This window comes from Phyllostomus hastatus, unplaced genomic scaffold (assembly GCF_019186645.2).
Source record: "Phyllostomus hastatus isolate PE091 unplaced genomic scaffold, TTU_PhHast_1.1 phas_contig_17, whole genome shotgun sequence".
Classification (NCBI taxonomy): Eukaryota; Metazoa; Chordata; class Mammalia; order Chiroptera; family Phyllostomidae; genus Phyllostomus; species Phyllostomus hastatus.
In genome coordinates this window covers 22,338,477-22,409,332 of record NW_025333664.1, presented here as the reverse complement: position 1 = coordinate 22,409,332, position 70,856 = coordinate 22,338,477, and the positions used below count along the sequence as shown (strand labels likewise).

General features: G+C 49.3%; 2 protein-coding genes across 6 annotated transcripts; one reads left to right on the top strand and one right to left on the bottom strand.

The window, feature by feature from the left end:
- Nucleotides 1-12,229: 12,229 nt before the first annotated feature.
- Nucleotides 12,230-18,621, top strand: TMEM74B (transmembrane protein 74B). Of its 5 annotated transcripts, none has more exons than XM_045833229.1 (3): nucleotides 12,544-12,600; nucleotides 13,555-13,657; nucleotides 16,518-18,621. In XM_045833229.1, the coding sequence occupies exon 3, from the start codon at nucleotides 16,559-16,561 to the stop codon at nucleotides 17,255-17,257; it is 699 nt and encodes a 232-aa protein (XP_045689185.1). In that variant the 5' UTR covers nucleotides 12,544-12,600; nucleotides 13,555-13,657; nucleotides 16,518-16,558; the 3' UTR covers nucleotides 17,258-18,621. The 5 variants fall into 5 exon arrangements, with proteins under 5 accessions (XP_045689182.1, XP_045689185.1, XP_045689186.1 ...); XM_045833230.1 differs by lacking the exon at nucleotides 12,544-12,600 and adding an exon at nucleotides 12,755-12,842; XM_045833228.1 differs by lacking the exon at nucleotides 12,544-12,600 and adding an exon at nucleotides 12,993-13,122.
- A 12,917-nt stretch (nucleotides 18,622-31,538) lies between these two features.
- PSMF1 (proteasome inhibitor subunit 1) lies at nucleotides 31,539-63,162 on the bottom strand. The gene is made up of 7 exons (XM_045833479.1): nucleotides 62,880-63,162; nucleotides 56,737-56,889; nucleotides 55,053-55,135; nucleotides 44,986-45,180; nucleotides 33,763-33,816; nucleotides 32,487-32,645; nucleotides 31,539-31,952 (listed from the first exon to the last, which is right to left on the bottom strand). Exons 1-7 carry the CDS (start codon nucleotides 63,006-63,008, stop codon nucleotides 31,901-31,903), a joined length of 825 nt encoding a protein of 274 aa, XP_045689435.1. The 5' UTR covers nucleotides 63,009-63,162; the 3' UTR covers nucleotides 31,539-31,900.
- Nucleotides 63,163-70,856: the final 7,694 nt, after the last annotated feature.

Sequence of the window (70,856 nt, the reverse complement as noted above, 5' to 3'; positions counted from 1 at the left end):
TTGTGCCAACCAGAGGGAGTGTAGGGATGGACAGCAGTCGGCTTGGGGTCCCAGCATTGCCTCTTCTCATGAAGCCATTTCTCCCCTTCCAGCGGGTCCCCCCTTTGGCCTGGACAAGCAAGGCCAAAGTAAGACAGTCACTAGTCTTCTGCCTGTGTCCTGTTCCCGTGCACTCATGGGGCCTGAGCACTTGCTCTGTACTGCTGTATTTTCTAGAAAATGCTGCCAGGGTCCCATCCGTACCCTTCAACACTCTCCTTCTTCACAGGTGCCCAAGGGTTTTGGCTGCAAAGCACACCTGACTCTCTGCTTAAGGAACATGCTTGAACTGTGCAGAGGACAGGCTGGGCATGCTGGGAACAGTCCTTAACAGTGACAGTTATGTGTTGGTGGATAAATGTCTCCCTTCTCTTGGCTCCTGGGTAGCACAGTTCTCAGTCCGGCAGGACTGAGCTCCAGTTGCTCACTGTGGTCAGGTGCTTATCAACACACCTGCAGTGAGTGCCTGGGAACCTTCCCCTTCCTGTCTCACTTCCCCGCTCCTCTACTGTGCTTCCTGGGACTACCTTCCAAATACGCCACTTGCCCTCAAATTCTTTTTTTTTCCTTTTTTAAAAATATATTTTATTGATTATGCTATTACAGTTGTCCCATTTCCCCCCTTCACTCCCCTCCACCCTGCACACCCCCTCCCACCCATATCCCCCCTTTAGTCATGTCCATGTGTCATACTTATGAGTTCTTTAGCTTCTACATTTCCTATACTATTCTTTCCCTCCAACTGTCTATGTTCTACCTACCATCTATGCTGCTTATTCTCTGTACCTTTTCCCCCTCTCTCCTCCTCCCACTCCCCTGTTGCTGATCCTCCATGTGATCTCTATTCTGTGGTTCTGTTCCTGTTCTAGTTGTTTGCTTAGTTTCTTTTGGTTTTGCTTTAGGTGTGGTTGTTAATAATTGTGAGTTTGCTGTCCTTTTTTTTTAATCTTCTTTTTCTTAGATAAGTCCCTTTAACATTTCATAAAATAAGGGCTTGGTGATGATGAACTCCTTTAACTTGACCTTATCTGAGAAGCACTTTATCTGCCCTTCCATTCTAAATGAAAGCTTTGCTGGATAGAGCAATCTGGGATGTAGGTCCTTGTCTTTCATGACTTGGAATACTTCTTTCTAGCCCTTTCTTGCCTGTAAGGTCTCTTTTGAGAAATCAGCTGACAGTCTGATGGGAACTCCTTTGTAGGTCACTGTCCCCTTATCTCTTGCTGCTTCTAGGATTCTCTCCTTCATTTTTTACCTTGGCTAATGTAATTATGATGTGCCTTGGTGTGTTTCTTCTTGGGTCCAACTTCTTTGGGACTCTCTGAGCTTCCTGGATTTCCTGGAAGTCTATTTCCTTTGCCAGAATGGGGAAGTTCTCCTTTATTATTTGTTCAAATATGTGTTCAATCTGTTGCTTTTCCTCTTCCCCTTCTGGTACCCCTATAATTCGGATGTTGGAACGTTTAAAGATGTCCTGGAGGTTCCTAAGCTTCTCCTCATTTTTTTGAATTCTTATTTCTTCATTCTTTCCTGTATGGTTGTTTTTTTTCTTTCTTCTGGTCCACTCTATTGTTTTGAGTCCCAGTTTCCTTCCCATCACTATTGGTTCTCCGTGCATTTTCCTTCATCTCTTTTATAGTAACCTGCATTTTTTCATCTAATTTGCATCCAAAATCAACCAGTTCTGCGAGGTTCCTGATCACCAGTGTTTTGAACTGTGCATCTGATAGATTGGCTATCTCTTGGTCGCTCAAAAGGATGAGTCCTGGGGCATTGATCAGTTCTTCTGTTTGAGACATGTCTCTCTCTCTCTCTCTCTCTCTCTTTTTTTTTTTGGTCTGGTTGCTCCTGTTATTGTGAGGGGCGGAGCCTTAGGTGTTGACCAGGGCTGGGCACCCCAGTTGCTAGATTGTGACGTTGTATGTGGGGGCGGGAGCGGGGGCGAACAATGGCTGGTAGCTCCGTTCTCCTGGGACCTCAGTCCCTTCTCTGGGATCCTGGGTTGCAGGCTCTGCCCTGGTCCACAATGCCGCCTCTCTGGGTCCGCCAGCTGCTGCTTGCGTAATCAGGGTCCACCCGCTGCGATCTTGCACACCCCAGGTGCCTTACGCGCTCCCTCCTGGTTGCCTTATGCACCCAGTTCTCCCTGTTCTCTGTTCGCCGTGACCTGCGCCTGGCTGCTTCTCTCTGCCCTTCCTACCAGTCTGGATGAACAGGTCTACTTCAACTTTTTGGCTGTCCGACTTCCATTCAGATAAATTCTCTATCAGTTCTGGGTGTTACTCTACCTCTAAATTGTTGTTGTTCTAATCTTGGTTGTGTGTGGAGGTACAGTGCATCCACCTATGCCTCCATCTTGCTAGAAGTCTTGCCCTCAAATTCTTGTCTCAGATCTAATTCTGGGGGAACTCAACCTATGACGTGTCCCATCCACATGTGCCCTGACACACGAGTCCTGTATACCTCTTTAAGAGCTCACCTGTGCTGGACATGAGTGTCCTATAAATGGGTGCTCCAGCCCTTCTGTTCTGCACACAGGTGCCCTGTGGACATATGCCCCACACACACCTGTACCATGCCCAAGCAACGCAGTCCTATGTCCATAAGTCAGGGAAGGACAGTCTGACCCAGACGAGGTGGTGGAGACTCTGATGAAGCAGAATGGGGTAGAGGGAAGAGTGTCCCTTGGCAAGTTGCCTGATTGATTTGAACCACAATTCCTTCCCCAGGTAAACTCCAAGTTAGCCAGCTGTCAGAGCTGGGGTGGGGAACTGGGTAAGAGGACACACATGAAGCCCAGTAAGGGACCAGAGCACAGAAGGTGCTCCACCACAGCCCTTCCTCCTCTCTTCCTGGGCTCACCTTTTCCCACGGGAATGGTTTGAAATCCAGCTAGCCCAGCGCCTCCAGTGCACCAGACTCTGGGCTGGCCTGGGGCATAGGACACATGAATGAGAGAAGACACGGTCTCTGTCCTCATGGAACTCCAGCAGGAGGCGCTTGCTCGTCCAGAGGCTGGGAATGTGGATCTTTTTTTTAAAAAATGTTATTTATTTATTTATTTTTTTAGAGAGGGAAGGGGCGGAGATAGAGAGAGAGAGAGAAACATCAATGTGCGGTTGCTGGGGGCCGTGGCCTGCAACCCAGGTATGTGGCCTGACTGGGAATCGAACCTGTGAAACTTTGGTTCGCAGCCCACGCTCAATCCACGGAGCTACGCCAGCCAGGGCTGGGAATGTGGATCTTAATCTCCCTCCTTTTTGTTTCCAGAGCAGGGAAAGATCGTGGCACCCAGGATTTTCATTCCCCAAGGCTTCAGACAGACCAGGTGGAGAGGATGGGAATGTCAGCCAAGCTGGCTAAAGACGTGCGTGCATTGTGGGCATGTGTGTGGTCACTCCCTCCAGGGCCTGGATGTGTCCAGCACTTCATTTCCTCAAATCCCTGAACTCTGTCCCATTACTATGCTGCCAGAGTAAAAGCTTCAGAGTTCCAGGAAAACCAGACGAACCAGGCTGGGGTCACAGGATAAATATAAAAAAAGTGAACAAACCCAGGTACCAGATGCAGCAAGGTGCTCAGAGATAGATGAAACTGGGTGGGGTAGGGGAGATGAGGCATGTGGCTGGTCAGGCCTGGGACTCTAGGTCTCTCCGAGGTCTCCCTATCAACCTGGGAGTCAGGAGCCCTTGGTTCTGCTTATACTAACCCTCAGTGTGGCCATAGGACCATTTCTTCTCCCTTAACAGTCAATTGTCCCAAATGTAAAACTGGGATAGTATTAATGATCAGGAATTTTGCATGTGCTTTGGAAATTATGATGGCACCCAGTAGAGTGGTTATGGGCCCTAACTGGGGGCTGGATTTGAATCCTGGATCTGCAGTATGCCAGCTGTGTGACCTTGGGCAAGTTATCAACCACTCTGTGTCTCAGTTTTCTCATTATAAGTGGGGATAATAATAGCACCTGCATGATAAGCTGGCTAGCTGACTAAGTGAGTTAGTATTTGTAAGGCAGTTAGAACAGTGCCTGGCATACGGGAGGCCTATGTAAGTGACGGTCTACTAAACACAACACACAAGTAATCCATTACTGTTGCTTCATCCCTGAGCCTGTTAAGTGTTGTTCCCTCTCCAGGAGTACTTTTCCTTTCTCCCCCATCCTTCCCATAGAGAAATCTCAATCTTACCAAGGCTATCCCTTCATGTCAACCTCCTGGACATGCTGCAGGCTGTCTTCAGAGTTTTCTCACCTGGAACTCAGGGGGTCAGACATGGTCCATATTTTTCAAACTTCAGCTGCTCACATATCTCCTCCTCAGTTTGTGCCTACCATCTCTGCTTTGATGTACTTATATTTGTCTTTAAACTGATCCTGTTTGAGAGTCATCAGTTTTTACTGAGTGACAGAAAATCTGAAGTAATAGCAGCCTATACAAGATAGGAGTTTATTTCTCTAACAAATAGGAGTATGGGCAACTACCCCAAGTTGGCGTTTCCACATTGCTCCCCATCCTGACATCCTTCCTCCTCGTGGTCCAAAACGGCTGCCCAGTTTCCACCATCAGGCCTGCATCCAGGCAGCAGGATGACTTAAGGGGAGAAGGAGGGCATAAACCTGTTAGAACACATAATAGCCCTTGCTGGTGTAGCTCAGTGGATTGAGTGCGGGCTTGTAAACCAAGTGGTTGCTGGTTCAATTCCCACTCAGGGCACATGCCTGGGTTGTGGGCCAGGTCCCCAGTTGGGGGAATGTGAGGGGCAACCACATATTGATCTTTCTCTCCCTCTACTTCTCCTTCCCTTTCCCTCTCTCTAAAAAATAAATGAATAAAATCTTAAAAAAAAAAAGAACACGTAATACATTTTGCCCACACTGCCTTCTCTGATATGCTAACAGTTTGTTGTCCACTTGGTGCTACCTAACTGCAAGGGAGACTAGGAAATGCAATTCTTATTTTGAGGGCACTGTGCTAGCTACTGATCAGGGATTATATCCCAGTGGAAGACAGCGAGAGTGGATATTGGTAGAAACCAGCAGATCGGACATTGTCCCAACTTTATACAGACATATTTCTTCTTTGCTTTATTACTGTTCATGCTGTTACAGTAGTCCTAATTTTTCCCCTTTCACCCCTGCTACCCAGCCTGCCCCCCACTTCCACAGTCAATCCCCCCGCCTCTCACTGTCCATGTCCATGGGTCCTTCCTTTATGTTCTGACTAATCCCTTCACCCTGTTTCAAACAGTCCCCGCTGCCCTCCTCCCCTCGTACTGCTGTCAGCCTTATACAGACACATGTTTTCTACCCTCACTCTAGTAATGTTACCCATGACGTCTTCAGTTTCATGAGCTAGCTGTATACTTTTCTAAAACACATTAAGAATGCCTAGCCATTAAAGCGGATACACATACACATGAGTGTGTGTAGGTGCGGTGCTGACAGTGGCAGACTGTCACTGCCCCCAGGGATCCATGCCTCTCAGTGTCCATGCCCCACACAGACCCTTGCCCTTGACTTTGGCTGGCCTCTGGCCTGAGCAAAACCAACAGAATGCAGCAGCAGTGGCCCGTGTCTGTTCTAACCCTTAGCTTTAAGAAGCTCCAATAGAGTCTTCTTTTCTAGTCTCGGCGAAGTCGAGTACCACAGAAAACTCTACCTTGAGACCACCGTTGGGTGAGGAAGCCCAAGCTAACCACCTGGAGAGAAGAGAAAGAGAACAACCCTGTTGACAGTGAGAACTAAGTCCCCGGACACGGCCAGGTCTGGGCCTTTCCAGTCCGCTCCTAGGTGTCTGTGCCACCCCGGCTGACACCAAATAGAGCGGAATTAGGCTGTCCTCCCCTCCCCCCAGATGCAGCCCAAGCTGAAAAAGTGAGCAAATAAACAATGATTTTTTTTTAAGCTGCTAAGTGTGGGGTAATTTATTATGTAGCAATATGTAACCAAAGTACACTTATATGTATAACACCTAAAATCATGTTACATACCACTAGCCTTTGGAAAATTCTGGATTAAGTGATGATGTGAGGTTCTATGAGAGGTCTCTGTTCTCTCTCTCAAAGGCCCACACGTTGCTCAGGCACATCACTGCAGTGAATTGATCGAGGACGGACTGCACACCAACATGACCACAGTGACTTCCCAAATGGCCTCTGTTTTCACTCTTGTCCTCCGGGAGCAGCCAGAGGGAGAATGTTTTCAAAATGCAAATCTCTCTCCTGCACCTCACCCACTGCAATGTCCACCAAGGGTCTGCCTAGGTTCGGCTGCACCCTCAGACTCAACAGATGACCCTAAGCCACGCTTGGCATTGATGTTCTCTGCAGGGTACAGGACAGGCCCCTCTGCTTGCTAGTGTGGCACTCAGTGGACACTAGCATCGGGCACTCCTCTCCCAGCGGCAGTCCTTGCTGCCCTCGGGCAGGACAGTGCATGCAGGTGCAAGGCAAGGAAGTCCCCATCCAGGGGGCTCAGGAGCCAACCTGGCTTAAAACCTTCGTATCTCATGGAGCCAATGTCTCTGGAGCTTCCCAGTTATAAGTCACCGTGCTCGTGAAGCCCAAAGTGGGATTTCCCACCGTGTCTTTATAATTCCTCTCAGCCCAGGTTCGATTCACCCATCAGAGGTCTTTTTTTAAAGAAATACCTTCATTTTTTCAGAACAATTTTAAATTACAGAAAAATTGGGAAGATTGTACAGAGAGTTCCCATATACTCCACACTCAGTTTCCTCCATTATTAACATGATACACTTGTTACAATTAATAAACATGGATACATTATTAGCTGAAGTCCTTTATTCAGATTTCATTAGTGTTTACCTAACGTCCTTTTTCTGCTCGAGGACTACACTGAGGACAACATACTGCATTTAGTCATCATGTCTCTGTAGGCTCCTCTTGGCTCATGGCTTCTCAGACTTTCCTCATTTTTGATGACCTTGATAGTTTTGATGAGTGTTGCTCAGGTATTTTTAAAAAATGTCCTTCAGCTGAGATTTGTCTCACATTCATCTCATGGTTAGACGAGGGATATGGGTTTGGGGGGGAAGACCCAGAGGGAAAGTGCCATTCCCATCACATCACATCCAGGGTGCAGACTATCGACACGATTTGACTGTTGATGTTGACCTTGATCACCTGCCTCAGGTAACCAGGTTTGTCAGGCTTCTCCACTGAAAGTGCCCCTGCCCACCCCCACTAACACATGCTGTACTCTCTGGAGGGCACTATACTCAGCCCGCACTTACAAACTGGGAGTTATGTTCCCTCCCCTTGAGGATGGAGTATCTACATTCTGTGTGGGAGATTTATCTTTTCTCCCCATTTCTTTTTCATGTATAATCCTTTAGGTTACGACCCAATATTCCTTTACTTAGTTTGTTGGTAGAAGTTTTCCAGGTTTGGCCACTGGGAGCTCTTTCAGTTGGCCCCTGTGCCCTCGGACATACCTCAGCCTGGGTGTGTGTGTGGTGTGTTTGTTTACGGAAGCACTTCCTCACTTTCTGGCACTGTGTGATGCTCCGGGCTCCTCTTGTACACGTCCTGCCCGGTCCTAGAATCAGCCACTTCTCCGTGGTTCCGTTTACTGGAGAATGGTATTAGAAACCAAGATCTGGGTACTAGGGGTGCTCATTGTTAGGCAGCGTCATTGCTTCTAGCACCTCTTTGCTGACAGAGAAAGGAAATCTATGCACGTGTACTAACCCGAGTGTATACACATATCTATACATATTATATGGAATCATCTGCATCTATATTAAGCTAAGCACGAGTCCCATACTGGTATCTCTAGTTCTAACCCATTACCACATGCATCATTCTAGCCTCCTCCTGAGGGGTCATTTTTACCACAGCAGTGTTGCCTAGTAACATAGTGGACACATGTTTATCTGTTTCCAAGGAAACAGTGCTAGACAGTTAACTAAAGGTATAATTCTCACACAAAAGAGGGAAAGATTTTAACCCTTCACTCTCACTGATCAGTGGCTACTCACTGCTCTGAGGACAAAGCGGGACCAGAGCCAGGTGATCTGCAGGTGCCACCTAGATGGCAGTTGCAAAAATCAGGGCTCTAGCCCTGATTGGTGTGGCTCAGTTGGTTGGGCACTGTCCCACAAAGCAAAAGGTCACCAGTTCAATTCCCAGTCAGGGCACATGCCTGGGTTGCGACTTCATCCTGGTCAGGGTATGTATGAGAGGCAACCCATCAGTGTTTCTCACACTGATGTTTCTCACCCTCTCTTTCTCCCTCCCTTCCCCAATCTCTCTACAAATAAAGAAATTATATATATATATATATATATATATATATATATATATATATATATATTTAAAAGATTGTATTTATTTTTTTTAGAGAGGGAAGGGAGAGAGAAAGAGAGAGAGAGAAACATCAATGTGGGGTTGCTGGGGGCCATGGCCTGCAACCCAGGTATGTGGCCTGACTGGAAATCAAACCTACGACACTTTGGTTCGCAGCCCACGCTCAATCCACTGAGCCATGCCATCCAGGCCTAGAAATAAAATATATTTTTTTTAAAAATCAGGGCTCCAGATGACTGGATAAGCTCTTTCTTGGGTGATGATGCTGATGAGCTGCAGCAAGGCAGAGGGAGAGTACCAAGAGTGCCAGTGAGATGACATATATATATATATATATATATATATATATATATATTATATCATATATATATATAATATATATATTATTATAATATATATATTATATTATATATATAATATATATATAAAATATATAATATATATATTATATTATATATTTTATATATATATATATATATAATATATATATGACCAAACAATCCGATTTAAAAACGGGCAGGAGGTCAGAGTGAACATTTTTCCAAGAGGACATACAGATGGCCAACACACACACATATGTGAAAAGATGCTCTACATCATTCATCATCAGGGAAATGCAAATCAAAACCACACAGATGATCACCTCACACTTGTTAAAATAATAAAAAAGTCAAGAAATAACACGTGTTGGTAAGGATGCACACTGTTGGTGGGTATGTAAGTTGATACAGCCTCTATGGAAAATAAGATGGAGATTTCTCAAAAAATTAAAAGTAGAACTACCATATGGCCCAGCAATTCCACTCTGGGTATGTAGGGGAAGAAAACAAAACTAATTGGAAAAGATACTACACCCCTGTGTTTCCTGTGGCATATTTACAACAGCCCAGACATGCAAACAACCTCAGTGTCCATCAAAGGATGAATGGATAATAAAACTGTGGCACAAATATATTTTGTTTATATTATACAAAAATAGAAATGGAATATTATACACAATGGAATATTATTCAGCCATGAAAAAGAATAAAATCATGTCATTTGTGACAACATGTATGGACTTGGAGAGTATTATGCTAATTGAAATAACTCAGATGAAGAAATACAAATACCATATAATCTGTCCTATAAATCAATCAATCAATCAATCCAAGCTCATAGATACAGAGAACATATTGGTGATTGTCAGAGGTGGGGGTGGGGAGAAATGGGGTGAACTGTTTGTTTTTTAGTTTAAATAAACTGAAAAACACAAAACAAAGCAAAAAATGTTTGGCAGGATATTCCTAGTGGGAAGGAGAATTTTGAGGTCCGCCATGAAGGGGAAATGCATGGCTGCTGAGGCTAAAATGTGTTTCTTTACAGGAAGACTCCGCAGAGCCTTGAAGGCCAATATGCAAATCTCCAGCAGGGGAACAAATTATTCAGCATTTCTCAAATTCACTTGACCCCCAAACTCATGTTTTACAAGGTTCCCCTCTCTACTTATGGAAGTCACAGACGAAGTCTACAATGTAGTTCCTGTCTTTCCTTCAAGGAGAACATGATCTTGCTGGGGAAGCAACGCTTGTAAAATACATGTGCACAAAGCAATGACTGGCGTGTCACACAGCACAGCAGGATCTGAGGTAAATGGGCAGTCAGGGAAGGGAAGATCAGTGTGGTCTGAGATGCCTGGAGCTGGATGGCAGGAAGGCTATAATTCAAGCTGGGGCTTGAATAGACAGGGCAAAGGAAGCGGGGGGGGGGGGGCAAGCACAGAGGAGTGAGTGAGCGAGGAAATGGGTGGGCAGCCTCGCCTAAATCGGACTTTTCATTTGTTCAGATAGACCAACCGAGGAGGTTTTACTGGACAATCCATACACGCTTGAAATTATCAACTACTTTTTCAATGTCTTCTTTTTAGGCTCAAATGGTGACTAGTAATTCATTCTGGACTAGCTTTTCTTAGGAGAAAATAATGTCCATAACATTATGGACATTATGGACATAACATTATGTCCATAACAGAAACATGTCGAATGCACATCAAGAGAGGCTCCGGTGGTACCGCAGACGGCCGGAAGTGCTCTGTTCTTCCACATAGCTGCACCTCCTCCTCCATGGCCCTCAATCCCAAGAGCTCTGAACACTTGGAGTTCTTCCTCCCAACTCACTTTGTGGCAATATCTTTTCCGAACTGATAAGAGGCTACTTATATTCTTTATCTAGCCCACTTACTGTGAATATCCATTCATTTTGTGACACTACCCTAGACCACTGGAGGGTCCTGTAAATTGCAGTGTATATATCATGTCCTCTCTAACCCGAGACTGTGGACCTATAATTCTTATGTATTCCCTAGGATTATGCTGTAGGTGAAAAAAGGTGTTTGCTGTGTACCACGGCCTATGGGTGACTCTGCTTTAAAGGGGAAAAAATAGGTGCTCAATAAATATTTGCTTATTGTCTCCGTTCTCCATTCTCCATTCAGTAAATAGTTACCGAGGGCCTCCTGTGTATTATTGGCTCCTTTTCTAGTCTCCTGGGATACAGCAGAGAGGGAAACAGGTAAAGCCGCTGCCTCCCTGCAATCATTTTAAGTAGGAGTAACAATAAACAAAGATAAGCTAATGTCAGGAGTTGATCCACGCTATGGAGGAAAATTCAGAGTTAAGGAGTAAAGGGGGCTGGACAGTGTTATTTTTAAAAGAATGGTCTGGGAAGGTGTCTCCGAGCAAGGAGTTGAAGGAGGTAAGAGAGTGAGCTCTGGGGATATCAGGATGAGGAGTGTCCCAGGCAGGAGGAAGGGCACAGGCGGTGGCTGAGGCAGGACTGTGCATGAATGGGGGGGGGGGGGGGGGGGGGTGGGGGGGGGGTGGGGCGGGGCGGGACTGCCAGTGCTTTATAAAGAGCATCTTGTCTAATCCCATAACCCTTACCAAGCCCACTTCACGGATGAGGAGCCTGAGCTCTGAGAGGGGAGCCTTTCGCACAAGGCCACACAGCTGTGAGTGGTAGAACTGGGACTCACTCCCGAGTCTGCTGCCACAGCTAGTGGCACCTTCCAAGTCCCTAACAACAGGCCTGGCCTCTGGAAGGCAAGAAGAGACTGAAGCCATCCCAACCTTGGAGGTCCTGCCTGGGTTTTGTCTCCTTGAAGGGCCAGACATGTGGCTTCAGAGCGGCCTCCGCTCTCCCGATGGTTGAGGACTGCCCAGGCCTTTGGAGCAGGGCAGGTCCAATAAGGTGGCTTGAGGTGCCAGGACAGCGCCCCTCCTCTGCGTGTCCTTCCAGACGGCTGACCTCCTCTCAAAGCCCTGGGAGCCTGCGTTTTCACAACCTCATTTGCAGGGGCGAACATTGAAGCTCACAGAAGCAAGAGGACTTACCTGAGAACACACAAGTGGCCACGGAGTTTTCCCAGGAACCCATGATCTTCAGACCAAACTTCACTTTGGACTTGGCCATGGCCCCAAAAGGGGAGTGTCTCTTTAACTCTTGTGCTCCGGGCACCTTACTTGATTCACTTTGATCCGGGCCCTGTACAGGAAAGACGCAGAGTGAAAGTCACCCTACCCACCGCGTGTTCACCCACATCTACCGCGCTGGGCTCCGGGGGACCAAGAGAGCACTTTTCTTAGGCTGTGCACTAGCTGTCCCACTGAGAAAGAAGAGCGGAGGAGAAGGTGGGGGTGGGGCTGGCGAATAGGGGGCGTTCGTCAAAGGCTTTCGTTCAGCCTTCAGGTGGCGCCCTTGAGCTACGGAACCTCTCGAGTCCTAGAAGACCGTCCGGACCTATGGACCTGGGACGTACCTGGGGGCCATGTGTGTAGGGCGAGAGCGGGGAGGGCTAGGGCGGGAAGGCGGCGTCAGAGCTTGTTGCAGTCCGGACTCTCCCACGGAGGAGACCAGCAGGCAGCGTGGGAGGGGTCTTCTTCAGCACACACTCCCCAACGCCTCGCCCTTGGGCCAGGGCAACTCGCGCTCGAAGCTTCAGTTTCCCTAGCCCGCAGATCAGCCCTAAGAGAGAGGGAGAAGGATGGAGCTATGGCCCCCCACCCTTACCCCAGTCTGTTACCCGCCTCCCAGTCCCTCCCCACGCTAACTCTCCGGGCGTCCTCGCTGGCTGCGGGCGGAGCTCGGTCCGCCGCGCTCCGCGATCCCCGGCTCCCGCCCCTTTCCTCGTCCCTCCTCCCCGGAGCCCCCCAGCGGCCCCGGCCGACGCCGTGTAGCCCCGCGCGGCTCCAGCAGGTACGTGCGCCTCGGCAGCGGCTCTGCGCGGGGCCGGGAAGGGGGCGGGAGCTGGGGAAGGAGAGGCGGTGGCGGCCGGGCCCGCGCCCTCCCGGGCTGCGCCGCAGCTGAGACACCGGCGGGCGGGCGCCGGCTGCAGGGAAGCGGGTGGGCGCCGGTGAGGACGTGCCCTCGCCCTGGTCCGCCGGCCTCCCGGCGCGGAGCTGCCCGTGTGGGGAGGCCGGGAGGGAGGCCCGGCACAGGTACCCACGAGGAGAGGGGACTGCGGGGGTGGCGGGAGGCGGAGGCCGGAGGCGGGGAGGGGCTACCACGGAGAGCTAGTCTGACCTCGCGGCCCGGCCGAAGGACACGCGGCGAGGGGACCAGGGCGCACGCCGGTCCTCGCGGAGCCTGGCCTCTCAGGGCCGCCTGACCACCTAGCTACCGGCGTCGCCTGGCTCGGTCCAGCCTGACCCGGCCCGGCCGCGTTTGTGGTCAAGGGCAGAACCAGGGGGTGTGAGCAGCGGGCAGGCTGGCGCGCGGGTGCGGTGGGCAGCCGGGTGTTGGCGCTTCCTGCGCGGAACTTTGGGTGTAACAGCGTGGACCTGCGTATGCGTGTGTGCGCGCCCCAAGGCTTTGTGTACAACTCGTGCGTATATCTGCCGGTGGGGTTCTGTGAAGCTTCACCCACGCCCGCCGTGTTTCTGTCTTTCCGCGTGCTAGTGCTTAGTGCGCGCTGGTGGGTGAGGTGCTGGGCCCTGGTGGCACTTGGTTGGTCTGGCTTAGATCTTCGCAGTCCTAGGGGCAGTTAACTGTGTGTGTGTTTGTGTAACCAACTCTGTCCCTTCTGGGTGTGGGTATCAGTGTGGTCCGCTAATCTGCAGTCACGCTGCGTGGCTTCCTATGTCTGTGGGTGCTGCATGTGGAAACGACCCCTGGGGGGGAGGCAATGTAGAACTGACGTGTGCCTTTCAGATCCTGTTGAACTGCAGGTGAAATTGTGGTGTCACGGGTACAGTCTCAGGGTGTGAGCGTGGACTCCAGCATCTTTGTCACTTTGTATCTCCTTATGTTTTGGGTAAGTGACTGGGCATGCCTGTGTAACTGTGGATATCTCTGAACCTGTGTGTGAGACAAGGCAACCCTGGGTGAGAGGGAGTCTCCTTTCTCTCTGCGCTCTTCCTTACTCTGGCATCCTAAGGAAAAAGTTTTGGGTTCCTGCTGGTGAAGGAGAGCCCCACTGCCAGAATTTGGGTGCCCTGGTTTCCTTGGGAATACCGAGGCTCAGCATGTGGAACTGGGCAGGGGGTTCCCGGGCCACTCTAGGAGCTGCATTCTCTGGAGAGTGCTGCAAACCTGGGGGTGGCGTGGGGTGTGGGGGTGGGCACATCTGGACACCCATGGGCAGGAGCTGTCACTGCCAGTCCCTGTTAGGGGCTGGACAGGAAAATGCTTTTGGTGCCAAAAGTAGAAAAAGTCAAACACATAGCTCTCCCTTTGATTTACTGGGAGTGGGAGCAGCCCCCGAAGGGTCTGGTCTTGAGTCAGCCTCCCCCACCCCTTGAGTGGGAGTGCTTGTCTGCCAGGGCTGCCAGGGCGAGTTGCCAAGCCACTCCTGGGGGCTGCCTGTGATCCAAGCCCAGTGCAGGGGGCTGGGGACCCGGATGGAGTTCACACATATCCCTGCCCTCAAGCTGCTCACAGTGGCATCAAACAGTGGGATAAAGTAGAGTCTAGAGTGAGGGCTGGAGGGAGGGTGGAGCGATGCCCCTAATGCAGGAGTGGGTGGGTTTGCAGGCTGGGAGGTGGTCACAGTCCTTAGGGAACCTGCATTCACCTTCGTGTACCCACATGCACACCAGAGGGCCCTGGCCGAGTTTTGTCAAATGGAGATAGTAATTCCTGCTCTCTGGGCTGGCGAGGGTTATAGGAGATATTCCCGAGGAAGTCCCCGCTCTAGGGTGCAACAGGGAGTGTGGGTGCTTAGTAAACATTTATTAAATTGGAACTCGGGAAAGAGGGATGTGGTGGTAGAGATGGGTTGGAAGTGGAAACGGGCTTTGTACTCAGATGAAAGTCCCAGTGTGTGCTAAGAGGAGGTGTCCAGTGCAAGTCCGTGCTGGCAAAAAGATCACAAAGATCAAAATACGTGCCTTCCTGCACCGAGGTTCTTTGAATTCCATTCATTCATTTCATTAATTTTCCCCCTCATTAATTTACTCATATTCTCTCTCTCTCTCTCTCTCTCTCTCATACACACACACACACACACACACACACACACACACACACACTGCAAGGAACTACGATGCACTAGAGAATAAATTCAGGCATGAGGGTGTAGAGAAATATGGAGAATCATGTGTGCGTGTGTGTGTAGACACAACAGCGTGTGGCCACTCTGCACCTGGGGGTTCTCTGCACAGAGTGGGGCTTGGATCTGTGTGCCAGGGCCCTGGGTGTGCATGCTCCCAGGACATGGGTGTGCACGGGAACACAGGAGTTCCGCTGCCAGACGAGGTACTTGACATGCCAGGGAGGGAAGGGGCTGAGGTGGGACCTGTGGGGGACAGCGCCGGACCTGCCCGTGGCAGGACTCCATCGTCAGGTCCAGCTGAGTGTTGTTGTAGGGACAGGGCCTGCGGGGGAGGGGGGGCAGGGCGAGGTGCCTCCATTTTGTAAGAGAAGCCAGGAATGCAAAGCTTAAAGTGTAATATATATATTGCACTTTGGTTATATATATTTGGGGTGTGTGTGTGTGTGTGTAACCAAAAACAAATGAACAGATCAGAAACAGACTTCTGTGAGCCAAAGGTGGCACATGGGCTATGAATTGGTACCCTCCCATCCCATCTCCCCTTCTGCAGTCCTCATCCAGGTTCGCCTTCCTCCACCGCCCCCTCCCCCCCATCTTCTTATATACATGAAGGCATTTGACTTGACCTCAGTTTGGCTCTCAAATACTCTCCTTCCTCCCAGTCTCCATCCACGTCGCCCTGACCTCATCAGCTTCCTCCCCGGACGCCTGGCCTCCTCACAGCAGCCAGAGAGAGCGTTCTGAGATTAGGTGGCAGCCGGCACTCCCTGCCCCAACACTCACCTCCCTGGCTCCTTGGCCTGGCTGTCAAGTCCTTTGAGAGTCTGTCCCAGGTGACCTCTGAGGTACCTGGTCCCCCTGTCCAGAATGCCTGCGTCCACTCTAACTGCTGGGTTCCCACTCACCGCCTCAGATCTGGTTCAAATGCCACCACCTCCCAGAACCTTCCCGGACTGTCTCCTCTTCGTTCCCATGCCACCTCCACCACCCCGACCCCTCCCCGCTCACAGCCATCCTCACGGCGTCACAAGAGTGTGCATTACTTGAACTGGCTGGGGCCTTCCATGCATTGTTTTATGAAATCCTCACATTATCCCAACGAGGGAGGCATTTTGCTTATTCCCATTTAACAGATAAGAAAATCGACTGTGGAGCGGTCACATCACTTGCCGAAGCTCAAGTGGTAAAGCTGGGACTTGAACCTGATACCTACTGTGTTTAAGTTCCCTCCATCATAATAATAACTCATTGCTGGTACTTTCTGAGCACTTACTGTTATGAGTTCTTTATGCGGTTCATCTCAATCTCAACATCAGCCCATTACGTGGGAAGTGGTAGCAGTAATGCCATTTAGTAGATGGGGAAACTGAGGCCCAGAGGGGATATGCGAATGGCCCAAAGCCACATGCCCGCCAGTGGTGGTGCAGGATCCTGGCACGGATTGGCTCACACTGCTGTCTGTGTGCTCTTCCCCACCTCCCCCTCTGTCTGGCGGGCTCCCCTGGGTGGGAGCAGTGCCTGACTCGTCTGCACACCGCTCGGGGCCTGTGTGCTGTCCAACACCAGCAGGGCCTTGGGAGAAGTTCACTACATTCGACTGACGTTCTGTTTTCTCTTCCAGCTGCCAAGGGGCCAAGGGATGAGCTGGGGCCCTCCTTCCCAATGGCATCCCCCCCTGGGCTGGAACTGAAGACACTGAGCAACGGTCCGCAGACCCCAAGGAGACCAGCTCCTCTAGGCCTTGGGGCCCCATCCAGGGAGGGTGTGGAGAATGCCTGCTTCTCCTCAGAGGAGCATGAGACCCATTTCCAGAACCCGGGGGTCATCAGACTGGGCAGCTCTCCCAGCCCCCCCGGGGGTGTCCCCTCAAGGCCCCGATCCCAGCGGGATGATCTGTCCCTGCATTCGGAAGAGGGGCCAGGCCTGGAGCCCGTGAGCCGCCCGGTGGATTATGGCTTCGTTTCTGCTCTGGTTTTCCTGGTGAGTGGGATCCTCCTGGTGGTGACAGCATACGCCATTCCCCGTGAGGCCCGCATCAACCCGGACTCCGTGACGGCGCGGGAGATGGAGCGACTGGAGATGTACTACGCCCGCCTGGGGTCCCACCTGGACAAGTGCATCATCGCGGGCCTGGGGCTGCTCACAGTGGGCGGCATGCTCTTGTCGGTGCTGTTGATGATCTCCCTGTGCAAGGGCGAGCTCTACCGCCGGCCGACCTTCGTCCCCGGCAGGGGCTCCAGGAAGACATACGGCTCCATTAACCTGCGCATGAGACAGCTCAATGGGGACGGGGGCCAGGGCCTGGTGGAGAACGAAGTGGTCCAGGTCTCAGAGACCAGCCACACCCTGCAGGGGTCTTAAATAAGAGCCCGCCTGATCTAGCTGCTTCAGCTCCAGGGCTGCAAGCCCCAAAGGCCACGGGTTTTAGACTGAGCTCCACACAGGGCCCTGGGGAAAGAGTCTTAAGTGCTGGAAGGGGAGTCGGGGGCCTGGCTCAGGCTCCACCATGCAGGGCAGCCCCCTGGTCTGTTTTGTAGCTTCAGGTTTTGCATAAGGTTTTGTTTGGAGGGTGGCTTCCACTGCTAAAAACACAGAAGATCGGTAACTGCTGCCCTTGGAGGATGAGGTTTCTTCGCAATTCTCAGCACTGAGAGCAGTTTGAAAGGCTGCCCATCCTCTTCTTTATGCCTCGGGGAATTCTGGGATCTCTGGAGTCCTCATCAGCAAAGGATGGGTGTTAGGTGCCTTTGGAGGAGTCCCTTTCGGCCCTGACCATCTAAAGTGGGGGATAGCTTCACCATGAGGGAAGTAGTCAGCACCGGGGTGACCATCCCCTCTCCGGGCCAGTCCCCCTGACTAAAAGTGAGGGTTGTACTGGACCGTCCCTTGGGCTCTCCAGGTCAGCCCTGGGAATGGGTGCCCAGTATCTGCTTCTGGCCACCTTTTTGAGGGGAGAAGGGTGTCTGGCAGGAGCTCACCATTCTCCGTGCCATAACCCGGCCTGGCCTCGGTGGCCGCCAGTGTCAGACAGCTGGCAGCTGGCACTCCTGCTGGAGTTCCCTAGGTCTCCCGGTGATGCCGGGTTAAATCCAAAATTCAAGATTTTGGTCTTGGGGTGAAATTTCCTGCAGTGACTAGGTCTTAGCACACATTTCACAAAGTCAAGTGCACAGTTTTCAGCAACTCCCGTAACAAGAGGGGTCTTTTACACCAGGAGGGGCGAGGGCTGTGTTGTGTTTCTGTGGATGCGGCGTGGGCCTGCACCCTCACCCCTCCTCCGGAGTGTGTCTCTTGTGCCTGACTTTCTTCTGATGGCAGAAAAAACAAATGTTTTTTTGTTTTTTGTTCTGAATTTGTAATGTCTCCTCCCCCATTCTTTGCAACAAAGTGCAGTTCCAGAATATGTGGGGAGAAATCAGGCACATTTGGGGGGCCTGGAGACTCCAGCCACATTGATTGCGGTATGTTCTGTTTCTGTTGGGGAGTTTCCAGGCTCCATCCAGACTCTTTTTAAACTTCTGGCAGGGAGAGAAAGTGGGTTCTAGGGGGCAAGGAGATACAGGTGTCTGAGGACTGGGGGACACATCGTCCACTCTGAATGGCCCTAGAAGGCATTGAGAGTACAAGCCTTCTAGACCCTAAAGGAGTCATTTCCGTGAGCCCCCGACTCCGTGCAGGTCCTACTCACTCCACCTCAGCGGGCCTCGTGGGCCGTGGATCCTGACTGTCCGTTGGGGTTGGAGGGGCGGGTGGGCATGGGGTGTGTAGGCTGGAACAGCCCCCGTCCGAGCTGTAACCTGAGCCTTCTGTCTGGTGAGCGAAACATCTGGGCAGTGCACCACCGCAGCTCCTAGGACCGATCGAATGTCTGCTCCTGCTGCAGGTTTTACCAGAAGCACAGGGCTGGGGGAGGGCTGGAGGGGACGAGGGCTGTCCGACTTGGCCCGCCAGGTGCTGTTCCTGAGGTCCAAGGGATGTGGTTTGGAAAGAGCAAAGCTTCAAGATAGCAAAAGAGTCACAAGTCAGGGCTTCCGCTGCGGCATCAGTTTCTCACGGGCTCCGAACGGGGAGCAGGTGCAGGGAGTGGCACGGGCCGCTCCAGGGGAGCCACAGCGGAATCGCACATCCCAGACGATGAGCTGAGGCCCTTCAAATTCATAATGATAATAAAAGTATCCACCCAAGCCATCTGGATTACTGTGGTGGTGGGGGACTCCTTTGAAAACTAAATCTGTTGGGTGGATGCATCTAGGACCATCAATTCCTATAGTTTAAATGCAATGAACTGTATTTAGGGACTAAATCAGGAGATCAAGTCCCAGGTTTTCGCTAAGTCAGAGAAGCCCACTCTGCATCCTAACACAGAAACTCCTCTAGAAAATGGGCACAGTGGATGGAGGCAGTCATTCCCTTGCTAGTGAATAGAGAAAACTAGGAGTTGCCAAAAGCATTTCCCCAGGATTGCAGCTGGAATCCCCGTCAGCAGGTGAGAAACGGGGTGAGGGAGGAGTCAGGGAAGAGAGTGGCGTAGGGTATGGAGAACTTTCTTTGCAGGTCTTTTATGGGTGTAGGTGTGGGGTGGTCCCACAGGACCCTCTGGTCTCTGGGACGTGCTTCACCTCCAGGAACTGACTTTTCCACCAGACGTGCTACGAGGGTCCCCAAATCTTGCTTCTCCTAGTATATTAGAGCAGAGATCAACTTGAGAGTTGGGAGAACCCTGGTTCCAATTCAGGCTGTGCTACTTACTGGCTGTGTGACATTAGGCAGGTTACTCCACCTCTCTGGGTTGTGGAGAGGAGTGGAAGCTCGGGCTCAGGGCCGGCCTGCGGTGCCAGAGGTGAGATAGAGACCTGCATGGAATGAGGTCAGTGTCAAGGACGGCTCCCCTTCCCCCACTCAGCTGGAGACACCCGGACTAGGCCTCCAGCCTCAGGTCAGCCGTCTGCCTTTCTTCTCTCACACCTGGCATCCCACCCATCAGCAGATCTCGGTTCTGTCTTGGAAATCTGACCACCGCCCGCCCTCTGCCCCCAGTCCATCCTCCACTCTGCGGCCAGGCGAGTCCTCTTAAAGGGCTAAGTGGGGCAGGTCGCTGCTCTGCTCGGTGCCCTCCGAGGGCTCCCCCTCCCTCCAGGCAGAAGCAAAAATTCTTGCCCTGGCCAGAGGGGGGTTTACAGTGCAGGCCCCCTCACCTGCCTTGGCCCCTCCCAAGGCCTTGCGTCAAGTTTTTATTTGTAACTTTGATTTTTACAAAATGGGTGTCCCTCTAAATTGTGTGGATTTTGGGTCCCCCCATGCCTGGGTCAACCCCTCACGGTGGCCTATAAAGCCCTTAGCAATACGGCCCCTGGGTCTCCCTGACCTTGTTTCCCACCCTTGCCCCTTGGCTCGCTCCACACCAGCCACACTAGTGTCCTTGCCTTCCTCCTCCAGGGCCTTGGTGCCACTGGCTGTGGGCGAGGTGGGGGGTCTCCCTGATGGCAGAAGACCCCAACTCCCGGCCTTGTCCAGACGTAGCCAGGTTCCAGCTGGTCTTGGGGACAATCTGCGGGGCGTAGGAGCCCGTGAGATACACCAGCCTGGTTCTCCCTCACTCGCTGCCCTGGAGAGCCCAGGCCTGGACCGCAACAACCCAGGCTCCATCATCACACCTGCTCACCTCGGAGGCGGCCTGTGCGCTCCGGGCTGAGAACACCTGCTGCCCGAGGCTCCCCCACCACTGCTCCCTTCCGTGGGGAAGCGCATTCCCTTCTCTGAGATGCTCTTTCAAATGTCCTCTTCCTTGTATGTACACACCCACACATGCATGCATGCATGCAGGAGCACACCCCTGTGCATGCGTACATGCTCACAAGCACACGCCTTGTGCACACACACATGGCCCTCTGACCCAACCCCAAAGCCAAGGACACATGCTCTCGAAGCAGCTGCAAGTCGGCAACCTCTGGGTCATTGGTAACATTTTCTGTCTCCGGAAGCCCCAGGTCTCACAGTTCCCAGGACGCTAACCTCACAGCAGCCGTTTGCCCTCCCCACGCTGAGCTGGCATCTCTGATTCTTCCCTGCTGCCTCACTTGGGTGGAAGGGGAGAGATGTCCAGGGAGCGTTCTCCACCTCGAACTCTGTGTGGTTCTGGGCTGGGAACTAGGTGAGTGAGGTCCTTCAGGTCACCCCTTCCCTGTGAACCTTTGGGCAAATCATTCCACCTCTCTGGTCTTTCCCACTCTGCCTTCTCTGGGGACAGAGGGAATCAGGAGACGCAGGCAGAGGGTTTTCAAAGTTAAGGGCATGTTATCCTGTGTCTGGAGAGCTCTGGGGGGGGGGTGGGCACGAGGAAGAGCTCTGGAAGAAGGGAGGCATCATGAAGCAGCCACAGGAGGCGGATTTCTGTCTGTGGGTTCCATCTGGGAGGAAAGTGGGGTGTCAGTGTAACTGACAAAGCCAAGGAGGTGCCCTCCAGCTGAGCTTGTTGGTTTCTCTGGCAGAGAGTGGGCTCTCCTTGGTGTCCCCGAGGAAGGAAATTTCAGCTAGGGGAAGGAGAAGCTTGCCGGGATCTTGCCCGCGTTGGAGTGGCAGGGCGCTCCTTGTCAGTGAAAGTATGTTAGAATTTACTGGTCAGGCACTGGGAATCTTCAGGGACAGAGTGTAGTGGAATCGGGTAGGGCTTAGTCAAGAGGCTCCCCTCCAAGGTCCCATTCCCCTCCTTTGACAAAACCCAACGCCCCAGTGGCCAGAGCCTGGCTACAGGCAGTAGCATGGTAGCACGCCTGGACATGATGTATCTTTTTGTCTTGGGCCTGACCACCCTTCCCCACATCACTCTTCTTCTTGGGCCGGGCTGTCCACGAGCAGATGGGAGGGCCCAGGACAGCTGAATGGTGCAGAGGGTGGCAGGACCATCGCCTTCCTCCTAGGAGGCGCGGCACTTCTGAGCTTTCTCCCTGCTCAATCTCAGGTCTGGGGGCAGGGCCCTGACGGAGGGGTTCCACTGGGGATGGTCCACCAGATAACAGTGCAAAGGCGCCGGCTCCGAATCTGATTACCTGGATGCTTGGTGGATGCTGAATGCACCTGAGCCTCTGTCTCCTCACCTATGAAACAGGGGTGCTAAGAACAGCACCTTCCTCAGGAGTGGTGAGCAGTAAATGCGATGATGCCTGTAAAGCACTTGGCATGGTGCCTGGCACTTCATAATCCCTCAGTAACGTTAGCTGTTCACGTTCACTCGTCCATTCGCTCACACCTAACCTGCGTTTTTCCCTGGGCGTGGCACCACGGGACTCATGGCCCCCACCTGGGAGCTGGTCACAGACCATCTAGGGAAATAGGACAGGGCCAGGTAGGCTGTGTGTATGCTGGGGGGCACAGAGGAGGTACAGGATTATCTGATTGAGTTGGGGTCAGAAAAGGCTTTCGGGGAAGGGATGCCGTCTAACAGGAATCTTAAACAGCGAGGCAGTATCCGATGTGGGGAACTGGGGAGCAGGAAGGGTATTCCAGGCAGAGGAACAGCATAAGCAGAGGCTCAGGGGCATAAGACAGCCTGGTGTGTGCTGGGGAGAAGCAGGCTGAGAGGGGGGCCCGAGGGTTCTGTGCTGGAGCATTAAGACGAGGAGTGCTGAGAGGCAGGGGCATCGTCGTGGGGGGTTGCATTTCGTCACCTGTAGACTGGGGACGACTGTCCTCAACTCACAGGGTTGTTACGAGGACTCGAGTTCATGCCAGTACAGCACGTAGCGCAGGGCCTGGTACGTGCCGAGGTTCACCGTCGGTCGTTATGATTGCTTGCAGATGTGTGTGGCAGGAAGACTCTTCTGATGCCAAATGCATTGTGGGGGTGACACTGGCACTGGGGAGGCCATTCCATGGGATTGTGGTTGCCAGCTGCAGCCAGAGAACTGACCCCAACTTCCAGGACGCATCTCGGCAGCCTGTCCCTTCTCAGCCTCCGAGCTGCCAAGGATGAGGTGGCAGCGGCTGCTCTCCTGGGCCAGGGGGAAGGTCAGTGAGTGGGAGGGGCTTCAGGCAGGAAAGCTGGCCCCAGGGGAGCAGGGGTGGCAGAGGAAGAAGGCAGCTGCCGTGCCAACCTCTTCCCAGGTGGTGGGGCATCGGAGCCAATACTGATGTGGGGTCAAGGGCATCCAGAAAAGGCCATCCCTCTCCCTCTCCCAGTTCTTTTCTTCCTCCAGTCTCTCCCTGTCCTTCTCTTTTGTCCTCTCTCTGTGTCCATATCTCCTTTTACTGAAGCCACTCCCAGGGGCTAGGCACCCACAGGTGAGCTGCTATTGCTGACTCACCGGTAGCCATCTGCCTCTCGCCCTGAGAGCCTCCACCCTCCCCCATAAAAAATGAAAGCAGGGGCCCAAGCACAACTCCTCTAGGTGACATTCACGAAGGAAGCAGGTGGCTGTGGACAGCAGGGGCAGGATTAAGGGGCGCCGGCTCCAGCTCCGGCTGGCTGCTGCCCTGTGATGGATGAGCTCAGGGTTGCCAGAGCTCCTGACTTTTTCTAAAGCAGCTGGACATCTGGACCTTTGTGTGGGTAAAAGGGTGGAGAAAGGTAGCCACTGCATGAGGATTATGACAGGCTGAGCACTGAGGACAAGGGAGCGTCCAGTGAGATGGCACCTGCTGGGCCCGGACATCCACTCTCCTCCCCTGCCCAGGGCTTACTAAGTCACGACAGGGATGGGGGTGCCCTCGAGAAGCGGGCTAGCCTCTGCCTGCCAGCTGGAGCCCTGTGTGCTGTTCATCTGAGATCCTTCATTCTTTCAACAAAGATTTGAGTGCCAGTTTTGGAGACATAGCCCTGAAGAAATGAAAAATATAAGGAAGGTATTCTCAAGAGGGCTTGAAAGGTGTCCTCTGGAGCTCAGGGGCGGCCGTGAAGGTGGAGACGAGGTCTGTTTCTGACCTGGGTATTTCTGCTGTGGGAGGTGCATGGGAGCAGCGGTGTGAGCCTGAAGGGAGGGCGGTGTTAGCGATCAGGGAGCAGGAGGCCAGGCCTGCATCCCCTCCCAGTGTTCTGAGGCCTGTGGAGGTAGGTTCTGGGGCTCCGAGTGTTGGTGTGGGGAGGGGAGAGGAGCTGGAGCTCTGGGGTGGCAGAGGTGGCTGTGCAGCCCCCATGTCACCTCAAGAAGCAGATGGACTGTGGGCCTCTGGCGGACTGGACAGAGTCCCTGACTACCCAGACTCCGGTCTGAGAGTCTGGGACAAAGCTCTAACCATTCCCCAAAGCATGGATGTCGTCTGCTGGAGACCCCAGCATCAAAAAAAAGAGGGAGAAAAAACCCACCAATCAACCAACTAAAACAAAAAGACCCAAAACACAACCCCCCCCACCACCAGTATGAATTAGAGTAAGAGCACCTCCCCCCACCATCCCCGGCCAGTGAAAAGACAGTTTATTTTCCTCCCTCCACCCCACCCCACCGTAGTGGGGCAAGGGTTCAAGAGGTCAGAGGAGACACCTTAGAACTGGATGTGAGCAGGAAAGTTTTAAATTGGACTGCGTTTAAAAACCAGAGTGACCAGCTAGGTTGGGCCCTAGCTGCTGGGATGAGAAAGGGGGATTTGACAGAGGCTAGTCAGATAAAAAGAAAAGACTTCATGTTTCTACATTCCAAAGAACCAGGCATGCGTCACACATTAGGTCATCACGTTTTTAAATGAAGTCGTGTCCTCTCTGAGCCAGGCACTCTTTTAGGTCTTTACGTCCACCAGGATATTTAAACTTCAGAGCGACCTTGCAGAGTAGATGCTATGACAACTTCCAGTTCACAGATAAGGAAGCTGAGGAACAGGCAGGTTAAGTGACTTGTCCAAGGTCACAGGTGAGAGCTGGTAAACAGAGGAGTCAGGACTCAAACTCAACAATATGCCATCATGCATCTCACCAAATTTAACAACATGCGGGCCAGCCAGAGCATGCTCATGGACAGATCTGGGCTGTGGGCTGCCCATGGTTTAAATATGAGTTGGAAAGCTCTGTGGGGGAGAGGAGGAGGGCAGGTGGGGAGCACTAAACTTGGTCTGGTCCATGGCCCCCTTAGAGCCATGGAATCTCACAGACGGGCAGGACATCAGTGAGTTGGGCCCATCTTTAGCCCCATTTTATGGGTGGGGAAAGCCGAAGGGGGGGCAGGGCTTGCCCAAGGTCCCCAGGCTCAGGGACCCTGCACACCCCTGTCTTCTTCACAGGCTTCTCACTTATGTTCTAGGAACCAAGAAATCCACAGGATGAAACTGTGCTCCTGTGGTTCTGACCTGAAGGAGTGCGGAGGACACCGAGGGCTAGGTCCCCTTCTCATAGGGATGCCTGTCCGTCCCAGGAGTGGGATATTCTGGGTTAGGAAGCAACACACTCTGACCTAACCTGGCCTAAGGGCTGCCTCTGGTCACTGCAAGGAAGGTGGGTGCTGACCAGGGTGCTGAACCTAGATGACGCCTTCCTCTTAATGCTCAGACTAGCTGAGGGGAGAGGAGGTGGAAGGGAAGGAGACTCATATTGGGGACCAAACTGTTTTAGGCTGTTTATAGTAGGAGAGCCTTGGAGCTAGAAATTCTGTGGTCTGCATGGCCTTGGGAAAGTCACTTAACTGGCGCTGGGCCTGCTTTTTCATCCGTTCAATGGGGAGAGTAGCTCCTGTCCTACTACAGAGGTCAGCGACATCGGGTGGTAGAGCCCTGCATTGAGCCCAGGCCCGTTTCTGGAGCCCAGGGAATCTGCTCAGGAGCTCACCCTCACAGAGGGGCTTTCGCAGGCTTGTTTCTTCCTCTGTGTGGTGGGTCCTGTGCTGGGTGCTTTCAGATGCCCCCAACTTGGGCGCCGTGGGCGTAGGTATGTGGAAGTGCTCTGACACACACACTTCACAAACGGGACTGAGTTCGGGGAGTCTTAGACCATCTCGGGGTTATGTTCCTGTCTCATCCAAGACCTGACTTGGTTCTCCAGCTTCGGGAATGGATTCTGTCCCGGGGATCCATGATCCTCACCCGCATAGGGCAGAACAGTTCCATAAAAAGAGTGCTGGCTTTAGAACCAGGCTGATCCAGGTTCCCATCACAGTTCTACCACCCCCAGGGGGCAAGTCCAGCACCTCAACCAATGCTGCTAACAGTGTTATGTCAGGGATGACTAAGATACTAAGACTAGGAAAAGCCTGGCACACTGAGTACCAAATGCTTGTTTCCATCAGTGGAGGGCAGCCTAAGGTTCTCTTCCTCTTTTCACAAGCCCCCAGGCTTATCTACCCATGTGGCCTCAGTAATAATAGTAGCTGGTAGTCACTAAACTCCAACTATCTGTTTGTAAGACACATTACTTGGCCAGACCCAGCAACAACCCTGAAGGCAGAGGTGATGGCCATTTTGCAGATAAGGCCACATGACCAAAGGTAGGGCTGGGAGTCACAGCCATGCCTGCCTGATTCTGAGCCCTGCTTGGCTTTGAGCAAATTACCAGACCTTTCCAAAGTCTTCTGCTTGTCTAGAAAATGAGGATAGTTATCTTATTATGGTTATTATTTATATAATGAAGGTATAATGTATGCTACTTTACAAGGGTGTATGCAGATTTTAAAACATATGAAACACATTTGGATGACTCACAGGGGCCAGGGGATGGAGTGGATACAGGGGATAAAAGTAGAAACACTTAAAATGTGGGGGTTCCTGCACGCACTGATCATCCCAGTGTGCCATGAATCAGTCAGACCGACTCAATTCTCTGCACCTGACATCCAAGTGAAGAAAAAAGAGGTATCAATAGTTCATACACTGGAGCATCTTAAACCTTAATATGCACACAAGCCACCTGGGGAGCTTGTTAAAATGCAGTCTCATTTAATAAGCCTTGGGTGTGGCTTGAGATCCCACATTTCTAACAAGTTCCCTGCTGTTGCTGATGGTTTAAGTGGCAAGAATATAGAAAGTCTTCCCTCCCCTCCTCAGGAGCTCTCAAACTTGCCTGATGATATGAACCACCTGAGGAACTCCTAAAACATGGATTTAAAGGCCCTTCCCTGAGATCTGGATGCTGGTCTGGGTTTTGCCCAGAACATACAGTGCACTTTGATCAGCTATCACCGGAGACCGCCCGGCTCGGCTGAGCGGGGGAAGCACGAACGTGGTGCTCATCTGTCCCACGGCCTGCAGTGCGGGCAGACACGGAGGCCAGGTCCCCAGACCACTGTCTCGATGTGCCTTCCCGAGTGCAGAGGTGGGAAAAGTAAACAAAGACATTTTCCCAGGCTCTCTTGTAGCTATGGTTACAGGTGATGTAGGTTCTACCAGATGCATTCAACTGAACCTTGATTTTTTAAAAAAAAAATTATTTATTTTTAGAGAGAGGGGAAGGGAGGGAAAAGAAACATTGGTAGGTGGCCTCCCGCACATGCCCCAACCAGGGACAGAACCTGCAACCCGGCATGTGTCCTGACTGGGAACTGAACTGACAACCCTTTGCTTTGTGAAATGATGCCCAACAGAGCCACACTGGTCAGGACTGAGCCTTGAACTTGACCTGAGTGGGGATCAAAGTGGCAGTATAGAGGGCGTTCGCTTTCTGTTGCAGGTCTGAGCAACTGCTGTGTGGCTCTCGAGTTTCCTGATCCATAGATCCTGACAGTGATGATGTAATCTTGCTGATCTTCATACCCAAAACTTTTTGTTTAAAAATCTAAAGCCATTTATTTCCACTTACTGTAGCCGAACCCCAGGACTGACACTTCAGTAGGGCCCTCCCCTTCTCTCTCTTCCTTCTGAACCCCCATCCCACTGTCTCATAACACTTACCTTTTACTTTCCACAGCTCATATGGCACATGGCCTTTCATGTGGTCACCCAACCTCCTTTATTAGACTGCATCGTTAGCCTCAGCAGAGGCTGTGCCTTCCGCTTGGTACCTCCTACCCAGCCCTACCAGTAGTGTGATATTCAAACCTCATTATCGTTGCTGCTCTGTGCATTCTAGGGCCTGTCCTGTCACCTGGGCCTTGTCATCCATCACTGCCCACCATCCTCACTGCCTGCCACTCCTGCCTTTTGACCCACCCTCCAGGTCAGATTCAGGGACAAGCACAGCTGGAGTCACTGAGGTGTGCCTTGTGGTATTTCAAGAACACACGGGGGCTGGGCACTTGGCTGCCTGCCTTCGAATCTCTCCTACGGTGCAAAAAGTCGGCCATGGCCCAAAACCACGTGCATTTTACAGCAAAGCTGAGGATATGCATGTGGGGGATCTTTTCTCTCTTTGGTGGTGGGACCTCTTATTGGAACTACACCAAATTAGACAAGATTATAAGGTGACAGAAGATATTAACGGTCCCACAGACTTCAATTTTCCTTCTGTGAAGAGAGACACGGGTCAGTAGTAGAAAGTCATCATGACAGTAGAAAGGGAGGCTGTCAGGGCAGCTGGGTTCCAAAGAGTGAGGCTGTGTGGCGCTTGCTACCCGTTTTCTAACTATGCACCAACAGGCACGGAGCATCCAGCCCAGAATACACAGTCTCCCTTCTGAGCACGATGCATTCTTGGAATTGGGGTCTCAAGAAACTCATGACTTCATAATGGAGGCTGACAGAGAAGCTCATGACTGAGTAGATAAAAGTCAGGAGAAACACAGCCAGCTCAAAAACAGGGAGGGAGGCAAGGACGAGAAGGTGGGGATGCGGGGCTGCCAGAGGTGGCAGTGTGCGTGGTCTGTGGCACTTAACCAAAAGGCCGAGTTTGGAACCAGACCTTTACTCATAAGCCACTGGATAAAGAAAGAAAGTTCAAACCAAGTGAAAGTAATGCCATAAACGTCACTAGCCCTGGAAAGGTCACGTGAACTTCCATGCAGACAGGAGCTGTCTGATATCACATCCAGCCCAGAACCTTCCCCAAAAGTTCAAACCAACTCCTCTGTGGTGCACCAGCCGTGGGCATCCCAAATGGTAACTCCCAAAGCCATGGTCTGCTCCCAGGGGTAACTGGCCCTGGTCTCTGCCTTGTTTGGCCTAGGTCAGAGTTCTTAAAAACAGAGGGCAAAACCACAATGAGATACCACTTCACACCAACTAGGGGGCAATACGCAAGAAGACTAACGAGTATTGGCAGAGATGTGGAGAAACTGGAACCCTCATACCCTGCTGCTGGGACTGTAAAATGGCACAGCTACTTTAAAAAATGGTCTGGCAGTTCCTCAGAAAGTTAGATATCAAGTTAGTTACCGTATGATCCAGCAATTCCATTCCTAGGTATATAACCAAAAGAATTAAAAACACATGTCCACACAAAAATTTGTACACAAATGTTCATAGCAACAGTATTCACAGGAGCTAAAAAGTGAAAACAATCCAGCTGTCCCTCAATTGATAAATGGATAAAGAAAATGTGGTATATCCACACAGTGGAATATTATTTGGCCAGAAAGAAGGAATGATGTACTGATACATACAACATGGATGAACCTTAAAAACATTAAGTGAAATAAGCCAGACACAAAAGGCCACATATTATGTGATTCCACTTACGAGAACTGCCCAGAACAGGCCAATCTTCAGAGACAGAAAACAGACTAGAGGTTGCCTGGGGCGGGGAAGAGGGGAGAGGAGAGCGCCTGTTAGTGGACACGGGGCTCCATTTTGGGGTGGTGAACGTGTTCAGAAATTAGAGTGATGGATGCACAACACTGTGTATATACTAAAAACCACTTAAATGCACACTTTAAAAAATGGCGAACTTTATGGGTATATGAATTACATCTCAATAAAGTTATTTAAAAAAGAGGACGAGGTTATTAAGTGCTGATATTTATTAAGGCTCCAACCTTTTGGGCTCCAAAGCGCACACACCTGAGCCATTCCCATTTGCTGCCCGGTGACTACCCGTGGCTGAAGGGAGGGACACGGCCCGATACAAGCACAGACAGCTGGACTTGGAAGTTCCGAGGAGCCCCGGGTAGCAGCTAAGACATCACCTGTGTCCCTCAGTGTCCTTGATGCAAGGAGACCCCCCACGCAAAATGGCTGATTCTGCAGATGAATCACTAACGTTTTCAGAAAACAGAATCGTGAATGGGACTAGCCTTCTGACCTTTGCCACTAGAAAATCTAGTGGCAAATTTATTGTTTCAAGCTCTTTGAATAAGGGTCCTAAAAATCATCTACCCTTTCCCTGCTTGTCTGATGGTCTCTGTCTGATGTTCCCTTAATTGCTTCCTTTTACAGTAAAGGGTGCTTTTGTGAGCAAACTGCCCCAAGTCTTTTCGGTAGCAGATATGATCCAATTTTAAAACAAAAACATCCCGCCCATTTGCTGCTGGCCCTTGAGGAAGAAAACTATGACTGATGCGTGCACTCATAACTCTGCCCGACCTCTGGGTCTTTCTCCAGAGCAGACATGTTCTAGAAGGCTCAAAGTGGCCTTCGGCTAGATCAGAGCTTGAGATGGGGCCTGCCAGAAATGGCCGGTGAGCCCACTCAGGCTGGCCTCCCCACCCAGGCCCGGCCTCCGGCTCACCCTGGGCATACACGCCAGGTTATTTTACCCCTAACCCACTTTCAGGCAAGGGAGACAGGATACAGTGCATTAGCAGATACCTCAGGAAGGCTCTGGTAGCTCCCTATCCACGAACAAATGGTATGTCCTAATTTGGGCAAAGGAACCCCAAGGAGCTGAGAAGTGACAGGACCCACACGTGGTTGAAATGCTAGTTGTGCAGTCAAAGGGACCAGTGCTTTGATCTCTTGCCTCTGAGCCTGATGCTCTATGGTGCTCTTTCCACTCCAGCACAAGGTTCATCACTGACCGCGTCTGTCAGGCCTCGGGCTGAAAAGGATCCGGAGAACACCAAAGGTCAGGCAGTCTGGGACAGAGGGCACAGGCTTCCGAGGTGGGGCTCCCTGGGGGTCAAATGCCTTCCTGGGTTGTTTCGTGCTTGACTAGTTCTTCCATCCACCCCAGCCACTGGCTTCGAGGCTGGCCTCCTGCTCCTCCCGAAATTCAAGACCATCTTCTCTGATACAGCCCATGGTCCTGGGCTTCTGGGCCCCACCAGGGATGAGAGGCAAAAGTACAGCCTCTGTAGGTGAGTACCACACACAGCCTTGAACTTTCCTCCTTTTCCTTTTGCCCGAGTTTCCAGGGCTCACCATACTCAGAGGCAGACATCAGATTGCTTTAGAGTAGGAAGGGCACCTCAGATTTCACAGGTGGGGCACAAAGGCCATGGGAGGGTAAAGGACTTAGGGTCACTTAGTAAGTTAGAGGAAAAAATGAGGCCCCCAGGTGTGTCCTGTTTATTCCTGTTTGTAGGCTGCCATCGCCCCAGCACAGCCGGACTCAGGGGACTGGGCCAGACAGACAGAACTGGAGGATTCTGCCCTTCACAGAAGGATGCAGTCTTTCTGCAATGTGCCTGCCTGTGTGAAAGCTGTCCTTGTGGCCTGTGGGGTTTCCAGTCACTCATTTTCATCCACACAGCCACACTGGGACCCATCTTAGTCCAGTCAGGAGCAAACAGCAATTTAGGAAGGGAAGGCAGCTGAGAAGTAAGGATGGACCATGGGTAGGAAGACAGTCATGGAGCCCCACAAGGAGTCAAACCCCAGACTCTCACAACTGAAAGCATCTGTGCAGTAAAAAAAAGTGAGAGACGGCAACAAGACTTCTGTATTGACATTTGGCTCTTAATAATAACATCCAAAATGCGTTCTGTTCTTATAGCGCTGCATCAGGTTGAGGATATATGTTGCCGGAGTCTCCCTGGGAAAGCAGGGAGGAGCTGGTGGTGGGAGACAGACACCGATTTCTCTTTGGGACCTATGTGCAGCCGGGTGGAAAGCTGCAACAGGTGCCCTGACTCTGACGGGGGAGCAAGGAGATCCCAGCCAGCCTGCAACCACATGGGCAGAATCCCGTGTCCCCAGCCCGCAAGAACACGGCTGCTGATGGGGCCAGAGATGGCAGCTCCAGGAGAGCGGAGGGAAGGCTGGGATGTTACATTCTTGAGGCCTTCACAGGTACATGTCATCGAAGCCCGGCGGGGGGAGGTGGTCTGGGTTGGGTCTGGAACGGAAAGAGGGGCTGGTGAGTTGGAGCGACGGAGGGCCGGGGGCACACAGGCAGACAGGGCCCTGAGCTGAGGTAGCCTGCCCTCCAGAACAGCGTGGTGGTTCGTGGAGTTTAGGAGCGTGAGCTCTAGAGCCAGACAGAGCTCTAGATTGAGTCCTAATTTTTCTACCTTGGGTAAGTTTCTTCACCTTTCAGGAACTTGATTTCTGTATCTACAAAAGGTGGACAGTAATTGTTGACGTAAGCATCCAGTGAGTTCCTGACACACGCTAAACTTCCAGGAAATGAGGAGCTCCTCCTCCTCTGGGTCCTCCCTGAGGAGAGCTGGGGGAAGGAAGGCTCTGCAGAGCGGGGAGCTCCTGAAGCTCCAGGGGGGCCTCAGGAAGGGCCTGGAGGAGGCTCCACTCTTGGCAGTGGGGCTGGAGCTACTGGCAGCTCTGCACCTGGTGTCACATGCCTTCGCTCCTGCAGCACCGAGCTGACCTGTCATCAGGTCCTACTTCTCAGCATACCTGAGGGAATACCTACCCGGGCGGGCTGGTCCCAATGGGTCCAAAAGGGTCAAAGCGCGCTCCTGGGGGCACAGCGCCTGGAGGAAGCCGGTTTGGGAGGCCCGAGGATGGGTCAATAGGTACTCTTGGAAAGCCGGATCTCAGGGGATCCACAATCATACCCCCTCTCCGATACCTGGGGCAAGAAGGAAAAAAATGGGTCTGCAGGGGTGGCAGGGAACTGTTGGGAGAAGAGGCGAAGGAGGTGGGGACAGGCTAAGAATGCCTGGGGTGTTCCTTCCGGGTGGTTCAAGCAGACACACAGGGACGACTGCCTGAGCAGCGGCAGGAAGTGGGCCAGAATGCAAAGAGCACACCTCCCTGGCAAGCACAGTCGGGACTTTTGGCTTTCCCAGGCTCTGTGAGCCCGCAAAATTCCTACAGTAAGAAGGAATGTCCTAAACCCAAGAAGGACAACTTGATCAAGAACAATCGCCAGAACTTGCCAAGGTCAATGCAGAACCACCACAAGGCTCTGCAAGGCACTACTTGAGGTCTAAGGCCTAGTAAGAGCATTGAGAAAATTCCTGCTGCTGGCTTCTTTGCTGTCTCCTTAAAAAACCTCAGGGCAATCTGTGGACTACCTGCGGGTCTCCCATCTGGCTCCTGATGGCATCTGGCTTTCCATGGACCTGACCTCATGTGCTCAAACTAGGACACGTGAGCGACTGTTCCACTACACTTTGGGGTCACTATTCAAGTTTAACTGCATACTTATGTGACTTTACAACCTAAAAACCAAATGCTCAAGTCGGGTCTCTCTGCAGCAGAGGTTAAGATCTAGTCTGAATCATTTGGAGGAGACAGTGCATAGCTGAGGCTGCAATGACTTTATGGCCCAACCAGAGCTTGATGGGGATTCGAGACTGCCCCCATCAAGCGAGGTGACTTCTGAATAGTACTGAGCTGCCCGAAGGTCTGTAGCCCACCAGTGCTCTTCAGTCCACACCTACGTGATAAAGCCACACGGCATCCTGCTGCCCTAGGGAGGGTCGCTGCCCTCCACAGGGCACGAGGGAACGGACCAACAGAGGAGCTGCTGCTGGGCTGGCTCAGCCCCTCCCCCCTGCTCGCAGCTCACCTGCACTGCTCCAGGCCTGGCGGAGCAGAGCAAGTGGAATGATTCCTTAGCTGCTCAGCAACGACCTGCCTCCTTCACCCCGAAGGAAGAAGAAAAGCTCTAAAATTAGAAGATGAGCTGGGGCTGCAAAGCCACGAGAGCAAGTTGCTGCCACCTCCCCAGCAGTACTCACCCGAAGGGGTCTAGGTCCTCTCCCCCGACAGCAAACGGGCCCAGGGGATCACGCCTGAAACAAACAAGGGACAATTACCATAAGTCCCATAGCAGCTGGGCGCCTGGGCCCTCAGGGGCCTGACCTGATGCCAGAGGGGTCACAAAAGCACTCCCAGGCTTAGGGACAGGGCGAGCTCCTGCACAAGACCATAACACAAGGTGTACTGTAAAGTGGTCCTTGCCACAGACCAACGATGGCTGAACACAAAGCTACAAACCGCAGAGGAGCCCGAGTCTACAGAAAGAAAGAATACTAACAGTGCTAACCTCCCAGTAACTTTCATTTTATTCACATCTTTCCCAAACTCCTAGACCTTGGATAATGAACCAAGTTCTTTTAGATCAGAAAATTATTCTAAAGCCAAAACTAAAAGCTCAGATTTAAAAGCTTCCAAGGCTAGAGTGAGAGGGGTGCTCTCATGCAGCTAGCACAGTGCTTCTCACCCTTTTTTCCATTATGGTCCCTGCGTGAAATTTTCACACCACCAGTAGTGCGTCTCTGCGTACACACTGCAGCCCAGCGGAGGGCCGCGACCACGGTGACCTCCCACCGCCCCCACTGATGATGCATGAGCGAGGCACATGAACGGGGAGTCTATGTTATGTAATACACACCCACAAAATAGATCTACCTTTCAAAAGCCTTATGCATCCTTCATATTCTTTGATCCAACAGTTTTATGTCTAGGTATCAATCTTAAAGAAAGAACACATTATTCAAATTAAAATATTACCACGAATCAAGGGTACTGGGCTGGCCTAAACAGGGACCAGTTAGGTACATTATGGCACATCCCTCAATGCAACCAAGGAAACAGTGTTCTTGGAATGTTTTAAAAAGATGTGGGAAACATTTATGCTCAGTGTTAACTGTGGGGGGAAAGGGGATTATCAATAGCCTAGGAAATCAACTGTGAAAGTGTGGGTGTGTGTGGATAAATAACACTAGAAAGAAGCATAGTGAAAATATAAACAGTGGGGAGTTTCTCCTATTTCCTGTTTCTCCCCCTGCATAAGGCATCTGGATATCACAAAATAAAAAAGGTTTAGGATTTGAAAAAGTGGTCTCTGGAATCTGCGTGGAGCCCCCGTGAGCAACCCAAGCCTGCCAGTTCTGGGGTGCGGCAGGCTCTTGCCAGACCTCAGGAGAGCCCTGTGAACAGCCCCTAATCTAGGCTTACATGTAAGAAGCCATTAATTAAAGAATTGGGGAAAAAAATCCAAAAGCAGGTGCTTGTCCAGTTAGTTCTACCGAATGAGCTGGACAAGATCATTGTGATTTAGGCGGGCAAGGTTTCCAAGGGAAGACTATTATTCCCAAGGCATGGGTCATGGGGCGGGCAGCCCCAGTTTCCGGTGGCCTCCTAACATCCTGCCTTGGTGGACCGACCGGGAGGTGCGAAGGGCAGCAAACATTTTACCCCACCAACTACCACCATCAGAGCAGCACACAGAGTGACTATGAAAACGCCCAGGAGAGCAGGGCCTCAACAGCCGCTGAAACAGGCAGCCATCCCTGTTCTTCTCCCCTGGGCCACTGCGTGGGGAGGGAGAAGGCGTGGAGAACAACTTGGGCCAGAAAGGCGGCTGCGAGGCCACACCCAACACTTGAAACTACTGCAGCAGATCCTTCAGCTCACACTCAACACATCCTCCCTGTAACGTGTGCACACTTCAGTGAGCTCACTGTGCACATGCGCAGACCCCGTTTTAAAATAGTCTGTCCTGGATGTGCTGACTGAGACTAGGGTTTAAAAAAAGAAGGCAATTTTTGCACCTTCTAAAACTGAGCTCCTGCTACTTCATCTGGTAACCGGCTGGAGGATGGAGTGTTTGTTGTGCATTAACCCATAGGCACGACCTCTTGGCTGGCCCACTGGACAGCACGTCCCAGCTCCAAAAGGGGCCCCTCTAGGGGATGTGAAGTGAACCTGACCACACAGCTTCCTTCTCATACGCTGCCCCTGCCCGGATGAAAACAACACTCCTCTCTCGGACACACAACTCCAGCTGACGCCACTCTGATGGCTGAGGTGCCCTGTGAACTGGAAAGGCCTCAGGACCGGGATCGAGAGCGGGGCTCTAGACCCTGGGAGGGGAACTGTCTGGCTGGTTGGCAGGGGTCTGCCACAAAACCACTGCATCTCAGTCTTCACAGATGTAAATTGAAGTGGTAACACTCACAGGGGCTGCTGTCATGGTGAAAGGCAGTGCTGGCCGTGACCAGATCTGCTGACAGTTCAGAAAGGCCTGGAGGAACAGGTCAACAGAAGCCACCGCTACTTACCGTGAGCTTGCGTTGTGCCAGGCACTGTGCTAAATTTAAGTTTTTAATAGATTAAATTTTTAAATTTAATTTTCTGAATAGGTAATGCATTCACCAGTTTCAAAATTTAAGAGTAAAACAGGATACACAGATCCATAATCTTAGGCTAGCTGTGTTTTGGAATTCAGAATTGTTCATAGTTCAGAAAGGTCAGATGAATGCCTCTAATATGTGTTGTGTGACACTCCCGTGTAGTGTGCTATGCCCAATACCCTAATATTTCTGCAAAATGAGTGAGTAGTCACAAGTGGGACAAATGAAAACAGAAGGAGCTTCAAGCCACTTCAGGTCAGGTTTTGCTACCAAACAAGGTGCGGGACCAACCTTATTTTTCTGGGGAAAAAAGAAACCCCTTGCTTTTCAGATCTCTTTTGATTTCATAATTATAGTTAGAAGACTGTGGACTCATAAGTAAAAAATCTCCTTCCCACCCTTCCGCCACCAGCCTACCAGGTCTTCAGTGTCTTATATGTCCTCCCAAAGATGCTCTGCCTACGTGAGCAAATACATGTCTCCCTCACCTTTCAGACCAAAACACGCCTAGCTCCTTACGAGTGTTCTTCTTGCACATTTGCAGCAGCCCTCTGAGTATGTGAACTTGTTAGTTCGGGAGAAGCAGCTGACAGTATATGTTGCCAATTATAAAATTCAAGCTTTCAAGTGAAAATTAGCAACAAACAAACAAACTAGCTTGATGGCTTCCCAACAGTGATGCTGATGAGGATCAGTAACATTAATGAATGTGATTTTTTGATATTGTGTAATAAAATGCATTGATGTTTAACAGATCTGCACATCTTAGTGAACCAGTATTTTCCAAGCAACTGATACACGACCTTAACATAACAACGTATAAAGACAGGGATTCAGACTCCACATCACATCTAATCTTTGAAGAAACTATCACACGTCAAGTTTTGGAGTGATGCAAAGAATATCCACAATTATTTGAAAAAGTTATTAAACTATTCCTCCCTTTTCCAACAACCTACGTAAGTGAAAGCTTTAACAAAAATAACGTTATCACTTAAGACTAAATGAGGAAGCAGAAATGAGAATCTAGTTGTCTTCTATGCCTAATATTAAGGCAATTTGCAATAATGTAAAACAATGTTACTCTTCTATTTTTTGTTTTTAAAATAGTTATTTTCATAAAATTTTTTATTTATGTTAACACATAATAGATTTTATTATTAAGTTAATGAATAAATGTGTATTAAAAAATTTTGGCTCTAATTTCTAATATGGTAAACACTGACAGATATAACTCAAACAAGATCTCCTTGGGGTTCTCAATAATTTTTGAGAGTGCAAGAGGATTCCTAAGACCAGAAAGTTTGAGATCTGCCAGCATAGGAAAAAATACAACTCAAAGAAGTGTGTATATGTGTGTGTGTGTGAGTGTGTGTGTGTATACATGGGTATATAAGTATGTATATGTGTATACATATGTGGATACACACACACAGATTGTTCATAGTATGCAATTTAAAATGAACAGGCTTGAAATTACCCCATTGTATAATAAAATATCAGATACTAAAAAACACATATTTAGCACTTTAATCAATGAATTATGAAATTTTAAAAACAAAGTGTATAATACATAATATTGGGAACATTAAAAAAACATGTAAGATGCAGACTTGGGTTAAAAATGAATTTTGAATGACATAAGAGCTTTATACCTAAGGATTTACTTTTAGCAAAGCTGGTTAAGCATAGGAAAAATTGTTTTTTCGAAATGGAGAACAGGATTTGGGACAGAGTCTCCTGACTGAGGACAGATGGAGCAAAGGGAAATGGGTTAGAACTGTAATAACAAAAAAAAGCAAGGCTTATACTAAAAAATGAACAAACAAACAACTTCCCTCACAGACAGGCTGTGTGGGGAATTCTTCCCTAGAGCGCCAGGGACTAGGATGCGCGCACCTCCCCCACTCAGTTCTCCATCACGATGGGATGTCCCCTCCATCTACGCCAGCATCAAACCAGCAGACCCAGCACCTCCTGACAAGCTCGGACGCACCTCACACACTTGGAGAAGCAATCCTCTTTATGCACTAGGGCAGACATCCCAACCCTGGTTTGCACTTGGAGGTTTCCCGTGTGGGACAGGCAAGATGAGGGCGTGGAAGGTGTGGGGTGGGACACAGAACCGTGTCCTGTGGGAAGGGGCAGAGCACGTGCCAAGCTGTTCAGGGGCAGGGTAATTAACACCCCGCAGTACCAGATGGGCCTGCGGCTGTGTTGCTCTTTCTCTTCCCTCGCCCTTATAGCCCCACCCCCAAATCAGGCGTTTGAGGGAAAAACAAAAAGGTAAAAGTGTGAGTGCCTGGTTGCCCAGCAACACAGTGGTGGTGGTGGTGGTGGTGGTGGTGGTGAGGGGCTATAATAAAGGAATCAATGTCATTACAGGCATCTGTGCTTCAGAGAAGGGGGGCTGGCAAAGAGAGGGACGGAGGGAGAAGGGGCCACAGAGGGGAGACCTGACAGGCTGTCAATGCTCTAGTGGCTGACAAAAGCCTCCTAAGCATCTGGCCTCCTCTTCCAACCATCCCATCCAGTTCAGTGTCCTAGTCCTGGGAGGGGGGCTTGCTCGAGAAAACCTAATGGGGGAGGGGGAGGAAGAAGCCAGATTTTCCTCCATAATCGGTATATGCTCACCACACTGAACCTGTACACAAATTGACTACAGGAGCTAAAACTGAAGCATGCAGTGGGGAACGCATGAGCCTCTGAGTCAGACCTACTCAGGGCAAACCTGTCTTCACTCTCCCACTGAGATAATTCTGGGAAGTTATGCTACCTCCCTATCCACCATCTCCTCCCCTCGCTAAGTGGGTTGCCACCGACCTTCATGTAAGGCTGTCTGGGAGAAGAATAGAGTAAATGAGAGCAGTTGGTTGGGCGGTCAACACAGGAGAGCCAGGAAATGCAGTTACTCCTATCCCTGACAAAGGGAAGCTATGTCCCTGAAGGGACTGGGTGGGAACGCAGTCGCCCACCACACCCTCTGGGTCAGTACTCTCACGCTGCGGTGGCTGCACTGCATCGAATCCTTTGCTGGGGGGAGGGCACTATGGATATAAAAACAGAAACCAGGCTGTCTCTGGGGAGACCCTCTACTCATTACGCCTTCAGTCTTGTTCTCATCTCTGCTGCTGCCGGAACAGGACCCACTGAGTATTCACTGAACGTTCACTATATCCTGAGCAATGAGCTCCACATGTGACAGCCACCATCAAACTCAATCCTAGGACAGGACTAGCAATCCCCAAGTGCAGATGAGAAAACCAAGGCTCCAAGAGGCTGAATGTGCTGATGGGTAAAGCTGCAAGGTCAGGGCTTGAACCCAGTTGATCCGCCTCCAAAGCCTGTGTTACTAACTGCCATCTAACACTGCCCCCTTGACATGGGGGTTGGGTGGGTCGCAGAAAGAAGGGGGACAAGTCCCACCTGCTAAGAGGGGCATGCAGGAGTGATGAGGCGTGGCCTCTGCCTTCCCTGCCTTCCTGCTCCAACCCGCCAGGCTCTGTAGCCCAAGGCACCTCCGCCGTCATCAGCACCCTCGGGTGATGTCCAGCCGCCCATGGGAAGACTTGAGTTCACATCAGGCGTCTTTCAAAATCCAGCCCTATCCTCCACAGCCGTTACACCCTAGGGCTCCAACACGAATTCTTTTTCTACAGCCGAACTTCAGCTATCCCTCAGCTTGGAAAACCTACCCCCTGAAAGAAATGTTATGAAATAACTCAGACACATTAGAAGGAAAAAAACGAAAGAAGCTTGAAACACTTCTCTTCCCCATGAAGACCCAGCTCAGGCAGCACCTCCTCCAAGAAGCCTTTCCCCGGGAGCCAGGAAGGAAGGGTCTCTGTGCTAACCTCTGCTACTGGCAGCTATCCCTCTAATTTACTCGGCTGTCTCCCAAGCCAGAGGGAGAGCGTGCGCCTCGAGAGTAGAGATCCAACCCTAGGGATCCCTAACCCACAGGAAAACATTTGTGAAATAGGAGACTCATCAAAATGTGCAAGGTGTAGGTCCAGGTGACGGAGACACACAGAGTGGAAAAGCGGAACAAAGGAAGTATGCACTTGAAAAAAGCCAGTAATCGTGGGATTAGACAAAAATAACCAAGTGGTGGTGCTGTCATGGACAGGGTGAGCCGCAGGGCCAGCGGGCCAGGGATCGGCTAATGAAACGAACACGAAGAGCAGAAGGGCACAGAGCTGGCTGTGCCTGCAGCAGGATGATGACTGACGGACACCGTTCCCAGCCTCGCTCCCATCTTTTGGGCTTAGAACATGGCCCACATTTCCCCTAAAGCCTTGCTTAGCCCAAAGACCTAGAGATTTCACTTAGTAAAGTTTCCTAAGCCGAGGCCCACACTGCTCACTTCGTAATTCTCCAACCTGACCGGCAGTATTGTGTCCTGCCCCTTCCCTGAGTGGGGAAGCCTGCCCTGGGCTTTGCAACCCACTCACCGCCCCACCTGACTCCACCTGCGGCAGGCTCTAACCGCCAGGCTGTCCGCCCAGGGCGCTGCCAAGAACAGGTCTTAGGGTTGGAGCACCCTTTCTACCCCTCTCTTTGCCTGGCTAACACCTCCTGTCTAGAGGCCAGTTCCTTCCTGGGACGCCTTCCCCAAGGAACACCGAACACCGAGTGTGGTTCAGGCTCCTGTTCCTGTGCGCTGCGAGTGCCCTGCTTGCTGCTCATCCCCCACGAGATGAAATGAGAGCAGCAGCCCAGGCGCTGCTGAAGCACCCAGGGGTAGATCCGGTGTCCCACGCACAGCGAGCTCAGGAAATAGCACAGGCTTAAGAACCTAAGTAGCAACTCGGCATCTGAATTTTTAAATACTCTTCATTTTCAAATAGTTTCCCATCAATGTCTGGGTTATTTCTGGACTCTCAAGTCTATTATTCCCTTGCTTTATATGTTTATCCTAATGCCAGTTCCACACTGTCTTCATCACTGTAGCTTTGTAGTAAGTTTTGAAACCGAGAGGTGTGAGTCCTCCAGTTTTTTTGTTTCAAAATTGTTTTAGCTACTCTGGTTCCCTTGCATTTCCATATGAATTTTAGGATCAGCTTGCCAATCTTTAAAACAAATCAAAACCCTACCAACCAACCAAAAAACTCAAGGATTCTGACTGGCATTACACTGAATACACAGATCAATCAGGGCGCTGACCATCTGCACCTCTCACCCATGGTCTATGCACATAGTACGCCTTTCCATTATCTAGATCTTCTGTAATTTCTTTCAATAACCTTCTGTGGTTCTCAGTACAAAACCCTGTACCTCTTTTGTTAAATTTGTTTTTAAATATTTTATTCTTTTGGGTTTTACTGCTAATGTGATCATTTTTAATTTCATTGCTGATACACAGAAACACAAGTGATTTTTGTTTATTGTTCTGTATTCTGTCCTGCTGTTCAATTTGTATGTTAGTTTTAAAAAGTTACTTTTTAAAAATGTCCTTAGGATATTCTCTGTACAAGATCCCGTGTGACTGGCAAACAGAGATAGTTCACTTCTCACTTTCTAACCGGGACCCCTGGTGTTTCCTGAGTGACTGCCCAGTACCTGTTACACAGCAAGCACGACGCTGCAGGAAAGCAGCAAGAGCAGGTGCCCTTGCTTGTCCCTGATCTTAGGGGACTGCACTCACTCTTTCCCCGTTAATTTGGGTGTTAGCTGTGGGCTTTTTGCAGATGCGCTTTATTGGGTTGAGAAAGTTCTTTCTATTGCCAAATGCTTTTTACCATGAATGGGTGTTGAATTCTGCAAATGTTTTTTCTCTGAGACAGAGAAGTGGTTTTTGTCCTTTGTTCTATTAATGTGGTGCATACACTGATTTATTTTTAGATGTTAACCTACCCAATTCTGTAATAAATTTTATTTGATCATGATGTGTGTATTTTATATGTTGCTAGATTTGTTTCCCAATATTCTGCTGAGGATTTTTGCATCTGTATTTATGAGGGACACTGGTTTATGGTTTTCTCGTGCTGTCTCTGGTTTCGTGTCAGGATCATACTGGCCTCACGGAATGAACTGGGAATTAGCCCTTCCTCTTCTGCTTTTCTGAAGGAGTTTGTGAAGGACTGGGATGGTATTAATTTAAAAAATAGGTATTAAGGAAATTTTCAAATGGACCAAAATAGTACAAATAGTGTAATTGATGAAGCCCTTGCATTTTCAACTCAGTTTCAATAATTATCAACATTCTACATTCTTATTTCACCTATACTTGCTTCCCAGTGTGATTCTTTTGGGTTAAATTATTCTAAAGCACATCCCAGACATGTCATCTCATCCTTAAAGACTTCATTATATGTATGTAAATATATATCTCTAACAGATAAGGACTCTTTTCCAACATAACCAAAAATTAACTGCTTCACTTAAAATTAGCAGTAATTCCTAATGTTATCTAATACCTGGTCCGTGTTCAAATTTCTCCAGATGTTTCAAAAATGAATGTTAGAATCAATATGAGTCAAAATGCAGATGGAGCCCAACACTGTATCTGGATGACAGGATTGTCACTAACAGTCTCTCCCTCTCTCCCTCTTCTCCCCAAGCCATTCATTTATTTGATGGAAAAAACAAGGTTGATTTAGTGCGTAAAAATGTTTTGTGCCCAGTTTTTGGCAGGAGCCCATGCATCCTCATGTGTCTGGTAACCTGTTCCTCCATCCCTCAGACTTCTTTTAAGCCGGGAGCTCGCTCCAGTTCCAGGCAGCCGTGAACTTACCCGCAGAGCACACTTAATGTGTGGCTGGCCCACTTTCAGTGTGAAGACTGATCCGTGGTTTCAGGTGCTATCAGTCTGGTCCCCCTGTTATAAAGTGCCCCATCAACCTTTTCGCTGAGAGTTCAGCAACCACGGACAATTTGGGCCTGGGTATACGACTTCAGTAGAAGCTTGTGATGTGGTGATTTTCTAATTCTGTCACTTCCTCTAAGGCTAGGGTGTTTGTTTTTGTTTTTATCTTCACAATTCTAGACTCCAGGTCTATGATTCCAAAATTAGGATGGCACAGCCTCCAGGTGCCACTATGGAAGCTCTGGGGGTGTTTTTGCTTGTCACAGTTTCTAGAGAGTCTTCTTGGCATTAACAGGCAGACACTGCCTGCTCTGCAATTCCCAGTAGAATTCCACCTAACAAAGAATGCCCTGCACCCCACACGACTTCCAGAAGTCTTGTTAGACATTAATGGAGATATAAAGCTACATAAATTATCTAAAGTCCACGTCTATTTTATATGTGGACACAGTATTTTTATATGGTTCTAATAGAAATGTTTCCAGGAATATGGCTGATGTAATTAAGAAACACCGTCCATCCACTCTTTTCTTTGCCATTCTCATAAGGGCCGTTCACTATTTCAGAAAAGACGAGTTAGTAGCAGCAACACGGGTTGTATACTCGAGCTGCTGATATGACACATCTGCACATGGCCAGCTTTTGTTGCTGTCAAATTCAAGATAATTCCACATACAACTGCAAATATATGACTACTTTTGCACTGAAATCTTACTCAGGAACTACACAATGAGATACACATTACCTTATTATTAATTAATCTCTTTTTATTTCTCATTTGTATTATAGTTAGGACTTTATACCAACTCCTCTTGAAACTGTATATTCAGTAAGTTAGAGTATCTGTGAATTCCATTTTGAGAGACCAAAGGAGATTTCACAGATCTTTATTTTGAACTGGGCAGTTGAGTCTGAGAGAGCTGAGAATTATTATCTACCTAAGGTCTAAAAATTTCCTCCAATTTGGCTGTTTACTTAAATCTTGCCACCCGTACTCTGGTTACATCACAGACAGAGCACTGTGCTGGGTGTGAGGACCCTGGACTCTGGCCCTGGCTCTGTCTCTTTACTGGGCTCGTGGCTTAAGGCAGGTCGTCCTGTCTGCAAAATCGGAATGTCAGACCAGACAAGCGGTTTCAGCCTTTCAACCATTTTTTATTATTCTCTACTCTGCCATAGGACCCATATTTCTAAAGACTGCCAAAGAGATTGCCAATTATTATTTATTGTAATAATTAAATCAATTTCCTCTTAAAAGCTAACCGAAGGCATATAATTACCAAACAATGAAATAATGGCAGTTAACACTTACTGAGTGCTCACTACAGCCCAAAGGGAGCCCTCCCCGCAGCCCCGCAGCCCCAGCATCACCACCACACTGTGGGGACCAAGTCAGGAGGTGCCACCTCAGCCTCAGCAGAGACTAAGGTCTGCCTGGTCCGTCTCTCCTCCCTTGGGGCAGAAACCTCCAGTCCTAAATGCTACTAAGCTCATCTGCAAAGATCTTGGACACAATTTGGTCACACCCAACACCGTTTTGGGAAAGTTGTGAAGTTGTCAAAAGAGGTCAGGGGACTACAACAAAATGAAACAGGCAAGACACTGGGACGACATCCTCTCTGCGAAAGTACCTCTGCATCTCTGCATTTTCCCAAAAAGCCTGTCCAGGGCCCTGCACACACACCGAGCTCTAGAATAAATAAGTGAATCACCTGGGCAGCCTACCAGTATCACACACAATCCCCATGGGCCCTGACGCTTGGGCTGACTCAGAGGCTCCTTGTGAACTCCAGAAAGGGGACAGGCGGCCTTAAGATGCTGGGTAGTTAGGGTGACTAGCAGCAGCGGAAGAACTCACTGCTCTACTGATGTCTCCACTTTCTATCTCCATACACTATGACTAACGATTCTGTTGAAGGCACATGGGGGGCAGCGAGGGGGTCAAGTAGCAGGATGGACATGGCTGGAGTCCTTTGGCAGAAGCACGGGCTGCCCACTCGGGGCTCTACACTCACCAGGAAGGCTGCCGGCTAGTTTGTGGGTGCTGTGGGCGCTGTGGGTAAATCCGGAGTGGGTCCACCTCTTCGGGAGTGGCCGGGGGAAGCTCTCGGTGGGGACTGCTTGCACTAGCCTTGTTCCAGCGCTCATGGATAGGTGTGATGATTCCAGACACAATACGAGACCGAAGCTCCTCACTGTTCTTGTAGGTCCTGCAGGAAGTAGATGAGGTGTCAACTGCTTGCTGCGGGATGACAACCCTGCATGCAGTATTTCGGCGGCTGCTGCGGCCTCTACAGCTCTTGGCGTTACGCTTAGACCGTTTGCAAAGGTGGGAACGGGCCGTCCAGCGGGCCTGCGTGAGGGGGGCAACAGCCCGGCGTTGTCTCCGAGGTTTGGGCCTGAGCTTCCTAGGCATCTGAGTTGCCCCTCCTCATTTACCACCCCATTAGAAAGAGGTGAGAGTGTAGGGGCACAGGGCCTGGACTGGCTCCTCCTCTGGACCCACCCTACCCCACCCCACCCTCAACTGTGTGTTCATGATGTGTCATAGGAAGGGTCATGGAAAGGCAAAGCCTCCGTGGGGAGGATAAGCTCCTCTCCAGGTCCAGGAGGGCAGAGCTCTGGGGGCTCAAGGTATAGCTGTGCCACCAACTCGGGGGCCTTCGGAAAGCTGCTCTGGGCCTCTGTTCTCTGCTTGCGAGAGACAAGCCATGAGAGCTTCAGATGAGGCGCTAAGGCTGACTGAGGCAATGGGGAGTGTGGGAAGCCCTTTACCTAGTGCTAAAAATCAGGTGTTTTAAAATGAGCCATGTCCTGGGTCAAAAAGCAAACCTCACAGAAAAAGCAATGTAACAACTGAAACCATATACGTTCTCTGACCACACGGAACATGAACACAGAAAGGGAATCTCTAAACATGTGGAAAGTAAGCAATGTAAGTCTGGATAATCCATGAATCAAAGAGGAAGTCTTGAAAAAAATATGAAACACTGAATAAAAATAAAGATACAACAAATGAAAACATGTGGGATATAGCAAAGCAGTGTTGAGAGGAAACTTCACAGCTTAAATTAAATGCTTACACTGGAAAAGAGGAAAAAATAATATTCAAAATTCTGACCTAAGAGCCTAGAAAAAGAAGAGCAAATTAAACCCAAAGCAGGCAGAAATAAAGAAATTATAAAAAACAGAAATAAATAAAGCAGGAAAATAATAGAAAAATTTAATTAAAAAGCTGGTTCTTCCGAAAAGTGAGTAAAATTGATAAACTCGTAGCAAGACTGTCAAAAACAGAGAGAGAAGACACCAACCGCCCAGACTGAGAACGACAGGGGGTGGCACGACGGCTCTGCCGCCGAGGAAGGGCAAGGGCGGTGCGAGGGCACCGGGCACAGCTTCCTCGATGACAGGGTGAGTCCTCAACAGCCACACACTGTGGCAGCGCAGCCTAGCCCTACTACAGTAACTAGACTCATAATAAGCACCCCCAAAAAGAAATCTCCAGGTCCAGATTATTTCCATGGAGAATTCTACCAAACATTAAAAAAAATTAACATAAAAAATATCAATTTATAGTCACTTCCAGAAAATACAAGAGGAGGAAACATTTCCAACTCATTTTCTGAGGCCAGTATTACCCTGATCTCAAAACCAGATAATGAGTACAAAAAAAGAAAACTACTGACCAGTATTACCTATGAATTTGGGTGCAAAAATGCTCAACAAAATACTAACAAATTGAATTAAAAATATGTAAAAAGAATTATACACCACAGGATTTACTGTTAGTATGCAAGGCTAGTTCAATATTCGTGTTTACCACATCAATAAGCCAAGAAAACTCAAATAATTATATCAATTGATGCAAAAAAATAATTTGATAAAATCTACCATAATAAATCCATTCATGATTTTAAAAAAAAGCAAACCTCTCAATAAACTAGGAATAGAGGAGACCTTCCTCAATTTGACAGAGAACCTACAAAAAACCCTACAGCAAACAATATACCTCTCAAGGACAGACTGAATACACTGAGAGGGAATAAGGCAAGAACTTATCTCCCGCCTCTCCTATTTAGCATAATGCTGGAAGTTCTGGCCACTTCAATGAGGAAAGAAAGAGCACACAGATTAGAAAACAAGGAATAAAACTGTCCCATTTGCAGATGAGGTGATAGTCTACCTTGAAATTCACAAGGAATCTACAAAGAACGCCATTACCACGTTCACAGAGTGTCCCATATGCAAGGCAGGGCACACAGTCAGTACACAACATAAACAGCTTTTCTACACACTAACAGTGAACACCTGAAAATCAAATCTAACAATAGAACACCATGTACAATCGCCTCTAACCGCCCAAAAGAAATAACAAAAACATGTTCAGATTCTGTATGTTTAAAATTACAAAACGATGAAAGAAACCAAATGAAGCCCTAAATAAATGGAGACATACATGTTCACAGTAAAAGTGTCAAGTTTCTCCACTACAGGTTTAATGCAAGTCCTACCAAAATCTCAGCAGGTTTTTAAAATAGACACAAACTTATTCTAAAGTTTATATAGAAAGACACAGTCCCTAGGATAACTAAAACTATCTTGACAGGAAGTGAACAGGAGGAATCCTTCTATTCAATATGAAGGACTCCTACGTATCTGCAATAATCGATACTGTGTGGCAGCGGCAGAGGGATAGACACAAAGACTGATGGAAAAGCAGAGAACACAGAAATAGACCCACACAAGTACAGATAACTGATTTTTGACGACGCTGCAAAAGCAATTCAGTAAAAGAACAAAAGGTGTTGATGCAACTAGACACCCACAAGCAAGAAAATGAACCTCTACCTAAACCTCACATCTCATACAAAAATTAACTTAAAATAAATCACAGACTTTATTGTTTTTAATTTTAATTTTTTTATCCTCACCCTAGGACACTTCTTCATAGCTTTTACAGAAATGGGAGGGGAAGGAGGGAGACAGGGAGAGAAACATCCATCAGTTGCCTGCTTCCTACATGTCCCCCAATGGGGGACTGAACCTGCCCAGACCAGGAATCGAACCCAAGACCTTTTGGTTCACAAGACAATGTTCCAACCAAGCCACACCAGCCAGGGCCAATCACTTTAATGCAAAAGAAAACTATAAAATATTTAGAAAAAACATAGGAGAAACTATTTGGGAATCTAGGGCTAGGCAAAGAGTTCTTACACTTGAGACTAAAAAAGCAAACATTGATTAAATAGATATCAAAATTCAAAACTTTTGTTTTTCAAAAGATGATGGAAAGAGAAAGAAAAAATGACAGTCCAAAAGAAAGTATTTCTAAACCACCATCTATCAGAGGCCTTGCAGCTGAAATATATGTAAGGAACTCTCAAAATTACAACAGTAAAAAAAAAATCCAATCAGAAAATGGGAAAAGACACAAAAAGACACTTTGTCGAAGAAGATATACAGATGGTACCTCTACACATGACAAGATTCTCAACATCATTAGCCACTAGGGAAACGCAAACTAAAACCACAAGGAACTGTCACTACCCAACTATCAGAATAACTAAAATGAAGAACGGCGACACCACCAAATGTCAGAGGAGGTGCAGAGATACCGCACCACTCAGACACAGGCGTGGACATGCAAACTGGCGTGGGCACTCTGGAAAAGCGCTCAAAAACTACCTTAAAAACTAAACACGCAATGACCATTGTACTCTTGGGCATTTACTGCAGAGAAGTGAAAATTATGACCAGACAAAAGCCTGCACATAAATATTCATAGCACCTTTATTCACAATAGCAAAAAACTAGAAGTAACTCGGATACCGTCTAACTAATGAATGGATAAACAACCGGGGCACATTCACACCGTGAAATACTACCGCTCAGCGACACAAAGGAACAGGTGCATGCAAGGACTGAGATGGATCACAACCGCACTATGCTGAGTAAGAAAAGCCAATCCCCAAAGCTTACATCCTGTGTAATTCCCTTCATACATTTCTGAAATGACAGAATTTCAGAAATGAAGAATGAATAATGGTTGCCAGGAAGTTAGGAGGAGAGAGAGCGTGTCTCCTGGTGGCGATGGAGTGGTCTGTGTCATTGTACCAATGTCAAATCCTGGTTGTACGAGCTAGTATAGTTTCACACAATGTTATCATTGAAGTAAAATGTATAAAGGATACAAAGAGTCTCTGTATTATTTCTCACAACTGCATGAGTATACAATTGAAATTAGAAGTTTAATTAAAAATACATTTATTATGTAACCATAACATAATCCAAGGTTAGACTGGATCAGTGGTTTCAGATCTTCTTCAGCACAGAAGGGGGCCCAGGAGGGCAAGGGAGAGAGCCAAGTGAAAGGGGCACTGGGACCTCCAATTCCTATTCCCAACTTTTCCACCAGAGCAACTCTACTCTAACCAGTTTAGTACCAATCCTGAGACCACTGTGCTTGAAGGAAGAGTCCCATGGTTACAAAGTGGTAATACCTGCGGTGGCTTCAAAGTGCTAGGGGCCTGTGGCCCACTCATTCCTACGAAGAACGGGTTTCTACTTAGAACACAGAACTTAGGGACTCTGCCACTCTCCCAACCAAAGCGGCTGTAGGGGATAAATAAATCCACTCCTCTTTCCTTTCCAATCAGATAAACTGCTGTGTGATGCACTTGGAAGACCTCCGATCTCCCTATGTAAGATGTTTACCTAAAGAACTCAAGTCTGATTCAAAAACTACCGAGAGGAGCTCTCACACAATTTCTACGTCTCAGCAGAACTGCAGTTTTGGTAGTAGCAAAAGACAGCTTGTCATCCTGTCTAATACAGAAAGGGCATGGCAGAAAGACACAGGTTCACACGCCTTGGCAAATTGCAGTTCGCTTGCCAAGGGACACAAATAACTACCCGAAACAGACAAGACATGCTGTGATGACATAACAGGGAGGGCCACTCGAGGGACGGGGACTGGAAGCAGGCAGCTCAGCCCTGCTGAGGCAGAAGAGGGAGGTGTGATCAGGAGGCAGGTCCTACCCTAGCTCTCACAGCCTCAGTTGCCATGGAGATGATTCCTAGTGATCAGATTTTTCTCCCTCAGCGTGTTCACTGAGAGCTTGGGCCCAGCGCTAAGCACTCTGCGTGGACAGCTCATTGCACTACCAGAACAACACCCTGAAATAGTACTATCGAAATAGTACTACCGTGTCCTTCATGTCACAGTGGTCAACAAAACATCTACACACAAACCCCAGCAACAAATGCATTTAAAAATAAATAGAAACATTAACACTGCTTCTCTCTCAGTATTGCTGAGGCAACTACATGCTCTAACGTGCATGAACAGCATAACACAGGCCTGGGCTCTTCCACAAGCTCTGTCCATTTCTCTCCCAGTGGAATCCCAGGATGGAGAAGTCAAGAGAGAGGCCACATTCCACATGCCCTTCCCTTATCCTCTTAAGGGGTGCGGTGGGGTCACGCTGTGGGGAGCACCCAGAAGAGCAGCTCTGCCAGGGCCAGTCCTGGCCTCACTTCGCTTGAGCCTGAGTCCTTTGCCTACCACATGCAAACAGATCCGGGGCCTGCCTCAAGGAGATCACACGCTAGTAGGGCAGATGGACTCTAAGAAGTTAATCATAAAATACCCACTTATTACCATACTATAATGTGTACTTTTTGCCCTAATTTTTGAGGGAAAAATAAGGATACACATTATACATGGGTAGTACCTGAAATACCTTCCATCTGTTGTTGTGTTTTTGTAATTATTTGTCACATTAAATTTCTTATGCCATAATATGTTAAAAAATAAATGCTAAAATTCCTTTATAATACAGAGAAACACAAGTATCTAAATATAAATAAATAATTTAATTAAAATGAAAACGAAAGGTTTTTTTCCTGAAAGTTTGGGCCAAAAACGTGGGTGTACATTATATACAGGAGCACATTCTACACAGCAAAATTCTTAAAAGTTTGTTTCAAAACACCAAACATGGGGGGTGAAGAAAGCTTCTCTGAGGGGCTGACGTCTGTTTAAATGGGAGCTGAAGGAAGAGCAGGAAGGAGGCAGCAGGGAGGTCGCTGGGAAGGGCGCGGGCAGAGGGAAGAACTCTGAAGGGGGCGGGCACCGTGGCTGAGACGCGGGAAAGCAGCACAAGAGGAGGCTGAAGGGCTGGGGCGCTAGGCTTTAGGCCTCATCAAAGATTTCATTCTTTATCTTCAGAGAAGGAAAAAGAAAATTCACTTAAGGGTTTTAGTTTTTTTTTTTTAATTAGAAATGTTTAAAACGGTCTCAGTGTGAGATTTTGAGTGTACGGATCACGGTGTTAAGCACACTCATAGCACGGTGCGATGGGCAGCTCCCTCTGCCTTGAGCGCTGTCCTCATCTTGCAAAACTGAACTCGGTGCCGGTAACCGCCACCTCCTCCTCCTCCCCTCTCCCAGCCCCTGGCAACTGATTCCTTTCTTTCCTGTCTGCACGACTCTGACTTCTCCAGGTCCCTTGTGTGAGTGGAATCGTATAGCACTTGTTTGCTTGTGACTGGCTTATTTCACTGAGGGTGATTCATGTTGAACCATGTCCTCGAGACTCACATTGAAACCTTCCTTCCTTTCTAAGCACTGAGCGGTGTCCCACTGAATGCATGCGCCACATCTGTTCACCCACCCGTCGGTCCTAGCTATGCACGGCCACCCGCGCTGCTCCCACCTCTTGGCTGTCATGCATAACACTTCCATGACCGTAGACATGCAGGCACCTCTTCAACACCCCACTGTCCACTCCTGGCGCACGCTCCAAAGTGGAACTGCTGGTCACGTGGCCATTTTCTGAGGAACCACTGTCTGCAATGGCCGTGTCACTTCACATTTCCACCGACAGTGAACGAGGGCTCCAAATTCTCCACACTCTCACTGACACTTATTTTCTGCAAAAAACCCTTTTTTCTAATGGTAGCCACCCTAACCTGTGGAGGATTTCACCAAAGGATTTCAAGCGAGGGTTGTTAACTGTGATCAGATCTGTGTTTTACACACGCTGGTCCACTGCCGTGTGGGTAACCGACCAGAGGGTGGTGAGCGGGAGTGAAGCTGGGACCTCCTCACATGCGGTTGCCTGGAAGAGGGGAGGGGGCTTGCGGGGGGTCGAGGTAGGTGCTTTGGGAGTCTGAGGGGAGTGGGTGCAAAGTGGTTACTGCTGATCACAGACAACTGGGTTGTAACAGGGTTTCTAGGCAGTTCTGATGACCTCGAACTTAGAGTGAGGTCAGGCTTCCTCCAAAACCCTGAGGAGGTCACAAGGATGGGGAAAAAGTCCCTAAAACAGAGTAAAGGGGAAATAACAGGGACAAACTATGTATCAAACAGAGAGTTTTATTACACTGGAAAAACAAGCATCAACCTAAGTACCTTTTGAATGCAATACTATTGACTACATATATCCTCAGCGGGACACAGTCCTAGGGCAAAAAGACCTGGGAAGAAACAGCAATTGAAATTTTACTTAGTAGGTTGTTCTTGGTAGGAACTGATGAAGCAGTTTAGAATCTACTTCTGTGTATTTTAGGATCAGACAAATAAGTAAATATATTGATGCCACTGGACATCAGCGTTCTTACCGCAGAAGGGAGATACAAAGATGGACTAAGAGATTAAGAATCCTGTAGGGTTAGATAAAAAATAAAAGTATCAGTTTGAAATTTAAGAAAAACAAACTTTAAGGAAAGAGTCTCCTAGCTCTATTCCCTGACAAGGCCTAGAAGCAGTGACATCCTTAGTCATGATGAATGCATCCAGGAACAGATTTTAATTCTGAAATAATATTCCCTATGAACCGTGAGGTTCCTTAGAAAAATGGCTAGTTTCAGAGAAGGGCCAAGGAAAGTGCAAGGTGAGACTAAAATACCTTTCTGTGCCAGAAAGTGTGAAAACGCTCAGGGGATGAGGACTTGCCAAAGGGACAAAGTGGCAGCTCGAAGGGTTCCCACTGGTCAACTCTGGAACACCTGAGCATTCCAAGAATGACAGAAATGGATTATAACGCCAAATGAAAAAGGAATCCACGAGTCATGCTGATATTTTAAAAATTAAAAATAAATGGGATAAGAATAGAAAATCTTTCTTAGAAGTGCTAATAAATGCAGAAAGAAAAATAAATAGCATATTACTGTTTTATAATCATCACAATAATAATTGATCCAGGCGAGAATCATCAATAGTTGTTAAAAGCACTGGGCGAAAGACCATTAGGCAGTGATTACTCAGTCTGCCTGTACAGTCCCACACATCATTTATCAAACACGAAGGAAAACAGATGTGTTTACTATGGAGAAGCCTGGCAGATACGGTCATGGCCAAGGGATCAGCCTGAAGTGGACCCACTGTGAGATGGGCATCACAGCCTGATGGGAAACACTGAGAATATGGCCTTGACTATGTAGTGTTCTTGTCAAAAATGTTCAACCTACGTCAAAAGATGAGAAAACAACCTGATAAACCCGACCTTGAGGAAAAAACCTGAACATTCCACACAACAACTGATCTCAAGCCTTCAAAAATACCAATGCCACTAAAAAAAAAAAAAGGCATGAAACAGTTCCAGGTTAAAGGTAATGAAAGAGACATGACAATAAATGCAATGTGTAATTTTGGTTAGATAAGGAAAAAAAAACCCTCAAACCTAAACCCAAAAGACTAGCTGGCTAGGAAGGGCACTGCTGGGACGGCTGTAGCGGTCCAACCGTGAGTGGCGTGTCCAATGCTGTTCCTGCATCTATGGCTTATTTACGTGTGATAACTACATTAAGATTATACAGGTGATAACGTGTGATATATACGTGTGATAACTACATTAAGAAATGCCCTTGTGAGGAGATAAATGTTAAAATATTTAGGGGCTAGGGCTCATAAAGTCTGGAAATAATTCTCAGCTGAAGAACAAAACAGCATATAAAAATTAAGCAAATATGGCAAAATGTTTAAAAAACTGGTAAATCTAGGTGATGGGTATAGGGGCGCTCACTGTAGTATTTTTGCAAACCATTTTTTCTGTAGGGTTGCAAAGTCCAAAATAAAAATTCAAGAGGATGAGAAGACAAGCAAGACTAGGAAAAAATATTTACAAGACACATCCTTGAGAAAGGACAGTTATCAAAAACACACAAAAAATTCCTAAAACCCAGCAGTAAGCAAACGAGAAGTGGGCTGAAGACCAGCACCATCGCCTCAGACACAGAGGGGAAATAAGCGCATGGAAAGAGGGTCAACATCTCGCGTCATCAGGGGACTGAAAGTTACAACACCAGTGAGGCATCACCGCACACCGACTGGAACGTCAGTCCCGACAAATGCTGACAGGGATGCGGAGCAGCGGAAACTTGCACGCACGGCTGGGGGAATGTCAAACCGTGCAGCCACTCGGGAAGGCAGCCTGACAATTTCTGACAAACCTAAACACACTCCACCCCCACCTTCAGATGGGATCTGGGTGATAATGTCAGCAGTACCTGTTCCTCCACCTTCAGGAGCGCACCACTCCAGTGAGGGACGCGGACAGTGAAGGGGGGAGGGGGGGAGGGGTGTGTGTGTGTGTGTGTGTGTGTGCGCGTGCGTGCGTGCGTGTGTGTGTGTGTGTGTGTGTACTGGGGCAGGAGGAGAGGGGCAGGAGGTCCAGGGGCATTCTGCACCTGCCACTCAATTTTGCTGTGAACCTAAAACTGCTCTAAAAAGCAGTCTATCCAAAAAAAGTTGCAGGTGGAGTGGAGACCTGCTTAGGTACACTGCTCTTCCAGGCACCCACTTTGATGGACTCCACTGGCCCGGCCCCATCACTGCTCTGTAGACATGATAGCACGTGCGGACCCCTGACTGCATGATTTGGTCCCACCTGGCACTGCCCAAGCAAAGTCCTCCCTTCAAGTGAATTAAAACCAGGAAGAGAACTGAGAAGTGACTGTGCCTGGGAGTGAAAGACCCCTCTATTGACCTTCCTCAATTCTCTAACTACCTCCACCCTGTTCCTTGCATCCGGCCACTGGGTCTCTTCTTCCTCCCAGGAAAACTATCACTCAGAAGTACCTGTGGAAGTCGGTCAGGTGTTCTGAATCGATATAATCATCCAAGTTGAGCGTCAAGTCTGACACTTGCTCTGAGCCATATTCCTAGAAAAATAAAAATAAAAAAGTGAGAGACCGGGAATACTTCTGGGCCAAAGAAACACATGTATGCACAAGGAAACAAATACAAGGACTGTGTGTAATACAGGAAATACCCTTCCAACGCTTGGGGCCTTCTCTGATTTAGGAATATGGTTGTTTTGCAGAGACAGAGCCTGGAAAACCTACTTCCTAGGCTCAGGTACAGGCATGGATGCACAACTTCAACTCTAACCCTAACCCTAACCCTCTATGGTGGGTGACACAGGGAAGCGGGCTGAGTGAGAGACGGACATCTCGCTCACGAGGGCTCAGAGCACCAGGGGCTCACGGGAAGCAGCACCAGCGCTGGCAGCAGGGGACGGTCCCTAGTGCCCAGTGTGGTGGCACCAGCAGCAGTTTCCATGGCATGGTTTGGGGCACCATCCTGGAGTCCAGATGTGAACCTGTTTTCCAGCCCTTCCAACAATTCAGTGAGCTACCCCAATTCTTAGTAAACCCGATCTGGTTAAGCCAACCTGAGGGGATTTTGCTGTTTGTAACTAAGTCCTCGTCTGACACGAGGTCTAAGTGTGTGTCCAAAGGAAAAGGGATAACCAAGTCACGATACCATGGAACACCGCACGGTAAATCAGTAAGGTACACCTATGTGCGTCCTCATGTTAAGACTCCCAACACACTGAGGGAGAAGAGCGGGGCGCAGTACAACACAGGCCGTATTGACACTTTCGTGTGAACACACACGGGGGACCGGATCACAGCCTAACGAAAAGAACACCACTGCCCTCGTGGTGCTGACCTCCCAGTGACAGAGCACAGACATCAACCCAAAGCGTGAGCAAGTACATAACTGTACACTGTGGTTCCAGGCAGGAGAACAAAATGATGAAGGAGAGAGGAACAATTCAGATTTCTCTGACAAGTGAGAGGGGGCAGTCAGATCTGAGCTGTTGGAGGAAGTGACAAATAAGGGAGCAGTCCTGGCTAAAGGACGGATGGAGGGTGTGTGTGTGCGCACACGTGTGGCACCCTCCTTTCCAGGACAGGAAACAGAAGTGTGAAGGCTCCAAGCTAAGGCAGCAGAGAGCTAAAGAACTAAAGAACTAAAAGTAGCTTGGGCTGGTGTGGCTCACGCAGTTAGAGCGTCATCCGATAAACCTGAAGGTTGCAGGTTCGGTCCCCAGTCAGAGTGTGTACCAGAGGCAACATAGGAGAGGCAACAGGATCAATGTTTCTCTCCCTCCCCGCCTCTCCAAAATCATTAAGCATGTCCTTGGGTGAGGTAAAAAAAAAAAAAAAAAAGAAAAGAAAAGTAGCCTCCTGTGGCTACAGCAAGTTTCTTCCTCCCACGTTGTCACCGAATGGATTTATCTTCATTTACTTAACCACTCCCCTGTGACGGAAAGTCCCCCCTTTACAAGACCGGGTGGTGAAAATATTTGAGCACAAGCCTTTCTATATTTAGGGAAAGCTCCAGAAGTAGGATCCCTGGGCAAAGACCTCACTCACAAATATTTAGGGCTCTGCATCCACACCGTAAATGGGTTTCAAAACGAGGACCCCAACACCACTCCCATCGGCGGACCCTCCACACCTCGGAGACTCACCAGCACGTTGATGATCATGCTCTTCTCCACGGTGATGGCCTTCACGAGGAGCCTCCGGGACCCGTCCTTGGACTCATACCGGAGCGTGTACAGGTCTTTGTTGCTGTTCCACTCGGCGGGCAGCAGCTCCGATTTCTTGTCACTGGGACCCGGCTGAGAAGACACCAGGGTTGAGAGGAAGGTCACAACCTCAGAACACAGCTATAAAGGACCTTACAGACAATCTAATGCCACCCCCCACTTCACAGATGAGGTCATGGGGGTCAGGAGAAATAAAATGTCAAAGGCCCTACAGGCAGTTAGAGGTCTGGGACCCGGGTCTCTGGACTCCCGCTCCTCTCTCAGCTCTGACCGCCTCAGTCACACAGCCCTGGGACCTGTCAAGAATCGGTGGCCTTGCTTTAGCATTAATCTCCTCACCACCCCCCACCAAGAACAAGGCCGATCATCTCCAGGGTTACTGTGAAATCCTAAGGTGAAAACACAGATTCTGATGCGCCACCCCCCTCCACACTGCTGTAGTGGTTTAACAAAAATTACAAACAACTTGCACACACATATGAAATGTAGCATATGTACAACATAAAAAGAAGGATGAAATGGACGCCTATGTATCTGCCACCAGCTAAAGAAACAGAATACCGCCAACACTGCTGACTCCTTGAGCAGAGCCCCAAAGAAGCTCCCCGTCATGGGTAATTAATACTCTATTTCTAAAAATTTCTTTACTTTTTCTTACCTAAAAATATATCATTTCAAGTGTTTTTGAATTTTATGTAAACTGCATTACTTTTACCACGTGTGTTTTCATTGGAAAGTTTTTTTGAGATTCACCCCCGTCACTGCATTTAACTGTAGTCGATGCACTCAATAGCCTCCCACCGGTGTGCGGCGCGCAGCGTATGGCGTCCCACTGTACAGAGATGCCGCCGTTCCCCCTGCACTTGCTGGGAGACATCAGAGTGTGCAAAGCCTATCTGTTTAGCCATGATAAAGGCTGCTGTGGGCATTCTTGTACGTGTCTCCTAGTACACATGAGGATACATTTCTATACACTGTGTCGAGGGGGGGGGGCTTTTCATTTATAAGGTAAAGTGAAACTTTTCCAAAGAGGCACTGAATTACACTCCCACAGGCAACGTGTAAGAGCTCCTGTTGTTCCACGGAGGCGGCAACACTGCTGTTGCACACTTCTTCCACCTCTGCCCACCTGGCCGGCACAAAAATGCATCACTGAGTCGTGATGGCTCCCTTTCTTTTCTTTGTTTAGCAATGCCATGACTTTCCTTTTATACACTGAAGTCTGAAACACAGTCCTCAAACTATTTTTACAGAAAGAGCTAACACAGTGACTTCCAGGTGGGGAGATTTCTTAAAGACGACTGACAAAGAAAAACGGCACTGTCTTTGAGACGGTTCATGCTTTCAGGCGTGTCTTCAGCATTAGACACCACACAGTTAACACTGGGGTGAAAGACCTGCCATGGCTACAAGTGAAGAGAATTAGTAATTAGCACATAAACGGGATGCTTGGAAAACAGTTGTGAACTCACTTGAAAAACTGGCAAAAGAAATGAACAAGCAAAAGAGCCACTAATGGTGTACAAAGGACCGTTCAACCCGACCAGCACACAGAGAAGCACAGGCTGAAATAAGGAGATCCCGGGTCACACCCATCGGACGGGTCATTACCCAGACTTCTGTTCTGCCAGCTTTTTGTGGAGGTGTGGGAAGAACGAGAGAGCCTCCAGACACTGCTCGCTGGTGGCAGCTTAAACTCTCCCGATCATGCTGGAGGGCAGTCTGGCAGTACTTGGTGCCATGAGGGGAGCTGACACACCACAACCCAAACCTCCCTGCTGGGAGAAACCCTGTGCGCAGAGGCACAGGGGACAAGACCAAGAATCTTCATCACCACGGTGGAGGTGAAATGAAAAATATGCTCACAGAGGAACAAGATATAGCAGTGAGAAGGAACAAATTAGATGTAATTGTGGCATTAAGATAAAAGTTTAAAAAATATATATGACAAAAGTTAAGAAAAAATGAAATTTATAGCTGGGTGAAATGCAAAAATTTAAAAAGTGCACAAAAATTTATTTATTTTTCATGGATGCATATTTATACAGCTAAAGACGGAGAAGATGGGCTGGGAAGATCTGCATTGACGAGAATACAGTGGGAGAGAGGGGGACCAGAGACGACAAACAAGGACTAAAGACAAAGGTCCGGCAGTGCAGGCCTTCAACACCCCACAGGCAGCTGCAGGCCAAGTGGAGAACCGAGGGGCTCTCCTCTTTGGTCACCCCCTGGCACTCAGGCATCCCACACATCCCACGGGGGAAGGGGAATAAAATCCAAGATGTTCCAACTGGGCGGTCTGAAGCAGAGAAATGAAAGTGACAAAAACAAAAGTGAAACTGATCAAACCACTCCGATACCTGAGAAGGAGAAACTCCTTTCATCCCAGCTGAGTAAATTTCCTGTAACATGTTTAATGTCATGGATTTAAACTTTACTATGGAAGCCAAGAATCTGATAGTATGCCTCTTTGTGCTGTTAAGGGCCTTTAAATTTATATCCTCCATCTACAGCAACCCATCAGCATATGTAAAAACCAGTCTGCTCATTATCCCATAGCCCCTGGCTTCCGGAGCAAGGCAGAACGGTGGGGCCAGGTGAGGCTGCTGCTCCTCACTGGAGGGGACCCCATGCTCCCCAGCTCAAGGGCTGCCCTGATGTGGGGGAAACAGGTGGGGGGGCTGGGGGACAGAGAGTGACTGGCCCTGGTGATATCAGGCCAAACGTGGCACTAAACTGCCCTCTAAGCCCTGACATCAAATATCAGGCCTTCCAGAAAGCTGCAATTGGAAGATAGCCAAAGTGCAGTAGTGGCGTTAAAAGGAGGAGGCTGGCGGGGGCTGAGAATTGCCCAAAGTCACCGTAAGTCAGGCGCAGAGCTAGACTGGCATTCAGAGCTTCTGGCTGCCCGGCTATGGCTGGAGAAGATTCTTCCCCAGCCAGGTCCACCAGCCTGGCCCCCTTAGGCAAATTCCTGGGGCTGGAAGCATTCTTTAGTGGTCTCGAGTTCATCCCAGTGCCTCTGGGCTAAAATGCACCCAAAGAAATGTCAACAGATCATTCCAGACATTTTCTCTCTTTCCTCCTAATCCTAAGACTCCCACAACAGAAAACAAAATTCTCTAACTTAAGTCTGTGGCCATCACTAGCCCCCTGCCACCTAAACCACCTGACACAGCCATAAAGCTCTTACGTGGTGTGGTGCGCACTTCAAGAAAGAAATCCAAACTCAAAGCCAATGAATGCACTGCTTTCCTAATCAGGTTTTACGTACACACTTTCCCGGTACCAAAGGAGACAACACCAAAGAGAAAAGGAGGCAAGGTAGCTTTTTACTTAACTGCCATTACATTATATAATCAAGAACACACACACTTTTGGGACCTTCCCCTGTCTTTTATCGCCCCAGAAGGGTGGGGAGCAGGAGGTGGCTGGAGAGGCAACACACACATCCTCTGAGCCTGGCAGACACCACTGGTCTCTGTGGAGCCTCCTGGTCCCAGGCCAGAAAATTAAACCGTCTCCTGAATAAATTAATAGGAAAGATGCTTCTCCGAAGGGCTTCCACTCTGAATGAAAGCAGACTCAGCAGAAGTGAGAGGAGGACAAGTGCAACCTGAGCTCTAATGACACTTACAATAAAAGGGCAAAGAGCAACAAAAATACTCTCTAGTGTGCGATACAAACACCCATCCCCTCAAAGGGCATGCGCGATTCAGCCCGGGGGCAGCCATCCAAACAGTGGGCAAAGGCTTTCAAAACCCTCATTCCCTGTCTCCCGTCATGAGTGGAGACAGCACCATTCTCTGCATGAACTCAGCACACGGCACCACGAACAGAGTGGAACTACATGGACCTTTGGGAATTAGTTAAGGATCTTCTATTTATTTTTTTAAACCAGTGTCCAAATGAGATCGTATTCTATCTGCACATTTCACCTGGACATTTTTGGGTCTAGAGTATATGGCAGGGGGATGATGCTGGCTGGCATGAGGCAGTAACCTGTACGAACTAATGTCCCTAAGCTGTCAGTGACTCCCAGTGCTGACAGAACATGAGAGAAGATGAGTGGTGGGAGCACGTCTGCAGAGTTGATGTGTATCTTTGGAATGGGGAGAAGAGAACAGAAACTGCTATGGGGAGAGAGGCTCTGACAGTGTGTCTGAGTAGCAGTAGCTCCTGGAAGTCAATAAGGACAGCGACATACATGAGGAGGGCGAGAGAACAGGGCAATCATGTCAGATCTGAAGGATAGGGCAAGGGGTCAGGGGAGCTAGAGCCAATGGGGGAACTCCAAGGTCAGGACCAAGTCTTAACTCCCCTCTTCCACCCCACTGTCATCCTGCACCACCCTTCACATCAGATTCCTGAGGGAACGTCCCAGGAAAGACAGAAATGAAATGACTGGGGCAACTGAACAAGCTGTTACAGATGAGAATGCAGGAGTGGGGCAGGTGAGGAGACGTCGGGTTCTGCTGGGGAGACTAGCCACAGAAAGGGGAGCCTGACACTTGCGAGTGGGGACTCTGTCTGTACCTTGACCCTTGACCCAGGGTCTGAAATGATGAAAGGCAAAGTAAGTGGGATGAACAGATAGGCCAGAAAGATGCATGTGGGAGGAAGAAATGGTTCCTGCTTTGTGTGTGTGTGTGTGGGGGGGGGGCTGGCCTTTCTTTTCCAGCCTATCTCCAAGAGTCCTAGAGTCCACTTGAGAGATGAAGTATGTGTGAGCCTAGAGGTGGTGACAGAGGATGCTAAGTGTGCATCGGGGGTCCCAGTGAGAAACGTGAGGTCTGGAGGGGAAAGACCCAGACACTCGTGACCGTTCTTATACTTCCGATTCCTGTTTGTGGGAGTAAAATGTGCGAGGGGTGTGGTGGTCTCAGTCTCTAGTTCTAAGAGACAGAGGAATGGGGCAGCCAGGGATGTGGGAAGGACCTGACTCTAAGTGCTCAGGATGCATAAACCATTTCTGAGGAAGGACCTCTAAAGCTCCGTGAAGATGAGGAAACATTTAAGACTCTGGATGCACATCTGGGAAACTGAAACTTGAGAACTGAAGCAGTCAGAAATGAGAGTAAGGTTGAAAATCTCACTACTAGCTGCAAGGGGCGAAGTGCCCTGTTCCCCAGAGCTGGTCTAGGTCCTGAGAGGGAGAGTACAGGGAGGGCAGGCTTGGAGCTCTGAGTGTGTGTCTGTGTGAAGCGTGGCAGGGAAGCTGTTTCTTCTGGCAGAGCAGAAGGCAAAGAAAGGGGCAGTAAGGGGCCAGGCCCAGTTCTCACAGGAGGCGGATGTGCAGGATGAGAGTCACAGGGGAGAAGCCGGGAAGCTGAGGGAAGGCCATAGCAAATAATCAGTGAGGCAGGCAGGGTTCAGAAGTTCTGCGGCTCCCGGGGGGTTACAAGGCTCCCAGAGGCAGAACCAGAGGATGGTAGAGCAGGAGGGCTGCTCCTGTAGGGGCAGCTGTGGAGAGGAAAGCTTACGTGGCCCTTACACCCAGGGTGTACATGTGTATGTGTGGGAGGTGCTTGCTTTCCAGAGCCTGAGTTGGGGATGACAGCGGAGAGTGGTTGCAAAGGATGAGGGGTGCTGGGGAGTGAAGAAAGGGCCCCTGACTGGGGATGAGGAGGTCAAAGCTCACCCCTATATACTCGTGCTTGGGTCCACTTATCAGATGGAGGCTCAGGACAGTGTGTGGGCAGTACTGGGGGGGAAGGAGCTTACTGGGCACTTCAGGTTAGGTGAGGAATGCACAGGGGGTGCTACACCCGCCTCAGTGCCAGGTCCGCACAACCCTGACCTCGGATACTGACAGGCTGTGCTGAAAGCAAGTTTCTGACCGTGGGTTTTCAAGTATGTGCCAGCTGTTGTGAGGGGCTTTGGGCTCAGGTGGGATTGCAGAGCATCTCCCCAATCCGCAGACCGTGGTGTCATGAACCCCAGGTCCCAGAGATGGGAGAAGAGAAGGTTAGGTGCTCTTGACCAGGGTTTCGGCCCTATGGGTCTAGGCAAAAGACACCTTACACCCTCCACCCTAGCTCCGAGTCGACTTCGTGGCGTACCTGGTCGCCGACACCCAAGCCGCAGTAGCCGTGCGTCACCACCTCCCAGTGCAGGAAGCAGATGAGCGCGTCCTGCGCACAGGTGATCGTGGGCGCCACAGACGCGAACAGTACCTCCAAGCCCGCCATGTGCGCCCCCGGCTTCTGCGGGCAGAGGAAGGAAATGAGAAAGTGCGATGAACCGACTCGGCCCTCGGAGTACTGATGACCCCACACCGATAATCCTCTCTTCCTAGCCGCCTCTCCACCCACGGCCAAAATGGAGACGCCCGGGGGTAAGGGGGTGCGGCCACCGGAAGTAGGTCTAAAGAGCGGCGCAGCTGCGCGAACGCGCCCGGGCTGGAAACCAGAGCGCGCACTTCAAGGTTCCTGCAAGCAGAGCGCGGGCAGGGAGGGGCGGGGCAGGGAGGGGCGGGGCCGGGACGGAGAGAAGGGGTGGGGCTTCTCCTAGGAGCACCGCTCTTCGAAGCCTGAATCCCGACCTTGCTCCGCCGCTAGCAGAACCACTAAAGGCAGGGAGGGTGTTGCGCCCTCGAGGAGAGGCCACCTTGTTCTAAACCATAGACTTCCCAACCTCAGAATGGGGTGGGTGTATGCTAGTGGGGGAGGATGTAATGAAATATGGCTAAGTATATATTCATAATAATTGACTCTTATTCAGTTCTTGCTACGTGCACATTATTCGAAATGCTTTTCTACTTGTATTCATTTATTTAATCCTCATGACACCAACGTTACTGATAGTTCCACTTTATAGGTGGGTAAACAGAGGCACAGAGTGTTAAATCTGGCTAAGATGACACAGCCAGTGTCATGTCTGGCTCCTAGGATGGCATTTATTAAGTATTTATTGTATTCTAGATCCTGTGCCAAAATCTTGATGTCACCCTAAAAACAGTTCTGTGCGGTACGTTTCATTGTCACCTTCATTTTGCAGACGGCAAAACCAGCTCATAGAACTGAGGCCATTTCTCCCAAGAAGACACAGTTGTCTACTGCTGAGCTCGAGTTCCTGATCCACTACCAAATTTCAATAGTTTTCTTGTCTGTCTCCTTCACGACTTTTACCACCTTGTTATTTCTTCAACAGGTTTCTTGAAATCCAGTTCCCATCCCAGTCAGCACTCTGCTGCAATCCATCCTCATCTCTCATTTAAATGCCTGCACCAGCCTCTGAACTGCTCTACTCCATCCCTGCCTCCCTAAAGTCCGTTGCACATTCTGCAACTATAGATTGTTTTAGAACACACACCTGATCACATCCCTCCTCTGTGAAAACCCTCCCAGGGTTCCCATCACACTCCAAGGAAAAGTAAAGTCCTTCCCGTGGTCTGCAGGAACCTGCATGTGGTCTGTAAGCCCCCACCCTTACCTCCCACTAACATCATCTCCTCTAACTCTTCCCTCATCATCTGCATTCTTGCCTGCAAAAACCTTGACGCCCATCTTCTCTCACACCCACATCTGATCCAACAGCAAAGCTAGTCACCATGCCCTCAAAGTACATTCTGAGTTTGACTGCCTCCACCCTGGTCTGATCCTGTAGCATCTCATACTTGGACTATTGCAGTAGCTTTCTACCTAGTCTCTCTCCTTCACATGTTCTGTTCTCCAGGCCTTTACAGGCACTGCTGTCGCTGCCTGGGGTGGTCTTTCCCCAAATATCTGTATGGTTCATTCCTTTCTTTTAAGTGACTCCTTCCCTCACTTCCTACCAGCCTCAGCAGAGGGCTTTCCTGGCACCCATCTGAAACAACCTCCTCCACTCTTTAACCCTTAACCCTGCTATCTTTTCTGCAAAGCATCAATCATAACCTGACACTGCATTAGGTATTTGTTTGCTTGTTTATTTAATGGCTCTCTTCCCACTAGACTATGAAAGGGAGCAGGGAATCTGTTTGTCTTGTGTATGGTTATGCCTGAGTACCTTCCCAGCTCAATATATATATTTACTGAATGCATGCATGCATGCATGAATGAATTATTGGCTTGGACTCAGCCCAGTCCAGCTAGTCCCATTCGCCCCTTTACAGTCTACTACTCACTTTGTTAGCTAGACCTGTATCTCTCCAAATTTTGAGTTTTTGAGGTTCCCTTAGGATGCCCAGATTCTTGAACCCCACCTGCAAAGTTTCTAGATGAGCAGTTCTGTATGCAGGTATGTAGCACACACTCTGGGTGATGCTACAGCTGAGGCTGTGGAACTTCTGAGGTATGCTGCCTGTGGCATAAAGCTCTTTGCTCATTCTACCAAGAAGCTCTGCACTTTCAGGCAACCCTGATTTTGCTCGCTCTGTCTCTTCTGCTTGCAGTGTCCTTTGCCAGTTATGTAAAATTCCACTGATTCATTCATTCAAGCACTCACTAAACCTCCATAGGCTGGGTTGCCATAGACGGTTATGCAGGCTGTGCACTGCACAAAGGTGCCCACCCAGTGGCAACCCCATCCCTAAGTGCCTACACTGTGATCCCGGCCCAGATGAGCAACCCTTAGTTCCTGCCACTGTGGAGCTCACTGTGGGACATGAGTTGTCCCAGTTGAGAGCAAAGGAACTGGGATGTTTTTTCACTACTCCCTGTCTGCCACATGCTGAGGGCTACTTCTGGGGGCAGAGAAGCCCTAAGGCAGAGAGTTTAGAGAAATCAGCTGTTGATGCTTAACAGTGAGTACTGAGGAGTGAGTGGGGCACTGTGGCATCTGCTCTGCCCTCCCCCCACTGAGGGTGAGCCCTGTCTTTGAAAGCCCCTGGCCCAGCAGCCATCATGAAGTGGGCACTAGCACGTGTCTACTGAAAGGATAAGGTAGCTCTGTGTATTGCATTGGGCTGTGAGTTCCCTGAGGGCCAGGACTATGTTCTGTCCACCCTGACCCCAGGGTCTGCAGGGTTCTCCTTGGGTGGGAACAAATGCGAGGTTCCTGTGGGGCTGGAGGCTGTCTGTGTCGGCACCCAATCCATCCAGCACTTCTATGGACTTACCTCCATAAGTAAGAGTCTCAGTTGCCCCTGTGAGGCCTATGTGTGGTGGAGAAGGGAGACATGTAGATAGTGCCTACGTGGCTAGGCACCCGCTGCCTGGGCAGCGCAGAGCCCATGGGCCCAGGATGATGGAAAGAACATGGCAGATGGTTAGCCACCGTTTATAGTTGTCAAGTGAGAGCAATGTGAACGTTCCAAGCTCCCTGGAAACTGTCTCTATGGAAACTGTATAGAGGTGAGCTAAGGGGCAGGGCCCAGATGGGCACTGAGATAGGATCATTCACCACTGAAATCCTTCTGTTCCTTTTGCCTAGCATCAGTCCACCACCTCACCTCCTCCAGCAAGCTCTCCATGACTAATACTGTTCAATACTAGCTGGAACCCAAGACTTCTCATTCCCCTTGTCAGTGGGGTGCCCAGTATATTTGTCACCTGGAGAAGAGAGCTCTATTTTTTAAGATATATTATAACTTGGGTGGGGACAGTTCACCGTGTGTGTGTGTGTGAGTATAAAATAACTTTAATATCACTCTATTGGGTTTTTAAAAAGATTTTGTATTGATGTAAAATACAGATAATTTAAAATTTAACTGTCTTAACCATTTAAAAGTGTACAGTTCAGGAGCAGTAAGTACATTCACATTGTTGTGCAGCCACCGCCACCATCCATCTCAGAACTCTCTTCATCTTGCAAAGCCGAATCGCGTGCCCATGAAACAGTAACTCCCCCTCCTCCCTTCTCCCAGGCCCTGGCAGCCATCGTTCTACTTTCTGTCTCTAAGGAGTTGACTACTCCAGGCACCTTATGTAAGCAGAATCCCACTGGACATGTCTTTGTGGCTGGCTTATTTCATGTGCAGTAATGTCTTCAAGGCTCATCTGTGTTGTAGCATGTGTCAGAATAGCTTTAGTCATAGTTCATTGTCTATATAACTATTCACATCAACCTATACACAATGGAATATAAATATCACATATATGGTATACATATCACATTTTGCTTATCTACACTTCTATTGATGGACAGTGGGGGATGGGCTGTTTTGAGGTTTCAACAGACAAATTGGACAGTGGGTATTATCTCATTTAATTCCCACAATTCTTTAAGGTAGAAACTATTATAAAGTTTCATAGAACCATTTTGCTCTTTCAAGTAGGTAGTGGTATAACACATAACATAAAAGCAAATGAAAAAAAAAACCCTTTTTGCGTACCATTTTCGCCAAGTTTCTTCAAAGTTAAAAATATTTAATATCTACATTAGACCCCACGTTTAAAACAGGCTTTGAGTGTGCACCATGATCGGGGATTAAGGTAGGACAGAAACTGCGGATAATAGTTCGTCAGCAATGATTTAGGAAATGGATGTGCAACCAGCTTGCACAAAGCCCTGCTCTTTCACCTTGGCGGTAAGTTTCATGAAAGATTTGAAATGATAAATAAATTAAGAGCCCCATTTTTAAAGTAAAAAAAGTAAGGCGCAGCAAGGCTGCGCAATGGCTCCTGAGTGGTGCCGTCAGCGCCGACCCAGACGGGGTGCCGGTACAGCGCCAAGTGGCGGTGCCTGGGGTGGCATCCCGAGGGTTTGCGGACGCCCAGGGTTTGTGTTCCGAGATCTACACAGAAAAAGGTGAGGGAGCTGTGACCGAGTTTTTCGGGCGTGGGCTGGAGAGAGGAAATGCTGGGATCCAGGGGTCCAGGCTGGGGAGAAAGAAACAATACAAGTGAGGGAGGCCGCTCCAACCACAGGGACATATGGAGGGTCCGTGCAGACAAGGGAAGCCACAAGAGGGCGCTCGGGCCCACCCAAATGCCCACCAAGGGCAGCCCACGCAGGGTGAAGTGCGTTATCCCTTTTATCCTGACTACCAGGAGGTTCAGGGAGCTCTGGACTCGGGGTCCCGCAGCAGGCTCTGTCTTCAGTCCGGTCACGGTCTTCACGCATGGAAATACCTGCGTTTAGCTCTGGGCATTGTTGACCCTCAGGAGAGAGAGTCCTCAGGGAACCCGAGTCGCAGGGCGCACAGATAGATGGTCAGCTCTGCTCCATTCTCCTTCCCGCATCCCTGACGTCCCTTAGCAGACATCTTGCATCCATCTGTTCAGAGACTTGTTTCCTCTCCTTTCCCCAGCTGCCAACACCAGTCCTGTCCGGCTCCGGCCCAAACTTGCTCTGCCTCAGTCAGGCAGGTGGGAAGTGCAACCAGTCTTACCTTAGAGGCCACAAGCTTTGCCTTGATACTTCCCTAACAGGAACGTGAGCTTCGTGAGCACAGACATCCGTGTCTGTTTGACCCACTGCCGTGCCTCTAGCTCCCAGAGAAGAGCCTGGCATAAACAGTAGGTGCCCCCAAAATAGTTGTTGAGTTAATGAATAAACTAGCAAATGTACAGAGTGGAAAAGTGTCTAGGTCTTGGAGTCAAGCATCCTGGGTTTACATCTCGGCCTCATTGCTTACCCCCTGCACAACTTTGGGCAAGTTACTTAAACTGTCAAATAGGGACTGTAATGGTATTTCCCCAGGGGCTTCTGGGAGGAGTCCTGGAGGTGATGCCACCACAGTGTCTCCCATAGTGCCTGACACATGCCAGGGGCTGCTAAGTGGTGGTTCATTATTTGAGATAATGAGACCTTAGAAAGCAGCTGCTGTTTATTAGGATTTACCACGTGTCTGGCACTTGGCTTTGATTACCTAATTCAATTTTCTTCACTACTTCATGAGAGATTAAGCAGTGCAGAGAGGTTAAGCAACTTGGCAAGGGTCACACAGTGGAGAAGAACAAACTTGGGTTTAAGTCCAGGACTTGGAGACCAAAGTATGCAAGGCCAGGCTTTCTGGGTTCAAGTTCTGACTCCATCACTTACAACTGGTATGACCTTGGACAAGTTCCTCAGTGGAGATATCTAGGAAGGTAAAAAAGTGAGCCAGCACATTGGCCTGGGCTGTTCCTCGGGATTTGAACGAATTAAGGACACCTCCAACTGTAACGCCGCAGCCTCGTTTCCTTGAGACTGAGCGACCTGCCACGGCCTCTGGAGCCCGCTCTTTAACCAGAGCATCACCTGGCTTCCCCATCACACAGCAGACATTTCCAAATGCATTCTTTGTACTCCACCTGCAGCTGGGTTCGCAATCTAGTCAAGCAGGTAGAACACAAACACACACACACCTCCAGAGAGAGAGAGTGTTGGCTTTAGCTGTATAACCTTGGCTAAGTGGCTTTGCCTCGCTGGGCCCCAATTTCCTACCTATATGAGGATTATCTAGAAAACACACATGGAAAGGCTGAGTCCTGAGCCCTAGAGGTGAGCAAGGGGCAACGGAAGGGTCCATTTCCAGGACTATTGGCACTAGAATGAGGCATCAATTTCTAAGGCTCTGTTAAAAGGTAACTTGCATAAAATGTTAAAATCATGACTCCCTTACCAATCTAAAAACAATTATGTGTAAAAGATTTTATTTTAGCTGTTGAACAGTGAGAGAAGCTGACAGATGGTTCAAAGGAAAAGTCAAAAAAGTGCAAATGTATACAGAGTAAGGGAATCAAATATAAATGGAGACAGTTTGTTTTTCCACAGGGAAGTTCAGTCAATCATTTCAGACAAGACAGAGTCTGTGTGTCTGTATCAGTTACCTACAGTCTCCAAAGAGACACATATGGCTCAAAGACAAGGAGCAGGACTAGAAGCAGCAGGAGGATGTACTATAATTTTCTCTGTAGCCCGTGTTGGCCTAACGCTTCCAGAGTTCTCATTCTGGGGAAGTGCAGTACTTCTCAGCTTCTCTGGGTTTCGGTTTCCTCATCTGTAAAATGGGGTCACCGGTGTGTTGCCTCCCAGGGTTGCTGTGGAGGTGCAATGAGCTGGTGGAGCGCCTGGGATGGGGCCTCACACATAGCAAGCTGTTCTCTCTTTTTAGGGTTCAGATCGCCCTTAGCGGGAGGAGCCACCCCATGCGGAGGGACCCTGTTTTAGTGTGTGTTGCCTCATTTCATCCTCCTCATAACCCGATAAAGCAGAGACTGTTATAACCTTTGATTAGGAAACCGAGGCTCACACAGGTGGTGGCACTTGCCCAGAGCTGCTCGGAAAGTAAGTGCAAACTGGGTTAAGACCCGGGTGAGTCTGGTCTTACAAGCCACGTGATTTTGTTGACTGCCTGTGTGACCTTTGGCAGTTCTTCCCTCACTGGCCTTGATCTGCCTGTCTCTCCAGGAGGGCTAGATCAGCTGACCTCTCAGTGATACATCCTATTTCTTCCACTCTGTGGGCACTCCATGGCTGCCAAGCTGGCCAAGCCAGAGCAACTCTGGCAATGGCCTGGTGGGCAGGTGGTGTGGGTGTGGCAGGTCAGGGTGGCCAGCTGCCAGGGCTGTGGCAGGGGTGAGGTCCAGTATCTGGCACACAAACCTCATAGCTGCCCATCTTGTTCATGTGGCTGGCAGAAAGGGCCAGCCCGGGTTGGACTCTAACAAGGAAAAAGGGAGAGCCATTTCCCAACCCCCAGGTTGGTGAGGATGGGAAGGATGGGGCAGAGGCCAGCTGCATCTGAATCAGGGTTTTCCCTGTGTCTTCTCTAAGGCCCAGCTGTCATCCTCAACACAGCTGTCACTGTAGAGCACCCCTGTGCCCATCGCCGCAGGAAGGCAGTGTGTCCTGCTGGGAGTCAGGGCTTCTAATGCACCCAGCCCCACGCCAAGTACTTTGGTGAGGACAGTGGAGGAGCTCTTGTCTTCAAAAGGTTCAGCTGTCAAGTCTTCATCAAGGGCTGTAATGCTTAGGGATGCTTGGTTTGCAAAGGAAGGAAAACTCAACTCAGACTGATTTGGGCATACAAGCAATTGATTGACTCAGTCTGTCCTATGAAAAGAAGTGAAATGGGGAAGGGGGAAGGGAGCAGAAGTGAGGCAGGCATATGTTAACTATGGAGGCCAGGGAAGGCCTCACTGGCAAAGGGCATTTGAACAAAGACCTGAAGGAAACGAGAAAGTGATCCA

Bases quoted from the DNA above. Each gene is read 5' to 3' on its own strand.
- PSMF1 (XM_045833479.1), bottom strand. From the start codon at position 63,008: ATGGCGGGCTTGGAGGTACTGTTCGCGTCTGTGGCGCCCACGATCACC. The intron at 33,817-44,985 runs GTGAGTGTAGAG...TGTTTGTTTCAG, and splicing joins ACTAGCCGGCAGCCTTCCTG to GCGTGATCCCCTGGGCCCGT. The intron at 32,646-33,762 runs GTGAGTACTGCT...TTCTTGCCCCAG, and splicing joins GAGGACCTAGACCCCTTCGG to GTATCGGAGAGGGGGTATGA.
- TMEM74B (XM_045833226.1), top strand. From the start codon at position 16,559: ATGGCATCCCCCCCTGGGCTGGAACTGAAGACACTGAGCAACGGTCCG.